The sequence below is a fragment of the Chiloscyllium punctatum genome, chromosome 15 (genome assembly GCF_047496795.1).
Source record: "Chiloscyllium punctatum isolate Juve2018m chromosome 15, sChiPun1.3, whole genome shotgun sequence".
Classification (NCBI taxonomy): Eukaryota; Metazoa; Chordata; class Chondrichthyes; order Orectolobiformes; family Hemiscylliidae; genus Chiloscyllium; species Chiloscyllium punctatum.
The window spans coordinates 20,334,279-20,406,367 of NC_092753.1; the positions used below are offsets into that span (position 1 = coordinate 20,334,279).

General features: G+C 44.3%; 1 pseudogene; it reads right to left on the bottom strand.

Moving 5' to 3' along the window:
* Positions 1-21,906: 21,906 nt before the first annotated feature.
* On the bottom strand, positions 21,907-54,802 carry LOC140486108 (NACHT, LRR and PYD domains-containing protein 3-like; annotated as a pseudogene).
* Between the last annotated feature and the right edge of the window lie 17,287 nt (positions 54,803-72,089).

Sequence of the window (72,089 nt, forward strand, 5' to 3'; positions counted from 1 at the left end):
GTTCACCAGGTTGATTCCGGAGTTGAGAAGGTTGGCTTATGAGGAGAGACTGAGTAGACTGGGATTAGATTGATTGGAATTTAGAAGAATGAGGGGGGATCTTATAGAAACATATAGAATTATGAAGGGAATAGATAAGATAGAAGTAGAGTGGATGTTTCCACTGGCAGGTGAAACTAGGACAAGAGGGCAGAGACTCAAGATGAGAGGGAGCAGATTTAGGACTGAATTGAGATGGACCTTCTTCACCCAGAGGGTGGGTAATCTATGGAATTCCCTGCCCAGGGAAGCAGTTGACGCTACTTCAGTAAATGTTTTTAAAGCTAAGATAGATTTTTTTGAACAATAAAGGAATTAAGGGATACAGTGAGAGGGTGGGTAAGTGGAGCTGGGTCCACGAAAAGATCAGGTATGATCTTATTGAATGGTGGAGCAGGCAACATGGCCTATTAGTTCTTATGTTATGTAAGGTGCACAAGGAACAGGGCGGTTGTCTTGGGTGACTTCAACTTCCCTAACATTGATTGGAACGTCCTTAGTGCAAATAGTTTGGATGGAGCAGATTTTGTCATGTGTGTCCAGGAAGGATTTCTGAATCAATATATAGATAGGCCGACTAGAGAGGAGGCCATATTGGATTTGGTGCTTGGCAACGAAGCAGGTCAAATGTCAGCTCTCTTGGTGGAAGACTATTTTGGTGATAGTGATCATAACTCTCTGATTTTTACTTTTGTCATGGAAAGGGATAGGTTCAGATGGTGTGGGAAAGTATTTAATTAGGGGAGGGGCTACTAGGCAGGAATTGTGGAGCATAAACTGGGAGTAGAAATTCTCAAGGAAATGCACAGCATAAATGCGGATGTTGTTTAGGGAGCACTTGCTTTGAGTGCTGGATAGGTTTACTCGACTGGAATAAAGAAGGGATGGTTGGATGAAGGAACCTTTGATGACAAGGGATGTGGAACATCTGGTCAAGAGGAAGAAGGAGGCTTACTTAAGGTTGAGGAGGCAAGGATCAGACAGGACTCTAGAGTGTTACAAGGCAGCCAGGAAGGAACTGAAGAATGGACTTAGGAGAGCTAGAAGGAGGCATGGAAAAGATTTAGCAGGTAGGATTAAGGTGTTCTACACTTCTGTGAGGAACAAGAGGATGGCCAGAGTGAGGGTAAGGCCAATCAGAGACAGTGGAGGGAACTGGTGGCTGGAGACGGAGGAAGTAGGAGAGGTCCTTAATGAATACTTTGCTTCAGTATTCACTCGTGAGAGGGACCTTGTTGGTTGTAAGGACAGTGTGAAACAGACTGATATTTTCTAACAGGTTGATGTTAAGAAGGAGGATGTGCTGGAAATTTTGTAAAACATGAGCACAGATATGTCGCCGGGCCAGACAGGAGATACCCTAGGTTACTATAGGAGGCGAGGGATGAGATTGGAGGGCTTATCCATCAAGGCACTAGGGGTATAGCTCAAAATTAAGATGAGTGCTATCACTCTGATAGGATTATACAGTAGACCTACCAACAGCCACAAATACATTGAGGAACAAATATGTTGGCCGATTTTTCAAAGATGTTAGACTGAAAGGTCTGTTTTCGTGCTGTGCATCTCTATAGCTCTTTGCAATAACAACAGAGTTGTCATAGTGGGTGACTTTGACTTCCCCAGTATTGACTAGGACTCCCTTCGATAAAGAAGCTTAGATGGGGCAGAATTTGTTAAGTATATCCAAGAGGGTTTCTTGAAATAGTATGCCTATAGTCCACCTTGAGGGGTCATACTGGGCATTATACAGGCTAATGAGCCTAGTCAGAGAGTTTGGGAGAGCATTTTGGAAATAGTGATCACAATTCCTTCAGTTTGAAGATAACTATGAATAAGGATATGTGACTAGGCACCAAATCGAGGGAGGGTAAATTATGTCAGCATTAGGCAGGAGCTTAGGAGCATTAATTGAGAGAAGCTATTGTTAGCTAAGTCCACATTTGACATGTGTGAACTGTTTAAAAACTTGCAGATGAGAATTCAGGATGGGTATGTTCCAGCAAAGAGGAAGGATGAGGATGGCAAGGTAAGGGACCCTTGGATAACTAGGGAGGTTATGAATTTAGCCGAAAGGAAAAAAGAAGCCTATGTAAGTTTTAGGAAACTAAAATTGGGCAGGGCCCATGAGGAATATAAAGAAAGCAAAAAAGAACTCAAGCAGGGAAATAGGAGTGAAAGAAGGGGCCATGGAATGATCTCAGGAAGTAGGGCAAAAGAGAATGTCAAGGCATTCTGCAGACACATGAAAAATGAGAGAATAACTTGGGAGAAGCTAGGATAACTCAAGGATAAAGGAGGGAACTTGTCCTTGGAAGCAGAAGATGTGGGTGAGATCCAAATAAATACTTTGTGTCAATATTCATCCAGGAGAAAGACATGGAACATAGTAAGATTTAAGATGAGCTACATTTTGAGATCAAGAAAGAAGTGGTGCTTGGTCTCTTGAAGAGCATTAAGGTAGGTAGGTCCCAAGGCCTGATGGTATCTACCCCAGGTTATTGGGAGAGGCAAGAGAGGAGATAGCTGGGACCTTGACCAAGTTCTTTGTATCCTCATTAGCCACTGGAGAGGTCCCTGAGGACTGGTGATTAGCTAATGTTCTTCCTCTGTAAAAGAAGGGAAACAAAGATAATCCAGGAAACTATAGACCATTGAGTCTCACATCTGTGGTTAGCAAGTTATTGGAGAGATTTCCTAGGGACAGGATTTTGTGCGCATTTAGGAAACCAAGGCCTGATTAAGGACAGTCAGCATGGCTTTGTGCAGGGCAAGTCATGTCTTACCAACTTGATTGAATTTTCTGAGTCGGTGACAAAGGTGATCGATAAGGGTAGATGTTGTCTATATGGATTTTAGTAAGGTCCCTCATGCTCGGCTCACCCAGAAGATTAAGATGCATGGGATCCATGGTGATTTGGCTGCGTGGATTCAGAATTGGCTTCAGAAGGCAGAAAGTAGTGGTGGAAGGGTGTTTTTCTGTCTGGAGGTCTATGACTCATAGTGTTCCGCAGGGATCTACACTGGGACTTTAGCTGTTTCTGATCTATATAAAAGACTTGGATGAAAATGTGGATGAATGGGTTAGTAAGTTTACAGATCAGTGGAGTTGTGGACAGTGTAGGTTGTCAAAGGATAAAGCAGAATATAGGTCAGTTGCAGATATGGGTGAAGAAATGGCAGATGGAGTTTAATCCAGGTAGGTATGTGGTGCTACACTTCGGGAGATCAAATATTAAGGAAAATTATCGTGTTAATGGCAGGACCTTGAACAACACTGATGTATAGAGGGATCTTGAGGGTCAAATCCATAGCTTCCTGAAAGTGGCCACACAAGTAGATAAGGTGGTAAAAAAGGCATTTGGCATCCTTGCCTTTATTAGTTGGGAAATTGAGTACAAGAGTCAGGATGTCATGATGCGGCTTTGTAAGGCTTTGGTTAGGCCACACTTAAAGTATTGTGTTCAATTCTGTTCATCCCATGACAGGAAGGACATGGAAGCTTTGGAGAGAGTGCAGAAGAGGTTTAACAGGATGCTGCCTGGAATAGAGAGTATGCACAATAAGGAGAGGCTAGAAAATCTAAGATTGTTTTCTCTTGAGTGGTGGAGGCTTAATAGAGACTTTATAGAAGTCTTTAAAATTATGAGATGCATAAATAGATTTGGCGGTCAGGATCCAGAGTTAAAATGTCCAAAACTAGGGCGCATACATTTAAGGCAAGTGTAAGAAAGATCAGAGGATATGTGAGGGGCAAGCGTTTTACCCAGAGAGTGGTAGGAGTGCGGAACACATTGCTGGGGTGGTGGTGGTGGAGGCAGATACGATAAGGGCATTTTAGTGACTTTCAGATAACCACATGGCACGAAGATTGGTGGCGTTAACAACGATTGTCAAAGGATGTAACAGGATTGATTGGCGACTTAGGCACAGAAATGGCAGATGGAGCTTAATTCAGACAAATGTGAGGTGATGCATCTCGGAAGATACTATAGATGGCAAAACCCTTAGGAACATTGACATACAGATGGATCTGGGCGTGTATGTCCACAGTTCCCCAAAAGTGACAACGTAGGTTGCCAAGGTGATTACGAAGGCATATGGCATGCTTGCCTTCATCGGTCGGGGAATGGAGTACAAGAGTTGACTATGTTGCAGCTATATGAAACCCTTGTGAGGCCTCATTTGGAATATTGAGCAAAAGAGAACAAAGAACATTACAGCACAGGAACAGGCCCTTCGGCCCTCCAAGGTTGTGCCAATCCAGATCCTCTATCTAAACTTAGAACATAGAACATAGAACAATACAACGCAGAACAGGCCCTTCTGCCCTCAATGTTGCACCGACCTGTGAACTATTCTCAGCTCGTTCCCCTACACTATCCCATCATCACCCATGTGCTTATCCAAGGATTGTTTAAATCTCCCTAATCCGGCTGAGTTAACTACATAACTGCTTGTCACCTATTTTCTAAGGATCTGTATCCCTCTGCTCTCTACCCATTCATGCATCTGTCAAGATACATCTTAAATGACACTATCGTGCCCGCCTCTACTACCTCCCACTGGTAATACATTCCAGGCATCCACCACCCTTTGTGTATAGAACTTTCCATGCACAACCCCCTTAAAATATTTCCCTCTCATCTTGAACTCAAGACCCTTAGTAATTGAGTCGCCCGCTCTGGCGAAAAGCTTCTTGCTATCCACCCTGTATATACCTCTTATGACTTTGTAGACCTCAATCAGGTTCCCCTTCAAATTCTGTCTTTCTAATGAAAATAATCCTTATCTACTCAATGTCTCTTCATAGCAAGCGCCCTCCATACCAGGCAACATCCTGATGAACCTCCTTTGTACCCTCGCCAAAGCATCCACATCCTTTTGGTAATGTGGCGACCAGAACTGTACACACTATTCCAAATTTGGCCCAACCAAAGTCTTATACAACTGTAACATGACCTGCCAACTCTTGTACTCAATACACTGACTGATGATGGAAAGCATGCCGTATGCCTCCGTGACCACTCTACTGACTTGCATTGCCACCTTCAGGGAATGATGGACCTCAATACCCACATCTCTCTGTACATAATTTTCCCCAGGGCTTTTCCATTTACTGTATAGCTCGCTCTTGAAGTGGATCTTCCAAAATACATCACCACACATTTACCCGGATTGAACTCCATCTGCCATTTCTCTGCCCAACTCTCCAATCTATCTATATTCTGCTGCATTCTCTAACAGTTCCCTTCACTATCTGTTACTCCACCAATCTTAGTGTCATCTGCAAACTTGCTAATCAGACCACCTATACCTTCCTCCAGATCTGCTGTTTTGGTCACATCATTATCAGAACGATGCGGAGAAGGTTCACCAGGATGTTGCCTGGTCTTGAGGGTATTGCTTATGAGGAAGGGTTAAAAAGACTAGGATTGTTTTCACTGGAAAGACAGCAGTCGAGAGGAGACTTGATAGAAGTCTACAAAATTATGAGAGACATGGATAGGGTGGACAGTCAGAGGCTTTTTTTCAGGGTTGAAGTTTCAATTACGAGGGAGCACAGGTTCAAGGTGAGAGAGGGGAAGTTTAAGGGAGATGTGTGAGGGAGGTTTTTCACGCAGACTGTGGTAAGAGCCTGGAACGCACTGCCAGATTAGGTGGTGGAGGCAGGCATGTTGGTGACATCTCAGAGGTATCTGGATGGTTACATGAATAGGGAAGGAATAGAGGGATACAGACCGAATAAGGCAGAAACTTTGCTATGTAGTTTAGTTAGAGCATCATGATTTGCACAGGCTTGGGGCGGGGGAGCGAAGGGTCTGTTCCAGCACTGCTCTTTTGTTCTTTGTTCACATGAATATGCAAGGAATGGAGAATTATGGACCATAGGCAGGCAGAAGGGGTTAGTTTAATTTGGCGTTATGTTCAGTATAACAGCAGGGGCTGAAAGACCCATGTCAGTGCTGTAAAATTCCAAGGGATGATAATAGGGGACAATATAATAACAGGAATGGCACCTTGTTTTAGCAGTGAAGAGCGTGAGTCCAGGAGGTTGTGTTTCCTTCCCATGCTGCATTTCAGGATATTGGTGCAAGGCTGAAGACAAGCTTGCAATGGAATGGACTGGATACCATTTTACTGATCCATGTCGGTACTGACAACATATACCAGGCAAGAAACTAGGTCCTGCTGAGTCACTATCAGGACCTGAGTGTCTAATGAAGAAGCTGAACGTCAGAAGTCTAGATTAATATCTATGCCAAGTGTTAATTGGCATAAGGTTAGGGAGATACATTGAGACTCAGGGACTGGTGTGGGAGAAATAGGCTCTAGTTCTCTCATCAGAGATGCTGCCAGACCTGCTGAGGTTATATTTCAGTTTTCCAGAATCAGTACTGTTTTCTCTTCATGCCTTTTCTGTCTTTTATTACTCAATGTTTCATTGGCAATATCTAATGTTTGCCATTTCCCCCTTCAGCTGATCCTGTCACATTTCAGGATCTATGCACATGAACACCAAGCAACTCTAATCCTGTTCACATTTAAACGCTGTAGTTTGGTCGTTGCTTTCTCTCTTTAGTTTTTTATACTAAACTCCATCACTGCAATCTTCAGTCTGTTAAATTCCCCAAACCACTTTCTGCTGTTTACTGGTGATATTATCCTTTGGAGAAAGTGAGGACTGCAGATGCTGGAGATCAGAGCATCCAAGGAGCAGTTGAATCGATGTTTCGGGCATGAGCCGAATAAGGCTTCCTGAAGAAGGGCTCATGCCTGAAAAGTCAATTCTCCTGCTCATTGGATGCTGCCTGACCTGCTGCGCTTTTCCAGCAACACGTTTTCAGCTCTGATATTATCCATAGCCTATCTATGCACTAATGACTGGTATCCTCGCTATCTACACCAATTCCAAGTTTGGTGTCCAAGAAAATGGGCGGCACGGTTGCACAGTGGTTAGTACTGCTGCCTCACACCGCTAGAGATCCGGGTTCAATTCCCGCCTCAGGTGACTAACTGTGTGGAGTTTGCACGTTCTCCCCGTGTCTGCGTGGGTTTCCTCCGGGTGCTCTGGTTTCCTCCCACAGTCCAAAGATGTGCAGGTCAGGTGAATTGGCCATGCTAAATTGCCCGTAGTGTTAGGTAAGGGGTAGATGTAGGGGTATGGGTGGGTTGCGCTTCGGCGGGGTGGTGTGGACTTGTTGGGCCGAAGGGCCTGTTTCCACACTGTAAGTAATCTAAAAAAAATCTTGATTGCTTTTTCTCTATATATGAACATCTGTGTCATTTTTATATAGAAAAAACAAGAACAAAACAAATCCTTGCATCAAAAAATAACTTGGTTGCCATTCTGCTGTTTGCAAGTTGCAGCAAATTACGATCACTTAGCATTATTCTGTCCCAACACATAATTCCTTCATGGTGACCTTGAGCCATTTATTACAACAGCTTCAGTTTTTCTACAGCCTCTCTTATAATTTGTGAAGCACTTTGGATGGCCTTACCTTCATTCATCTTTTATTTCATCAGAAAGTTATATTTGTTTAATTTGAGATCCTCACTGACTCTCCTTGAACAGTCCTCTCCAGCAGGATTTGCGTTGATCCATTCCTGGTTGCTTGGATGTTGTGAAACGTGAAAGGGTCCAGAAAAGATTGACAAGGATGTTGCCGGGTTGGAGGATTTGAGCTATAGGGAGAGCTCGAATAGTCTAGAGCTGTTTTCCCTGGAGCGTCGGAGGCTGAGGGGTAACCTTATAGAGGTTTATAAAATCATGAGGGGCATGGATAGGATAAATAGGCAAAGTCTTTTCCCTGGAGTCGGGGAGTCCAGAACTAGACGGCATAGTTTTAGGGTGAGAGGGGAAAGACATAAAAGAGACCTAAGGGGCAGATTTTTCACACAGAAGGTGGTACGTGTATGGAATGAGCTGCCAGAGGAAGTGGTGGAGGCTGGTACAATTGCAACAATCAAAAGGCATTTGGATGGATATATGAATAGGAAAGGTTTGGAGGGATATGGGCCGGGTGCTGGCAGGTGGGACTAGATTAGGTTGGGACATCTGGTCGGCATGGACGGCTTGGACCTTAGGGTTTGTTTCTGTGCTGTACATCTCTATGACTCTACTCACGGTGGACACAGCGCTGGTGTCAAACTGACCTGCCTGGAGTCATTAGAAATTTATTCTCATTGTAATTCTGAGGAGGCTGTCACATATTTAAGTTTGGATGGTAGGGCTTGTGCTACAGTTTGTAGTGTTAATGAAGCAGGAATTAAAATGTGGTGCAAAGTTAGGCACAGAAACGCTGCTGACCTCATCAGCTTTATACTGTTTTCTTATTCTTCCTATTTCAATCAATATATTTTTCTGGTTATAGTTTAGAATTCTTGGAGCTCTGTGACTGGTGTGGGGCAGTGTGTCGAAAAGACTATTGCAGTAAACAATAGGAGTTTTTCCCACTGCACTGCGACCATGGGCTGGAATGCTGTAGACTGAACAGGAAATCTGAAATACAATGATGAGATCCCATTGGGGCTGGACCCCTTCTTCTCACTGAATGAAGACACTCACCAGAAGCAGGTTCTGTCACAAAGCACTGACTCTGTATCACTGAATAAAGGTTGTACGCAAAAACAGGAAATAAATAAACTTTCTATCTGTGTTTTTTTGTCCCTGTTTAAGATCCATGTCTGAGTTCAAGTAATTCCATTGCAGGTAGGAGTTGTCACGATGTTATGACATTCAGGAGGTTATTTTGCCCTGTATTTTTCAAGAGAGGATGTAAGGCAGAGGTAGTGAGCCGGCTACAGAAGACCAGGTGAGTAAACAGTTTGTGAGACCTTGAGGTTTTTTTTAAAAGTTGGAACAATGGAAGCAGTCTGGGTGTGGTCAGCTCCCACAGACCATGCCCTCTAGTTTTATTTTAGCTTTTAGGTTTAGCTTTCAGCATAAGATATTGGGCTCTCAAAAAATTTGGAAGCTTCATTGAATGTCTTCCAGCTGCTACTCTGAACTTTCTCTTGATTTTTTTTCCTCCTGGATTGGAGAACTGCATATGAGAGTCTGTGTCTGAAGTTTTCTTTTTGCCAAGTGGTGTGTTTATGGGATTTTTTTTCCTCTTTATTCTGTAGCAGGATGAGGGCGTCATTAGGTAGACAACACTTATTGCCCATCCCTAATTGCCCAGAGAGCAATTGAGAGTCAACCACTTTGTTAGATGATCTGGAGTCACATGTAGGCCAGACCAGGTAAGGATGGCAGCTTCCTTCCCTTAGGCATGTTAGTGAGCCAGATGGGCTTTTCCTGACAATTGGCAATGGACTTATAGTGGTTATTAGATCCTTAATTCATTGAATTCAAATACCATGGTGAGATTTGAACCTGGGTCCCCAGAACATGACCTGGGTCTCTGGAGTAACAGTCTAATGATAATACCACTCAGCCATTACCACCCCTAATTAGTAATATTTGCTGTGAGGACCTAAAATTTGAATTTAGGCTGTTGTCAGAAGCAGCAAGTATATGTAGATTTCTATTAACCACAAAATGGCTTCTTAGTTTGAAATAACACAACAAAATAGCTGAAAGTAATGATTTGACTCTGTGAACTTGTACTGCTGCTTTGCTGAGTTAAGCTAAATAGAAGATAAGAGAATACAATGGACTTTTCATAATATGAATGATAAGACAGTGATTTGGTATTTGAACTAACCTTGAACTCGCAAATATGGGGTGATTATATGCGTATAACTATCTGTTTCCCAGAAAATATCATCAGATTAGCCTGTTGTCAATCATGTCACCATAATACAGTTGATTGGACTCTTCTTGTAATTAAGAACCCTTTCTCAGGAAGTATCACTGGACTAACCTACTGTAAATCATGTGATTGGTCTTTTCTTGTAACTAAGGCTGTACTATCTCTTAAAAATAAGCATATAAATAATGTGCAATTTTCTAATGTAATTGCTCCATTTCTCCACAGAAGCTTTTAACTTGTGTTTTGCTGGACAAATCTACGCCAGACTGCCTTAATTTATTAAACTGGTAATCATGCTTTAAACAGATCGTACTCCTAGTGATTCTTTTGACCGATCTTGAACTAAGGGACGCCTCAGCAGGGGTCCAGATCTTCAGCTGTATCTATTATTAAGTTTAAAATAAAATTAAATTTCTCTAAATTCCTCTTTCTTTCATTGTATGTTAACTACAGTATTTAAATAAATCGTGTTTTGCTTAACGTCGAATAGTTTGACCAGTCGTGCTGCTTCAGGAACAGACATTTTATATTTGCCTTTAAATGAGAAAAAGTTTGAGTCGATGCAACCTTCTTCAAATATTTTGAGAGGGTCTGGTCTGGTCCATATCAAAGGGCACCAGTGAAACATAGGCAATGGTGGAGGAGTTCAGTGCAGGGCATCTCTGAAAATTAGAATCACAAAGATGTCATTCAAACTTGTAAGAGGTCAAGGTGAATTCATGGTTAGATGGAGATTGCAAATATTAGTCATTTCAAGATTTCTTTTTGAGAGTTTGGAACTGTGAATCAAAGAAAATCTCCAAATCTTCATCCAGTGTAACCCTACACTATTGTAAAGGTCTGCTCATTCAGCATCTCGTTTAGTTTAGTACACTTTGTGCAGGTTAAGAAGAACCTAATGGTTCAAACAAAGTAACTCCTTGCTTTTGAAGATTGTTGCAGTGTGTCAAACAAACAAGAAATGAAAGACTCGCCACTTACGGATGTTCAATCTGTCAACAATCTTTCACAAGTGTGAATTCTCCATATCCCTCTGATCTGTTCCTAGAAAATACTGGTCTGTGTTCGAACATAGAACACAGAACATTACAGCACAGAACAAGCCCTTCAGCCCATGATGTTATGCCAAGTATTTTTCTTAACCTAAGATCAACCTAACCTGCACACCCCTCAATTTACTGCCATCCATGTGCTTAAATGTCCGTAATGTCTCTGACTCTACTACCACCACTGGCAGTGCATTCCACACACGCACCATTCTCTGCATAAAGGACCTACCTCTGACACCTCCCCTAAACCTTCCTCCAATCACCTTAAAATTATGACCTCTCATGATGGCCACTTCTGCCCTGGGGAAAAGTCTCCGGTATCTACTCTATCTATGTCTCTCACTACCTTGTACACCTCTATCAAGTCACCTTTCTTCCTTCTTCTCTCCAGCGTGAAAAGCTTGAACTCACTCAACCTCTCTTCATAAAACAAGCTCTCCAATCTGGGCAGCACCCTGGTAAATCTCCTCTGAAGCATTTGCATTCTTCCTCCATCCTGGTAACATCTTGATTAAACAATTCAAGAGAAATAACTAATTTATGTGAAATATTCTTATCTATGTGAACAATTGCAGCTGTACATTCTATCTCATCTAAACAACCTTGATTATACAGACCTGCTGTTGATCTACTTTATTAAGCAAGTATTTTCCCATAAGCTCCAACAACTCTAGCTATGAGCAGCCATCAGCCATTTTGTCCATGGGCATCCCTCACAACGATTGATCTTCTCTGGGCTTAGTTAAATGAAATAGTGACCTATGCTAATGTTAGGAGACTGTCTGTAAGGGATTTTAACAGACAGACAAGAGGAAGCTTTCTCCTTGTCTAACATACATAACCACTCCAACCCATTGTGGGATGACTGGAGAATTTGAATTGGATGCAGATGCTTGAATAAATATTAATGACTCAGCAGGGCAAGAATTTCAAAATTTAGAGTCCACAGTCACAATGTAGTCATGATTCAACAAAGAGAAATAATGACATTTCCAGATCCAAAACCTCAGAGGTGTCCCGAAGTATACAGGAAGCCATGAAACAGTAAAACAAACCCTAAAACTATAGAAAAACTGGTGGAGAAACTACATGGATTAAGTGAAAGTCAAAAACTAGAAAAAGCCAAGGGAGGATGAGGAAAATATTTGCAGTTGAAATCAACAAAAAAAACCCAGAATTTTATCAGCGGATTAAGAGCATCATTTAAACAATGGAAATGATAAAGGCTATCAAAAGAGTACAAGGTAACTTCTGTAAGCCAAGTACACACTCACACACACTGATACACACAGTCAAAAACTTTAGAATCCAACACAATATTTATTCTTCTTTCACATTGATCACTTTGGATCATGCAGTCAGTCGTGTTTGTTATTTATTCTCAATTAATGAATATAAACATGTTGTATTGAAGCTCTGTGTGTTGGGTTTGTCACAAGGGGCCATCACATGGATTACCATCACATAAGAAATTTATCACTTGACCAAAGAACTCACCAAGGGTAGATAGGCACAAAGTAGTTTCATAAAAACTGTGTTGGCGTATGGTGTCCCGCTGTTTCTCTGACTATTAAGGGAAGGGTCTGGGAAAGAACACTCAAGAATGTTGCTCGTATTTCTTCAACCATAACTTTGAAGAGTGAGTGAGGTTGAACACATTGGAAGATGGCTTTGAATACGACAGTGATTAATTAAAAACCAATTAGGTGGATAAAACAGGTATTTTCCAATACGACAGTCACAGCAGAATGAGGTTAAGGAAATTGGACTATTTAAAAGGCATCTAGATGGGAGCATTAATAGAAAAGGTTTGGAGGGGTATGGGCCAAGTGTTGGCAAATGGGACTGGATAAGTTTAGGATATCTGGTCAGCAAGGATGAGTTGGACTGAAGGGTCTGTCTCCATGCTGTATGACTCGATAAAAAAGTCTGATGTATGCCTTGCTGCTGAATCCAGGTAGAGCATTTTGGTCGGGTGATCCAAACTCAAGCCTGACCATCGGCTAATGGATTCACCACCTAAGTCAGACGCTGGCACATGGGACTTCAAAGCAACCAGTGTCATTGTGAATACATACTATTGCTTCCAAGCGTAATAAAGTAGTCCACATTGATTGGAACCTTATTCAAGTTTTTCGCAAGCAACTGATAGCTGGAACAGATCTATTAGATATAGAAAATTACTTCAAAGAGTGGTTTACTCGGGAAATGAGCCGAGATGGATACTTATCAAACGGACTATGAGGTTTCAAAAGTGCAAAGCTCAAAGTGAAAGCAAATACTATGAGAGCATTAGATATTAAATACTCCAGAAGAAGCCTCATCAATGTCCTGTACAACTTTAATATGACTTTGCAACTCCTATACTCAAAGATCTGAGCAGTGAAGGCAAGTGTGCTCTTCCCAGACTTTCTACAGCTTTTATGAGATTTTATCCCGGTATATAACACTCTCCCCATCACAGAGTTTCCCTTCTACTTTGCTCTCCACCTTTCACCTGAGACACAAAGAGGAATGCAGGCAATTCCTTCTCACATAGTTTCCGTACATTATCACTCAAAGAGACACAGAGACACAAGAAGCATCATCAATCCAACAGTCTGAGATAGAGACAGTGTTCAGTCCCATTCTAAGCACTCCCTCAGTACTGTGTTAGGAAGGGTCAATCTCAATCTTGTTCCTCTCAAGGAGCTGCAGCTTCAGTCAATGACAATCTCCCTCAGAGGTGCAAGTGCTGCCCACTGAAGCAGAGAGTGGTGCCAATTCAGAGATTCCTTGGCAGGGAACAGCTATCAACACTGTGGCCATGCACCTGCTCAGTGACAGAGTTTGAGTTTGGAGGAATTTTGTGCAGCGAGATGATGAGAGACAGGGGAATGCATTCGGTGACCAAAACCAACCAGAGAGAATTGACACCTTTCTCAGTTATGAACTAAGCAGGCTGCTCGCAGCCAATAAGCAGCGAGATATTGGGCTCTGTGTTTAGGGAATGAGAACAGTTTCACACAGTGTGTCTGCATTTGTGGTTCTGATGGTGTAACATGCAAAGATTCAATAAAAAGGGTAACTCAGGAGAGAATAGGACCCCTCAAAGATACCAAGTTCAAGTCCAGCGACACAAGATCAAATCCAGCCTCAGATGGCCAGATGGGCCAATAGGCAAAGAAGTGGCAGATGGAATTTAATTCAGATAAATGTGAGGTGCTGCATTTTGGGAAAGCAAATCTTAGCAGGATGTATACACTTAATGGTAAGGTCCTAGGGAGTGTTGCTGAACAAAGAGACCTTGGAGTGCAGGTTCATAGCTCCTTGAAAGTGGAGTCACAGGTAGATAGGATAGTGAAGAAAGCGTTTGATATGCTTTAATTTATTGGTCAGCGTATTGAATACAGGAGTTGGGAGGTCATGTTGTGCCTGTACAGGACATTGGTTATGCCACTATTGGGATATTGCATGCAATTCTGGTCTCCTTCCTATTGGAAAGATGTGAAACTTGTAAGGGTTCAGAAAAGATTTATAAGGATGTTGCCAGGGTTGGAAGGTTAGAGCTATAGGGAGAGGCTGAACAGACTGGGGATGTTTTCCCTGGAGTGTTGGAGGCTGAGAGGTGACCTTATAGAGGTTTAAAAATTATGAGGGGCATGGATAGGGTAAATAGGCAAAGTCCCTGGGGTCGGGGAGTCCAGAACTAGAGGGCATAGGTTTAGAGTGAGAGGGGAAAGATATAAAAGAGGTTTGGAGGGATATGGGCTGGGTGCTGGCAGGTGGGACTAGATTGGGTTGGGACATCTGGTCGACATGGACGGTTGGACCGAGGGGTCTGTTTCCATGCTGTACATCTCTATGACTTTATGTCTCTGACTGTGTGGAGTTTGCACATTCTCCCCATGACTGCATGGATTTCCTCCAGATGCTCCGCTTTCTTCCCACAATCCAAAGATGTGTAGGTTAGGTGAATTGGCCATGCTAAATTGCCCATTGTTTCAGGTTAAACAGAGAATAATATGGTAGAGGAATGAATCTAGGTGGGTTACTGTTTGAAGGGTAGGTGTGGACTTGTTGGGCTGAAGGGTCTGTTTCCACACCGTTAGAATTCTATGAAATCCAGTGACGTTTTTAATCCTCACACTCAAACAGAGCAAAAGAGAAAGAAATAAAGTCCATTTCTCCCCAAACCAGTCATTTCAAACTCTGATGAAAGGTCATTTGCTGGAAAGGTTCATTTTGTTTTTCTTTGAACAGATGCCGTTTGACCTGCTGAATATTTGGAGCACTGTTTATTTTACATCATATAGATTTACTCCATGTTCAAAAGGCACGCAAGTTATATAATTAAGACAGATTCTCAAAGATTCAGTTTACTTTAACAGATCTACCATGGAGAAAACTATTTGTACATTATAATATTAAAGGTACAATTACAAACATAAATATGCAAATCAACATTAAATATATGTACATAATCCATCAGATGTACACAGAATAACAGAGATCCTGACTGCAGAGTGAATCTCACTCGCATGCAATATCAAAGACTGGGAGATAAACTCCACAATTCACACATATCGACTGTAATGTTCAGAAACAGAAAGAACCTGACTATCACCTCCAAAATCTGAAAGCAAAGCTTCCTCAATATTGTCCCCATCAAATATTTGAGGGCAGGTACATCATGGGGTTAGATACAGAATAAAGATTCCACTACACTGCCCACATCAAACACTCCCAAGGCAGGCACAGCATAGGGTTAGATATTGTCAAGCACTTTCTACACTGTTCCCATCAAACATTCCCCAGGGCAGGAACAACATGAAGTTAAATACAAAGTGAATCTCCCTCCATACTACCTTCAACTCGCTTTCCCAAGGTATGGCCACTGTCGGTCAGACACAGTGTAAATCTCCTCTGCTCAATCCATATCAAGCACTCATCAGTCCGGGTCAAGCAGATGTTGTTATACTGAGTAAATCTCCCTCTTTACACTGTCCCCAGGGCAGGTACATCATGAGATTAGACAGAGTAAGGATATATAGTGCTGTGACCAATACTGTCTTTCACTCTCTGTTTCTTAGTCAGCTCTCAGTTTGTATCTCTCTTTTTCTCACTTCATATGCTTGTGACTTCTCTTTGTCTCCCCCCGCCCCTTTCCTGAAGGTTTGGGTGTCGTAAACAGATTCACGATGACAAATGGACCTGAACATCTTCTTACTTAAAAAAGAAAACCACCAACACACTGGCCCCAGTGACCTGAAGGATACTTGTGCAGTATGTCTCAGGAGGGATAGGGTTCAAATCCAATCTCTACACTCCCCCAGTGACTGCAGGCCAGAGCCCGGACTCTGAATTTTGTTTCAATATCCAGGAAGCTGTTCAGCTGTGGGAGCCTGCACATGTCTCTCTCTTCAACCCAGTTTCAAACGTGGATTAAAGACCATGAGATGTCAAAGCAGAAGTAGCCATTCAGCCCATGCCATGAGATTCTGGCTGGTTTGATGATCCCTAGCTCTGCTTTCCTGCCTTTCCTCAGAACCCCTGATTCCCTTCCTGGTTAAAAATCTGTCATTATCAGGCTTCAATGTACGATTCATAATCCCCAGGCGGTCTGATCATCGATTAGGCTGTGACCTGTAACCTTCTAGCATGACCTTCTTGTCTAACACAAATACAGCTGCTGCTTCAACTAATTCCTTCCTCTTCTCTCTCTCATGGATATACAGTTAAACTACCTGAACGACACTATTTCCTTAATGGAAAACTCAGAAAGTTGCCTATCTAAGTTGCTTACTGTCTCCACACTCCATGGTGCAGGACATTTCCTCATGTTATCCCCATTTATCCTTCTTCAGGAGGGAAGACCTAAAGGTCCTTGACCTCTGGCAGTATCTGGCCAGCTGCTACATGGCCATACAGGAGCATCAGCTCCATAAACACTTATGACAGAGAAAGTGAGGACTGCAGATGCTGGAGAGTCAAAAAGTGTGATACTGGAAAAGCACAGCCGGTCAGGCAGCATCCGAGGAGCAGGAGAATTGACATTTTGAGCATAAGCCTTTCATCAGGAATGTGATGAAGAGCTTATTCTTGATGAAAAGCTTATGCCTAAAATGTCGACTCTCCTGCTCCTCGGATGATGCCTGATTGACTGTGCTTTTCCAGCGCCACACCTTTTGATCACAAACATTTATGCTCAGTGAGATCTTGTGATGATTAGTTTGTACAGTCCTGCAGAAAATATAAAGAGACAATCTTTGCATTTATTGAACTGAGTATCAGTTATGAGCTAGGATAGTGAGAGAAATAAATGGCCAATATTGAAACCAAAAGTGTTCTTCCTGTGAAAATTCCTCCATTTTCCAAAGTGCTTGGTTAAGCGCACTCATCTGATGTATTTATTTACATATGATAATGCCAACATTTACAAGGGTGTTGCCAGGGTTGGAGGATTTGAGCTATAGGGAGAGGCTGAACAGACTGGAGCTGTTTTCCCTGGAGCATCAGAGGCTGAGGGATGACCTTATGGAGGTTTACAAAATTATGAGGGGCATGGAGAGGGTAAATAGACAAAGCCTTTTCCCTGGGGTCGGGGAGTCCAGAACTAGAGGGCATAGGTTTAGGGTGAGAGGGGAAAGATATAAAATAGACTTAAGGGGCAACCTTTTTATGCAGAGGGTGGTACGTGTATGGAATGAGCTGCCAGAAGAAGTGGTGGAGGCTGGTACAATTGCAACATTTAAGAGGCATTTGGATGGGTGTATGAATAGGAAGGGTTTGGAGGGTGCTGGCAGGTGGGACTAGATTGGGTTGGGATATCTGGTCGGCATGGACGGGTTAGACTGAAGGGTCTGTTTCCATGCTGTACATCTCTATGATTTTATGACTCAATGTTACAAAGTTTTAAGATTAATACAACAATCCACAATCAAATATGTTATGAATAATGCTCAGAGAATGAAACAAATATTCGGCTGAATATTGGCCATTAATTAAATCAGTAATGTTTGTGTAACTAATGCTCACTGATAGAAGACAATTCTTTTCCTTCAAGTATATCAATGCTGTTGTCTTGGACATTTATACATTACCTTGTATTGCAACGGATAATGGCATTATCAAAACAGACAAAATGAGGCAAGGAAGGGTTGGTAGGGTGAACGAACCTTGGATGACAAGAAATGTGGAATATCTAGTCAATAGGAAGAAGGAAGCTTACTTAAGTTTGAGGAGGCAAGGATCAGACACAGTTCCAGAGGGTTACAAGGCAGCCAGGAAGGAACTGAAGAATGGACACAGGGGAACAAGAAAGGAGCATGAAAAAGGTTTAGCAGGTGGAATTAAGGAAAGCCCCAAGGCTTTCTACACTTATGTGAGGAAAAGAGGATGGCTAGAGTGAGGGTAGGACCAATCAGGGCCAGTAGAGGGAACTTCTGTCTGGAGTTGGAGGAGGTAGGGAAGGTCCTTAGTGAATACTTTGCTTCGGTGTTCACTAGTGAGAGGGGCTTTGATGTTTGTGAGGACAGTGTGAAACAGGCTGACATGCTCAAACATGTTGATGTTAAGGAGGTGAATGCGCTGGAAATTTTGAAAAACACGAGGAGAGATAAGTCCCTGTGCCAGCTTGGGAAATACCCTAGGTTACTACAGGAAGCGAGGGAAGAGATTGCTGCACCTTTGGCGATGATCTTTGCATCCTCACTGTCCACTGGAGTAGTACCAAATGTTTGGACAGTGGCAGAAGTTATTCCTTTGTTCAAGAAAGGGAACAGGGATAGTCCTAGGAATTATAGACCAGTCAGTCTTACGTCGGTGGTGGGCAAATTATTGGAGAGGATTCTGAGAGACATGATTTATGATTATTTGGAAAAGATAGTCAGCATGGCTTTGTTAGGGGGGGCAGGTCATGCCTCACAAGCCTTACTGAATTCTTTGAGGATGTGACAAAACACATTGATGAGGGTGGAGCAGTAGGTATGGTGTATATCGATTTTAGCAAGGCATTTGATAAGTTCCCCATGGTAGGCTCATTCTGAAAGTAAGGAGACATGGGATACCTCTGCTCTTTGCGATTTTAATAAATGACTTGGATGAGGAAGTGGAAGGGTGGGTTAGTAAGTTTGCTGATGACACGAAGGCTGGTGGAATTGTGGACAGTGTGGAGGGCTGTTGCAGATTGCAACGGGACATTGACAGGATGCAGAGCTGGGCTGGGAAGTGGCAGGTGGAGTTCAACTAGAAAAGTGTGAAGTCATTCACTTTGGAAGGTCAAATTTGAATGTAGATTACAGGGTTAAAGGCAGGATTCTTGGCAGTGTGGAGGAACAGAGGGATCTTGGAGTCCTATGTCCATATATCCCTCAAAGCTGCTGCCCAAGATGAGAGAGTTGTTAAGAAGGCATATGGCGTGTTAGCTTTCATTAGCAGGGTGATTGAGTTTAAGACTGGTGAGGTAATGTTGCAGCTCTATAATTCCCTGGTTAGACCACACTTGGAATATTATGTTCAGTTCTGGTCGCTGCATTATTGGAAGAATGTGGAAGCTTCAGAGAGGGTGCAGAGATTTACCAGGATGCTGCCTGGACTGGAGGGCATGTCTTAAGAAGAAAGGTTAAGGGATCGAGGGCTTTTCTCATTGGAGTGAAGAAGGATGCGAGGCGACTTAGTAGAGGTGTACAAGATGAGAGGCATAGATAGAATGGATAGTCAGAGACTTTGTCCAAGGGTGGAAATGGCTATCATGAGGGGGCATAATTTTAAGGTGATTAGAGGAAGGTTTCGGGGAGATGTCTGAGGTAGGTTCTTTGCATAGAGAGTGGTGGTTATGCAGAATGCACTGCCAGCAGTGGTAGCAGGGTCAGGTATTTTAGGGAAATTTAAGCAACTCTTCGATTGGCACATGGATGAGAGAAAGTAGGTTAGTCTGATCTTAGAGTAGGATAAAAAAAAAACAAAGAACAAAGAAAATTTACAGTCCAGGAACAGGCCCTTTGGCACTCCAAGCTTGAGCCAATCCAAATCTACTATCTAAACCTGTCGCCCAATTCCTAAGCATCTGTATCCCTCTACTCCCCACCTACTCACGCATCTGTCCAGACATATCTTAAATTAATCTACCGTGTCTGCTTAAACTACCTCTGCTGGCAATGTGTTCCAGACATGCAATACCCTCTGTGTGAAGTACTTGCTACATGTATCCCCCTTAAACTTTCCACCTCTCACCTTGAAAACATGCCCTCTCATTATTGAATCCTTCACCCTGGGAAAAAGCTTATCTCTATCTACCCTGTCTATACCCTTCATGATTTTGTAGACCTCAATCAGGTCCCCCCTCAATCTCCTTTTATCTGATGAAAACAATCCCAACCAACTCAACCTCTCTTCATAGCTAGCGCCCTCCATACCAGGCAACATCCTCGTAAACCTTCTCTGCACCCTCTCCAAAGCGTCCACATCCTTTTGGTAATGTGGTGACCAGAACTGTACACAATATTCTAAATGCGGCTGAGCCAATGCCTTGTACAATGTTAACATGACTTGCCAGCTCTTATACTCAATACCCTGTCCAATAAGGCAAGCATACTATATGCCTTCTTGACCATTCTATCCACCTGTGCAGCAACCTTCAGTGCACAATAGACCTGCATTCCCGGATCTCTCTGCTCATCAACTTTTCCCAAGGCTCTTTTGTTCACTGTATAATTTGCTCTAGAGCTAGACTTCCCAAAATGCATCACCTCACATTTGTCTGAGGTGCCACTTTTCTGCCCAACTCTCCAGTCTATCTATATTCTCCTGTATTCTTTGACAGTCCCTTATGCTTTCTGCTACTCCACCAATCTTCATGTCATCTGCAAACTTGCTGATAATACCAATCGTGCCCTCTTCTAGATCACGTATGTATAATCACAAACAACACTGACCCCTGTGGAACACCACTGGTCACTTTTCTCCATTTCAAGAAACTCCCTTCAACTACTACTCTCTGTCTCCTGTTGCTCAACCAGTTCTTTATCCACCTTTTTGAACACCCTGCACACCATGTGACTTCACTTTCTCCATTAGTCTACCATGGGGAACCTTATCAAACACCTTACTAAAGTCCATGTACATGACATCAACAGCCCTTCCTTCATCTATCAACTTCCTCACTTACTCTAAGAACTCTATTAAATTGGAAAGGCACGATCTCCCCCGTACAAAACCATGTTGCCTATCACTGATAAGCCCATTCTTTTCTAAATATAAATAGATCCTATCCCTCAGTACCCTCTCCAGCAACTTCCCAACCACCAACGTCAGGCTCACTGGTCTGTAGTTACCCAGAATATCCGTACTACCCTTCTTGTACAGGGGGACAACATGAGCAACCTTCAAGTTCTCTGGCACCTCACCTGTGCTTAAGTATGCTACAAAGATATCTGTCAGGGCCCCAGTTATTTCCTTTCTCGCCTCCCTCAGCAACCTGGGATAGATCCCAGCCGGTCCTAGGGATTTGTCCACCTTATTAACCTCTAGCCTACCCAACACATCTTCCCTCCTTATGTCAATGTGATCCAAACTAATCAAACTTCTATCTCTATTCTCAACATTGATCATGTTCCTCTCCTCAGTGAACATTTGATTCCACGTTTAAGACTGGTCTTACTCTCCTGATATTCCTCCAGGGCCCGTTCTGTTCTGAGCTGCCTAGATCTTATGTACACTTCCCTTTTCCTCTTGGCTAGTCGTACAATTTCTTCCGCCAGCCACGGTTCATGAATCTTGCCTTTCCTGTCCTCTGCCTTCGAGGGGACATGCCTATCCTGCACTATCTTTGAAAGATCCCCACATATCAAATATAAACTTCCCTTCAAATAGCTGTGTCCAATCCACATTTCCCAGCTCCTGCCGAATTTTGATATTCTTGGCCTTGGCCCAGTTTCGTACTCTTCCCTTAGGACCACTCTCATCTTTGTCTATGAATATTGCAAAACTTGCAGAATTGTGGCCAACACAACATTGAGGGTCGAAGGGCCTGCACTGTGCTGTCCTATTCAATGTTCTATGACACAAACAGTCTGCATACGGTCAGAAAAAAAATTCTGCTGCTGTCATTAAATCTTCAACCATGAGCAATATTTCTCAAATAATAAACTCATCACATTTCCACTCTGAAGCCACCTCTGGATTCCTGCAGTAAGTGCAGCTGTTCCCTTCCACTGGCAGTAAATGAATTCTCTCCAATCCTAGTTGCACAGAAAATGAACAGAATGCATAAAATGTAAATACTAGGGAGTTAACATTTCAATGACAAACAGAAACAAAAAACACACACGCAATGCCAGCATTTCATTCATATTTGTTGTGATTAGCTAGGGTTGCACTTCACATATCACTGAAATCACAACTCAAGAACAAACGTAAGGCTGAGGAAATGTCCACAATAAACAGTTATTGGACAACAGTCAGTATGACAAAAGGGGTTATGGTCAGTCATGGCCTTAAACTGATCACATAGAAAGAGATGAGGAACCTGGGGAGAAAGTCCAGCTTGAGGAAGCAAGTTTAGTCTTGACAATAACACTTAAATATGCCTAAACAAAGAAGGGGATTGAAGATGAAATTATGCACTTGCAACATTCCAAAAATGTCAAGGCAGGAAAGGGCTGCAATGTCTGTAATAAATATTGATGATGTCGTGAGACATATGTAATAGATACAGAAACAGGAAGAGGATGTTTATTTCTGTAAGTTATACCATGAGGCAAAAGTGAGGACTCCAGATGCCGGAGATCAGAGTCAAAATTAGAGTGGTGCTGGAAAAGCACAGCATCTGAGGAGCAGTATTCTCCTGCTCTTCGGGTGCTGCCTGACCTGCTGTGCTTTTCCAACACCACTCTAATCTTGACTCCGTTATACCATGAACTGAGCTCATGAGACAGTATAGTATTGTTGGTTAACGAAACATGGATTATGAAAACATATAAGAATCTAGGATTTGGCAAATTGGGAATTGGGAATTTGCTCAAAAGAAGATGGAGGGAAAATTGCATGGAACTGGACCTGCTGAGCTTTTCCAGCACCACACTCTCGACATATGCTGGCTCTTGGTTTAAATCACCACCAGTTGTCTCTCTCTAATGGGAGAGCAGCCCTATCATCTGGAAATGACAATGCTGACAACTTGATGTTCATCACTTCTCTCTCGTCATTTTTACTCGTTAACTTTGCAAGATAATTCTTCCATTTTGTCAGGCAGCATTTCTGTATTTTTTAATACAAAATTGTGCTAACTGCTCAATCATTTTATGATACTTAAATCATTTTGTCAACATGGATGTTAATGATGATTTGGTCTAAAGTCTCCCAATCCTTACAAAGTTCTCAAGGAGATGAAACTTTCTGGAAAATCAAACAACTTATGCACCATCTTTGCATCTATAACGTTTTAGGCCACTGGGGATTTGTCTGGTCCAGGGATTGGTTTATGCTGAGACCCATTAAAGTTTCCAGTCTGTATCTTCACTAAGCTCATATCTTCATGGTTTCCTGAATGCAAATGTGTGTTCTACTCCTTTTTGTTGACTCCACTTGGATGATCTTTTCAGTAGGTATCTGAGCCTTTAAGAAAACTATATGTGTTGAAGATGACGTGTTGGGCCTTCAGACATTCAGCATTCTTTGTGGTTCAGGATATGTCTGAGCATCGACTTATGATCTACATTAAATTTATCTCCAGAACTGATTCATTGGTGGTCATCAAACAGAAAATGAGCAGTGTGGAAAGAACAGATATTGTAAAGACATAGGAAATACTTAATTTGACAAATCTCATGGCCATGAATATAAGAGAGTTGCCAGTAAGTACAGTTGGATATTCAGCAGAAACGTATCTTCCCAAATAATGCACAGAATGGGGACACGGTGGCTCAGTGGATAGCACTGCGGTCGGGCAGAGCCAGGGATCATCCACCTTCTCCCCATGTCTGCAAGGTTTCTGCTGGGTGCTCCGGTTTCCTCCCACAGTCCAATGAGGTGCAGGTTAGGTGGATTGGCCATGCTAAATCACCCATGGTGTCCAGGGATGTGGAGATTAGATGTGTTAGCCATTGGAAAGGGGGATTGGTCTGGGTGGGATGCTCTTCAGAGGGTTGGTGTAGAGTTGTTGGGCTGAATGACCTATTTTGACATGGTGGGTATTCTATAAACAATTAGAAAGAATGGAGAATCTTCTCCCAGCAGAAAATAATTGTGATGGAAACCTGAGCGGTCATTGTGAGGAGTTTATAAGGGAGGACTCCCCTGATAGTGTTGGATGAAGATGGAGGTTCATATGGAACTTAAATGTTGGATATAACTGGTTGGATCAAATAACCTGCTCCTTTTGTAAGTCATGGAAATACATTGAAAAGAAAAAGCAGCACTCACCAGATACACTGCAGACTCTTACAGTTCAGTGTGAGGTGGCTGACAGCAGGAATGGATTGGTCAGTTAAAGAGTTTGACCACAGCGACAAAACTGTCAGTGACTGGCTTGTACTGAGAGCAGAACTGAGCGCCTCAATAGACGAATCTGTGAGTGCATTATTATCTAATCTGAAGAGAGACATCAAGAAACAGAAAGTAATGGCAATAATCTGTACATGGATCAATGTTTATTCTCAGTTCTCTAGCTAATAATAATGCCAGGGAACAGCTTGACAAGTAGTAATTGAAAATAGGAATAAAATTAGACTAAGACTGTTAATTACCTCAACTCCTGTATTTTACAGTCTGGCTTTCTCAAACTCTCAGACAGCAATATTACTCCTGAGTCTCCAAGTTTATTATTGTTCAGGTTCAGCACTGTGAGGGACCTGTTTGTGTTCAGAGCAGAGGTGAGATCTTCGACACAACAATCTGTGAGCTCGTTGTCATTCAGACTAGGCTCAGCAAGAAAGGAAAAAGAAAACAGACAGCAATGAATAAAAAGATGGTTATTCATGCAAACAATACTCCTCTTCAAAATACAGAAATCAGAGCCTGTCAGCCCATTTTGTTTACAGTTTACTCACTCTGATACTCACGACAGTTTCTGTATTTCACAGTCCAAGTTCTTCAGTGCCACAGATAAGTGTTTCACTCCAGAGGATCCCAGTTTATTATAACCCAGGTACAGGTCCTTCAGTGATCGGTTTGTGCTGAGAACAGAGCTGAGATTCTCAATAGAAGAAGCCGTGAGGTCATTGTCAGCTAACCTGAGAACATAGTGACAGTGACAGTTAGTGTGGTTAATCAGGATTTATGTAGCAGACAAGCAATGATGAGCATCATTATAATTACAAGTACAAGTTGAACTATCGCTGATAATAATAATGATTTACAATGGTGGAGATCAGTTATTATTCTGTTGATTATGCACAGTCTTATACTCACCCGAGTGCCTCAATTTGACACTTTGGGTGCTTCAGGACCAAGCACAGTAAATGCATTCCTGATTCACCAAGGTCATTTCCCTCCAACCTTCAAATAAACACAAAGGGGATAGAAATGTGCTGAAACATATCTCAGGCATACTGGGTGTTTTCAATTCTCTCTAACAATTGTTATAAAAACTATAAAATAATAAAAGATTGATAAACCAGTTTTGCTGTCTTTGCCAAAGAAACTGGGCTACTTCTAGTTTGAGGAGTACACGATATAGTTTGAACCACTGACAGTCTGCAAGTTAGGAGCACCACCAGGTGGGAGTCTGATGCGAGTGGACTTGCTCCCCCTCTCAGCCAATAAAATCACAGCTTCATGCATGTGTATTTTGTACATCATGTCAATCTGAAAAATACTTTCAAATGCTGCATAATTTGAAACAAAGTAAGTGGATGCCACACAATCTGTTTGATATTTACATAATAAGGATAATGTATGATTTGTATTTAATCCGAAAGCACTGAAACACTGTGCACAGAGTGGAGGCGATTTCACTTTGAATTAAACTCGCTGATTTCAGTCTGGTTAATCAATTATTTTGATTAATTTTTAAAAAAATTCTGCATTGGCCACATGACAGGGTCCTTCTCATTTATATTCTCTTTGTATTGACTAGGGCGTTTCTCGGATAGCTGACAGTGCAGCCAGACCACATTACTGCGTGTGCTGATTTGGGAATACTTTACAAATGCAGCTAGGCAAAATGGAACTTTTTTTCATGAACGAAGAAAGATTTCCCACAGGCAGGAAAAATCAAGTCTCACTCAATGTTGCATGTAGCTCATCAAACTGAATATTAGCCATGAAGCTACACTTTTTAGCTTCATTAACCATTTATGTCTGGTCAATATGGCATTTTTTTTTCTAATTTTAGGTCCTCGTCCACAATATATCTCATATAGTTTTCTTTTTTCTCCCTTTTGACAATTTCTATTATCTAAATCTTTTTGCACAATCAATTGTACTTTGTTCATTGTACACTTGCTCTGGCAAAACCTCTGATCTTATTTGCTAACTTGGTATGATGCCTTTAATGAAATAAAAACAGATTTAACAACTTGACTCCTGGAAGTAATGAGTTACCTCAACACTTGGCATTTGTGCAGTGAAGGTTCCAGCCTTTGAAGTCCTTCAGACTGAATAAAACAGTTCCGCAGATCAAGATGTTTTATTGTATGACAAAGTCCAATGGCATGAGACAATACAGCGCAGTCAATTGGGCTCAGTGGCAAGGCTTTCTGTGAGTCTGAATCCCCAAATTGAAGTCTTTCCACAGACCCCAATGTAGTCTGTGCCAGGACTTTATTCTGGGACTCAAACAAATAGTGCAAAGTATTCAGAAGGTTCCTTTTCCCACTTTTGCTTCCAGTGTTACCGACCTGGCTTTCAACCTTCTCCTGCACCCAGTCAATCACTCGGCAGGTAGTTTGATGAAGAAATGGGCCCACCAGCTCCTCCAAGGGCCAAGCTACCTGTGGGGAGGACAAGCCAGCAATAAAACGGAGAAATATCTCAAATCTGCCATCCTCCTTGCTGTGAACGTCATTGAGCAGTTTCTGGATGTCCTCAAGATCGGGAGTCAGGAACTGTGTGAGTGCAGCGACAAACTCTTGTATGGTGAGATGGAGGAAGGTGTAGACTACACTCTGGGCAGAATCATTCCTCTCAAAAAATTCCAACATGAATCCAGAGAGGAACTGCGAAGGCTGAAGATTATATTTGATCAGATCCTCATTTCTGAAGACAATCTGTTTCTCAAAGACACCTCTCAATGCCATCTCACCAATCTTCAGCAACACATCGCGGGGGTTTTCAATCTCTCGGCCGTGGTTTTTCAGTATGTTGTAAATATAGTAGGAGTATAGTTGGGTGATGGTCTTGGGGACTTGCTGCTGTTTCTTGCTTCCTTGTGTATAGAAGGGACCCAGTGAGAGACAGAGAATCTAGCAGTACGAAGGGTTGTAGCACATGGTGTAGAGGATCTCGTTCTCTTCCACGTATTTGAAAACAGCTGCTGCCACCGTCTGATCTTCAAAGCATTTTTGGAAATACTCTTTCCGTTCTTCCCCAACAAATCCAAGTATCTCAGCCCACACACTGATGTCAGCTTTTTCCAATAATTGCAGTTCACTTGGACGGGTGGTCAATAACACTGAACACCCTGGAAGCAGCATCTTCTGTATTAAACTGCTGACAATGTCAGACACTTTGCAGGGAACCTCTGGGTCCATGCATATTGACTGGGGTGCGGCATCTGACTGGCTGTCAGGAAATTCAATGCTATCCTTGAATTCATCTAAACCGTCGAATATAAACAGCAAACTGGCCGGATGTTTCCACAGATCTTCCAGAAATTTCTCCAAATAAGGATAGAACAGCAGAATCATTTCTTTTAAAGTTGCTTTCCAGTTAATAGCATTCAACTCGCGGAATTTAAAACTAAAGACAAATTGAAAATGCAGGCAAATGTTCCCGCTGGCCCAGTCGTAAACTATCTTTTGTAACAGTGTTGTCTTCCCAATTCCTGGGACTCCACTGACGACGACGGAACAACCTGAATGAATTTGTACAATCTGTCCCTTTCCAGTGTGGCGCTGATAGACTTCTTGTGCAAAGCCACTTCGGAACAACTGATCAATGCGGATTTTTTCCAGTTCCCTCCGAAGGTGCATCTCTCTCCATTCTTCATGATCCCTGCCACGTGCAATAAGTTCATGCTCCACCAGTTTCCGATGACGAACAGGAGAAATTATTGTCAGTTCAGTGTACCGTGCGTTCAACTGAGAAATCCTAACCTTCTCCTTGATTAGAATAGTGTTCAAATCAAGTGTTTCATTTCTCTGTCTCAGCATCTCCTTGTGTTGTTCCTGAGCATCTGCAACAAGGACGGGCATTTATGGTACCATTTGGACAAATGATAAATGACATCATAATTTTGCCAACATTTCAAATATGATTCACTGCAGAAAGTGAATATGATGTTGCTAATTTTGTTTTGTTGACCTGCCATCTTATTGGGTGAACATCCAAATTTAAATCAGGATTGTGGGTAATCGAAGGAGAGGAGGACAGAAAAAAACTGTGTCAGTAAGAGAGGCTCCTTTTTTTGAGGCATTTTCAATGTTGGAGCTGATTTCTTCGAATTCTACGAGCGGTAATTACTGCTTTACAAGCTATTGCACTGCTTTGGGGAAAAAAAAGAGATCAAAACAACGGCACTTTAAAAAGGAGGAAGAGAGACGAAGGCAGAGACCACATGGGGAGTGAATAAAACGAGAAAGAATCCTACTCTGTTGTCTGACCCAGCAGTGAATCTGCACAGCTACTGCCTCTGCTGTTTGAACTCATTGGACATTGGAGCATGCCTAAGAAATAAACTAATAAACAGTGAAATTCGTGGCTAAATCTGTGTGGGGAGGTAACAGCAAGGGAGCTGCTAGGTGCAAATGTGTCATAAAGTCAAAAGGAAAAACTTTTTTGAATTTAGGGTGCAGCAACAGCTGTTAGTGGGCAGAGCAGCTGGGAAATGAGCTGTCCCAAAATAGATATAGGTAAGGATTAGCTGTTAAATGGATACCTGAGTTTTGGTTGCTGTTTTGACAACAATTCAAATTTAACCAATTAATTGAAATTGTGCTCAGGATACCAAAACCCAATTGTGTTTGAGTTTACAGTATTGACAACATCAGACCAATGAGAGGGGACAATGTTAGGGTTTAAAAAATGAGGGTATTTTGAAAACTGGTCAGAACAACTGCCACCTGAAGAAATAAACACCTTGTTTTCAAAGAAATCTCTGAAGGCACTATTTATCAAAGGTACCTTTTCCTGTAAAGCTCACACCTTCAATACCTTATCTGGGCCAACATGACACCAATTGTTAAAGTTCACTTGAGAATATAACTTTTAAAAAAGTTTTGGGATTTACATATGAAACAACTGAAACCAACATGGTCATTCCAACAGATGAGAGATTTAACAAACAAGATCTTTTGCAATATATAATTTCAGGTACATCACACTGTAAATGTTTTGCTATAAATTCTGTGCCTTAATATCTTATACTCCACAATCATCTGATAAAAGAGTGGTGCTCCAAATACCTCTGCTTCCAATTAAACCTGTTGGACTATAACCTAGGGTTGTGTGATTTTTAACTTTTCCTGTAAAAGCAGTAAAAAGTAAGAGGATGACCCAGGGAGGAGACAACAGAATTAGAAGGATGGAAAGAAGCGATAGATTAAGAATATCGGAAGCAGGACAGCATAGAGTGACTGCACGGACTTTAGAAATTAGATTAGATTCCCTACAGTATGGAAACAGGCCCTTTGGCCCAACATGTCCACACCAACCCTTAGAAGAGTAATCCACACAGATCCATTCCCCTACCCTATACTTACCCTGGACTAACGCACCTATCACTCTGGGCAATTTAGCATAGCCATCTCACCTGACCTGCATATCTTTGGATTGTGATAGGAAACTGAAGCACCCAGAGGAAACCCACGCAGACATGGGGAGAATGTGCAAACTCCACACAGTCACCTTTGGCGGGAATCAAACCCGGGTTCCTGGTGCTGTGAGGCAACAGTGCTAACCACTGAGCCACTGTTCTGTCACTTAACTAATGTTGAGTTAATGTTAGATATTTATGTTATTGGAGCAGCATTTTAATAGTGTTGATGGTCAGACAGTAATTAGTTAAAAAGGGGCGTGGATTTGTTAATAGTTTTTGGTTAGTGCTCATTGTTGGAATTAGGAAAATAAGTTGCTATTTTTTTCTTTAAACAGTGGAAATCAGGGGTTCTCTTTTACTCACTCTTTGAGCATACCACATTTAGAGAAGATATGGGGTTAGAACTAGAATTCCTACAGTGTGGAAACAGACCCTTCAGCCCAATAGGTCCACACTGACCCTCCAAAGAATAACCCACACAGTCCCATTCCACGACCCTAAGGATCTGCATTCCTCTGCTCCCTTCCCATTCATCAATTTGTCTGGATCCTTCTTACTCCAGGCACCCACCACCTTCTGTGTGAAGAATCTTCCATGTATCTCTCCCCAAAACATTTCCCCTCTCAATTTGAACTCGTGACCCCTAGTAATTGAGTCCTCCATTCTGGGAAAAATGTTTCTTGCTATCCACCCTGTCTACACCTCTCATGATTTTATAGACCTCAATCAGGTCCCCCTCAACCTCCTTCTTTCCAATGAAAATGATCCTAACCTTCTTAACCTCTTCTCATAGCTAGCACCCTTCATACCAGTCAACATCCTGATGAACTTCCTCTGCACAATCTCCAAAGCATCCACATCCTTTTTGGTAATGTGGTGACCAGAACTGTACACAGCATTCCAAATGTGGCCGAACCAAAGTCTTATTCCTCAGTTCCCGTTGTAACATTGGATATGTCTGGTCTGGCCCTGGGGTCTTAACTATCTTGATGCTTCCCAGAATTTCCAGCACATCCACATCATTAATATCAATCTGTTCAAGCTTATTGACCTGGTCCATGGTGTTCCCACTATCAACAAGGTCCCTTTCTCCGGTGAATACTGAAGCAAAAACCTCATTTAGGGCCTCCCCTACCTTTTCAGACTCCAGGCACAAGTTCCCTCCACTATCCCCGATCAGCCCTACCCGCTCTCTGATCATTCTGTTGTGAATCACGTAAGTGTAGAATGCCTTTGAGTTTTCCCTAATCCTTCCCACCAAGGCTTTTTTGCTCCGCCCATCCTGGCTCTCCTCAGACCATTTTTGCATTCTTTCCTAGCTACCCTGTAATCCTCTAAAACTGTACCAAATCCTTGCTTCCTCAACCTTAAGTAAGCTTCCTTCTTCCTGTTGGCGAGAAGCTCCTCTACTCTTGTCATCCAAGGATCCTTCACCTTACCATTCCTTGTCTGTCTCAGTGGGACAAAGTTATCCAACACTCGCAACAAGTGCTCCTTAAACAGCCTCCACATTTCTGTTGTACACTCCCAATTTATACTGCACAGCTCCTGTCTAATAGCAGCATAATTTCCTCTCCCCTAATTAAATACTTTCTCATACTGTCTGCTCCTGTCCCTCTCCATGGCTATGGTATTGGTGAGGCCATTTTGGTCACTGTCACCGAAATGCTCTCCCACCGAGAGATCTGACACCTGGCCTGGCTCGGTGACTAGCACCAAATACAATATGGCCTACCCCATAGTCGGCCTATCCACATATTGAGTCAGGAATCCCTTCTGGACACACCACAAAATCGGCTCCATCCGGACCATCTGTGCTAAGACGGTTCCAATCAATATTGGGGAATTTGAAGTCACCCATAACAACAACTCTGTTACATCTGCACCTTTCCAAGATCTGCTATCCAGTCTGTTCTTCCATCTGTCTGCTGCTATTGGTGGGGGTGGGAGCAGGGGTCCACTGAAAACACCCAATTAACTGACTGCTCCTTTCCAGTTACTGACCTGCACCCATACTGACTCAGTAGACAAATCCTCCTCAATGACAATCTCATTTTCTGCAGGAGTGATGTACTCTCGAACTAACAATACTACTCCCCCTCCTCTTTTACCCCCCTCCATGTTCTTTGTAAAACGTCTAAACCCTGGAACATCCAGCGACCATTCCTACCCATGTGAAATCTATGTCTTGGTTATGGCCACAAGATCGGAGTTCCAAGTCCTGATCCATGCTCTAAGTTTATCACTCCTATTCTTGAGACTCCTTGCATCGAAACAGACACTTTTAAACACCCCTTTTTCCTATCAACTGTGTATCCTTCCTCTGCACTCTATTTCTGCCTGTTCAACAACTACTCTCTCCTCTGGTCTGTAGCTCTGATTCCCATTCCCCTGCTAAACTAGTTGAAACCTTCCCAAAGTGGTCTAGCAAATCTCCCACCCAGGACATTGGTGCCCCTCCAGTTTAAGTTAACTATGTATAGGTCCCACCTTCCCAGAAGGTATCCCAATGGTCCAAGTGAAGCCCTCCCTCCTGCACCAGTCCTGTAGCCACGTTCTTAGCTGCACTCGCTCCCTGTTCCTCGCCTGACTAATACGTGCGACCAGTAATAATCCTGAGATTACTCCTTTGCGCGTCCTTCTTGTTAGTTTCCAACCTAACTGCCCGAAATCACTTGTTAGATTCTCATCCCTTTTCCTGGCCATTCCATTGGTGCCAATGGGCACCACAACTTCTTGCTGCTCACCCTCCCCCTTCAGAACCTTGTAGACTCGATCAGAGACATCCCGGACCCTGGCACCTGGGAGACAACATACCTTCCGGGAGTCCTGTTCACAATCACAGAATCTCCTGTCTGTTCCTCTAACTATTGAGTCTCTTGCCACTAGCGCTTTTATATTGTCCCACTTCTCTTTTGAGCCACAGAGGCAGGCTCAGTGCCAGAGTGCTGGTCACTATGGCTTTCCACTGTAGGTCATCCACCCCAAAAGTATCTAAACTGGTATACTTATTAATGAGGGGAATGGCCAAAGGGGCCTTTTAGATTAGATTCCAGATTTAAAAAGCAACAAAGAACCACGAAGCAAGAAATAAAGGTAGATAACTTATGAATTCAAAATAGCACAGAATGTAAAAACAGGTAGGAAAGGTTTAGGTTGGAAAAGGGTGGCTAAAGTGGATGTAGATCTCTTGCAAGATGAGAAAGGAGAATTAATATTGGCTGAAACGTCCGAGGTCTTGAATGACTATTTTGTGTCAGTCTTCATGCTGGAAGATGTGTCTAACATGCCAAAGAATGATGTTAAGGAGGTGAGGACCTCAACTCAATTGATATCACTAAAAGGGCAGTGTTGAGCAAACTTGAGACTCTAACGATAGATTAGTTCCCTGGTCTTGATGGAATGCATCCCAGGGTGCTGAAAGAAATGGCAGAAGTTACAGGAGATGTGTTAGTGGTAATTTACCAAAATTCACTGGACTCCAGGCAGGTCACAGCAGACTGGAAGACAGTGAATGTCACACCACTGTTTATAAAAGGGTGCAGGCAAAAGGCAGGTAATGATAGGCCAGTTCGCTCAACATCTGTAGTTGGGAAAATGCCGAAGGCTATCATTAAAGAAGGAATAGTGAGACATCTGGATGGAAAGGGTTCCATCAGGCAGGCACAGCATGGATTCAGGAAGGGAAGGTCGTGTTTGACAAACTTACTGAAGTTCTTTGAGGATGTAACAAGCACGGTGGGTGGAGAGAAAGTAGGTGGATGTTGTATACTGAGATTTCCAGAAGGCTTTCGATAAGGTGCCACATAAAAGATTCATCCATAAGACAAGAATGTGTGGAGGTACAGGGAATGTACTAGCATGGACTGGTTCACTAAGAGTCAGGAAAGAATTGGGATAAATGTGTGTTTCTCTGGTTGGAGATCAGCGGTGAGTGGGGTGCCACAGGGGTCAGTGTTCAGCCCAGAGCTGTTCATAATATATATAAATAATTTGGAAGAGGAGACCAAGTGTAACATAGCCAAGGTTGTTGATGACACTAAATTGAGTGGAAAGGGAAACTATGCAGAGGATGTGGAGGGTCTGCAGAGAGATTTTGATAGGTTAAGAGAGTGGCCAAGGGTCTGGCAGATGGAGTACAATGCTTGTAAATGTGAGATTATCCACTTTAGAAGTAAAAATAGTCAGTCAGCGTATTATTTAAATGTGGAAAGATTGCAATATACTGTTGTGCAGAGGGACTTAGGAGTGCTCATACATGAATCGCAAAATGTTGATTTGCAAGTGCAACAGGTAATCAGGAAGGCAAACAGTAATATTGGCTTTCATTGCCAGAGGGATGGGTTTTAAGAGCGGGGAGGTTCTGCTGCAATTGTACAAGGTGTTGGTGAGGCTACACTTGGAGTATTATGCTCAGTTCTGGTCTCCTTACCTGAGGAAGGATCTACTGGAGCGGCACAGTGACTCATCGGTCAGCACTGCAGACCTGGGTTCAATTCCCGCCTCAGGCGACTGTGTGGAGTTGCACGTTCTCCCAATGTCGGCGTGGGTTTCCTCCGGGTGCTCCGGTTTCTTCCCACAATCCAAAGATGTGCAGGGCAGGTGGATTGGCCATGTTCAATCGCTCATAGCGTTAGGTGTATTAGTCAGGGGTAAATATAGGGTAGGGAAATGGGTCTGGGTGGGTTACTCTTCGGAGGGTCAGTGTGGACTTGTTGGTCTGAAGGGCATGTTTCCATACTGTAAGGAATCTAATCTACTGGCTTAAGAAACAGTGCAGAGGAGGTTCACCAAGTTGATTCTGGAGATGAGGGGCTTCTCCTGTGAGGAGAGGTAGACCCTCCTGTTGAGGGGAACTGGTTGGATCAGCAGGAGATGAAAAAATGGAGGGCTTGGAGACCTCCGTCATGGCAGATGGATGTGTACAGGGACTGGATCTCCATGGTGAAGATGAGGCGTTGGGGACCAGGGAAATGGAAGTCATGGAGGAGGTGGATGCGTGGGTGGTATTCTGAACGTAGGTGGGGAGTTCCTGGATTATGGGGGACAGGACGGTGTTGAGATATGCAGAAATAGGTTCGGTGGGGCAGGAGCAGGCTGAGACAATGGGTTGACGGGGTAGTCAGGTTTGTGGATTTTTGGGTTGGAGGTGAGGGGTTCCTGGACAATGAGGTAGGGGGCTGTGGATGGGAAATCCCCAGTGGTGATGAGGTTGTGGATGGCCTGGGAGATGATGGTTTGGTGATGGGGGGTGAGTTCGTGGTCAAGAGGCCGGTAGGAACTGGTATCCACGCGTTGGCGCTTGGCTTCAGCAGTGTAGTGGTTGGTATGCCAAACTACCACTGCACCCCACCCCCACCCTTGTCTGTAGGTTTAATGGTGAGGTTGGGGTTGGGGTTGGAGCAGGGGGAATGGAGGGCTGTGAGTTGTAAGGGTGAGAGGTTAGAGTGGGTGAGGGGGTTAGACAGGTTGAGGTGGTCAATGTCATGGCAGCAGTTGCAAATGAAGAGATTGAGGGTTGGTAATAGACCAGCACAGGGTGTCCAGGTCAGTTGGAGGTGGGAGGAGGGGTCCTCAAAGGGTGACATGGAGGCGGCCTTCCTCCAAACCAAAGGGGTAGCCATGGGCACCTGCATGGGCCCAGCTATGCCTGCCTCTTTGTGGGTATGTGGAACAGTCCATCTTCCCCTATCTCTTTCTCCCCTAAAGTGATGATTGTATCGGCACCACCTCATGCTCCCACCAGTTGAACAGTTCATCAAGTTCATTAACACCTTCCATTCCAACCTGAAGTTCCCATGGATCATCTCAGACACCTCCCTCCACTTCGTGGATCACTCCATCCCCATTTCTGACAACAAACTCAACACAGACATCTGCTACAAACCCACTGACCCCCACAGCTACCTGGATTACACCTCCTCCCACCCTGCCTTCTGTAAAAATGCCATCCCTTACTCCCAATTCCTTTGCCTCTGCCGCATCTGCTCCCAGGAGGACCAGTTTCACGATAAAGCATCCCAGATGGCCTCCTTCTTCAAAGACCGCAATTTCCCCTCCCAGATGGTTGACGATGCCCTCCAGCTCATCTCCTCCATTTCCTATACTCCACCCCTCCAGTCACAACAAGGATCCCTCTGGTCCTCACCTTCTACCCCACCAACCTCTGGGTACATCACATCATCTTCCGCCATTTCCGCCACCTACAAACAGACCCCACCACTAGGGATATATTTGCCTCTGCATTCCGGAGAGACCATTCCTTACACAACTCCGTTGTTAGGTCCAACTTCCCCTGCTAATTCCAGAAGTGCAAAACCTGTGCTCACACCTCCTCCCTCACCTCTGTCTAAGGTCCCAAAGCATCCTTCCACATTCAACAGAGATTTATCTGCACTTTCTTACACGTCATCTACTGTGTCGATTGTTTCCGATGTGTTCTCCTCTACATTGTGGAGACAGGACGCCAACTTGCAGAATGTTTCAGAGAACATCTCTGGGACACACACATCAAACAACCCCACCGCCCTTTGGCTGTACACTTTAACTCCCCCACCCACTCCGCCAAGAACATGCAGACCCTGGGCCTCCTCCATCACCTCCGCCATTACCACCCGACACCTGGAGGAAGAACGCTTCATCTTCTGCCTTGGGACGCTCCAACCACACAGGATTAATGTAGATTTTACCAGTTTCCTCAATTCTCCTCCCCTCACCTTATCCCAGATCCAACCCTCCAACTTAGCACCGTCCTTTTGAACTGTCCTACCTGTCCATCTTCCTTTCCACCTATCTGCTCCACCCTCCTCTCCAACCTATCATCTTCATCTCCATCTCCATATACCTATTGCATTACCAGCTACCTTCCTCTCTTCCTATTTATCTTTCAACCCCCTTGGTCCGCAAGCCTAATTCCTGCTGAAGGGCTAATGCTCGAAATGCCAATTCTCCTGCTCCTTGGATGCAGCCTCACTGGCTGTGTTTTTCCAGCACCACACTCTTTGACTCTTCATTCCAGATTGTCAGAATCTTCAGTACCTTTTTTGTGTTCTTCAGTAGTTTTGAATCTGCATTTCACTCCCTGAACTGATTGTGGAATCAAATGAAAGTAGCAACTGTTGGTTTTTTAAAATGAACAGTTAAGAAGAAAGATGATGGAATAGAAGAATAGAAGTGATTTTCCAGATATTTTGAAGAACCAGGAAGAGAACAAATGGTGAATAGCATTTTTGTCTTGTATCACTGCACAATTTTCACAATTTATTTATCAAACTAACCCATTACATGAGAGAACGTCTATCCTGGAACACCAAGAAGCCTCAACTCTTGGATTACCCAACATGCTGGTCTATTTTTGGAAATAAATACTTAATCACAATGGTGGCTGCGTAATCACAATATGACCAAGTTGACCAACCTTCGCACAAAATTCTACTTTTAAGACACACGATTGAAAATGAACAGAAACATAAAATTAGCTCAATTCTGTCACATAACACCTTGATGATTTCATAAGTGAGTAGCTTGGATGGAGTGAGTTTTAAGTTGCGTGTGAAGTGGAAACTGGGGGTGATACTGGAAATAAATCAAACAGAATCATATTTTAGATCAATGTACAGTGCATCTTATATTCAAATTTGCTTAATCAAATGGAACTGATAATAAATTGGCATCAGGGAGGTGGCAACAGGTTTCACCTTACTTGATAGCTTTGTCCGTTACAAAATTCCATGTCTGGAAATGTGTAAGAAAGTGGCCAGCACCAAACCTTTCATCATACAGCATGTCAAAAGGTGTGATTGGTTTCAATCTTTTGACTTACCCTTCAAGTGTCTGGGTATCTCTGATATCTCGTCGATGATGTTTGTATAATGTGCCACAGCAGCACCTGCTTGAAACAAATTTTTCCGTAAAATCAGATACAAGAATAATCACAGCAGTATGTATGATACTAATTTGGATGCAAGTGGAATTACACAGTACCGCTTTGCTCTATTTCTTCCAATATTTTGTCCAACTTCGGGACACCATTGCGCATTTTCACAAAAGATTTCCACATCACCCTTCGGGCTCCAGCTTCCTTCTCCATTACCAGATTCAGAAGAAGTTCGGCGCTTTCTACTTTTTTCCCATCGTCTGCCAGTTCAGTAACTTTCTGGAAATAACAAGAAGCACCATATTTCATAAACCGTGAATATTCAATAACTGTGTTATTTCAGTTTGTCAAATGAATCAAATGGATAACAGACGAAGAAACTCCCCTACACAGTGCAATTATCGGCATTAGCTCAAAATCAATCAAGTTACATTTCAGGATTTTAGCACGCTAAAATTTTCTGGGGACAGGTGGTAACATACTGCTAAAGTTATTGAGGTACTAAACTGGAGGCTAATGTTAAGACATTGGGGACATGTGTTCAAGTTGTATTATTGTTATATGGCGAAAAAGGATTTCAATAACACAAAAGAGGTGAGGTATTAACTGACAGCATTCTGAAAATGTGATCACAGTTGAACGTTATAAAAAAAACTGGCTTATTAACGTCCTTTCGGGATGGAAATTAAATCTGTCAGTTTTACTTGTTGTTGTTGACATTTGTCTCCACATTCACAGGAATGTGTTTGACCATTACACCCTCTGGATAGCAGTGGCAAGAACATAGAACATAGAACAATACAGCACAGTGTTGTTCCCCTTTGGCCCTCAATGTTGCGCCGATCCAAGCCCACCTAACCTACACTAGCCCACTATCCTCCATATGCCTATCCAATGCCCGTTAAATTGCCCATAAAGAGGGAGAGTCCACCACTGCTACTGGCAGGGCATTCCATGAACTCACGACTCGCTGAGTATAGAATCTACCCCTAACATCTGTCCTATACCTACCACCCCTTAATTTAAAGCTATGCCCCCTCAAATTGGTGACTCCATACGTGGAAAAAGATTCTCGTGGTCAACCCGATCGAAACCACTAATCATCTTGTACACCTCTATCAAGTCACCCCTAAACCTTCTTTTCTCCAATAAAAACAGCCCCAAGTGCCTCAGCCTTTCCTCAGACGATCTTCCTACCATACCAGGCAACATCCTGGTAAACCTCCTCTGGACCCGTTCCAGTGCCTCCACATCCTTCCTATAGTATGGCGACCAAAACTGCACACAATACTCCAGAAGCAGCCGCACCAGAGTCTTATACAACTGCAACATGACCTCAGAACTCCAGAATTCAATTCCTCTACCAATAAAGCCCAGTACACCATATGCCTTCTTGACAGCACTATTTAGCTGCGTGGCAACTTTCAGAGATCTGTGTATATGGACACCAAGATCTCTCTGCTCATCCACACTATCAAGTATCCGACCATTAGCCCAGTACCCCATCTTTTTGTTACTCATACCAAAGTGAATCACCTTACACTTAGCTACATTGAACTCCATGTGCCACCTTTCTGCCCAGCTCTGCAGCTTATCTATATCCCACTGTAACCTGCCACATTCTTCCTCACTGTCAACAACTCCACTGACTTTCGTATCATCCGCAAACTTGCTCACCCAACCTTGGAGCCCCTCCTGCAGGTCATTTCTAAAAATGACAAACACCAATGGTCCCAAAACAGATTCTTGTGAAACACCGTTCGTAACTGCACTCCAAGATGACCTTTACCATCAACTACTACCCTCTGTCTTCTTCCAGCCAGCCAATTCCTAATCCAAACCTCCAACTCACATTCAATGCCATACCTCCGTATTTCTTTGCAGTAGCCTACCATGGGGAACGTTATCAAATGCCTTACTAAAATCCATATACACCACATCTACCGCTTTACCCTCGTCCACCTCCTTAGTCACCCTCTCAAAGAATTCAATAAGGTTTTTGAGGCACGATCTGCCCTTCACAAAACCATGCTGACTATCCTTGATCACATTATTCCTATCCAGATGTTGATAAATCCTATCCCTTACAATTCTCTCTAAGACTTTGCCCACAACAGAAGTGAGGCTCACCGGCCTATAGTAACGAGGGTTATCCCTACTCCCCTTCTTGAACAAGGGAACCACATTTGCTATCCTCCAGTCTTCTGGCACTATTCCTATAGACAACGAGGACATAAATATCAAGGCCAATGGCTCTGCAATCTCCTCCCTTGCTTCCCAGAGAATCCTAGGATAAATGCCATCAGGCCCAGGGGACTTATCTATTTTCACCCCTTCCAGAATTTCCAACACTTCTTCCCTACATACCTCAAAGCCGTCCATTCTAATTAATTGTGACTCAGTATTCACATCGGCAACAATGTCCTGTTCCTGAGTGAACACTGACGAAAAGTATTCGTTCAGTGTCTCCCCAATCTCTTCAGCATCCACACGCAACTTCCCACTACTATCCTTGACTGGACCTATTCCTACCCTAGTCATTCTTTTAGTCCTGACATACCTATAGAAAGCCTTTTGGTTTTCCTTAATCCTATCAACTAAGGACTTTTCATGTCCCCTCCTTGCTGCTCTTAGCTCTCTCTTCAGATCATTCCTGGCTACCTTATAACTCTCAATCGCCCCAATTGAACCTTCACACCTCATCTTTACAAAGGCCGCCCTCTTCCCATTAACAAAGGATTCCAATTCCTTCTTAAACCATGGCTCCCTCACACGATCCTTTACTCCCTGCCTGACAGGTACATACTTATCAAGGACATTCAATAGTTGCTCCTTGAACAAGCTCCACATATCAATTGCGCCCTTGCCTTAAACCCTACTTTTCCAAGCCACGCATCATAAGTTGTGCCTCACCGCATCATAATTTCCCTGCCCCCAGCTATAACTCTTGCCCTGCAGTGCACACTTATCCCTCTCCATCACTACAGTAAAAGTCACCGAATTGTGGTCACTGTCCCCAAAGTGTTCACCTACCTCCAATTGTAACACTTGGCCTGGTTCGTTACCCAGAACCAAATCCAGTATGGCCTCACCTCTTGTTGGCCTGTCTACATATTCTGTCAGGAACTCCTCCTGCACACATTGGACAAACACCGACCCATCTAACGAACTCGAGCTATACCTTTCCCAGTCAATATCAGGAAAGTTAAAGCCCACATTACAACCACCCTATTACTTTTACTCTTCTGCTGAATCATCCTCGCAATCCTTTCTTCTACGTCTCTCGGACGATTAGGAGGCCTGTAGAAAACTCCTAACAGGGTGACCTCACCTTTCCTATTCCTAACCTCAGCCCAAACTACCTCAGATGGCGAGTCTTCATCCATCGTCCTTTCCACAGCTGTAATACTATCTTTGACAAGCAATGCCACACCTTTTACCCCCATCTCTGACCCGACTAAAACATTTAAACCCTGGAACCTGCAACAGCCAATCCTGTCCCTGTTCTACCCATGTCTCCGTAATAGCAACAACATCAAAATCCCAGGTACCAACCCACGCTGCAAGTTCACCTTCCTTATTTTGTATACTTCTTGCATTGAAGTATACACACTTCAAGCCACTTTCCTGTTTACAGGCACCCTCCTTTGAGATTGATGCCATGTTCCTAACCTCCCTACACTCCAGGTCCTGCACCCTAAAGCTGCAGTCTAGGTTCCCATGCCCCTGCAGAGTTAGTTTAAACCCCCCCCCCCCACCAAAGGGCACTAGCAAACCTCCCCCCAAGGATACTGGTGCCCCTCAGGTTCAGGTGTAGACCATCCTGTTTATAGAGGTCTCACCTTCCCCAGAAAGAACCCCAGTTATCCAGATACCAGAATCCCTCCCTCCTGCACCATCCCTGTAGCCATGCATTTAACTTTTCTCTCTTCCTATTCCTCGACTCTCTATCACGTGGCGCGGTAACTAACCAGAGACAACAACTCTGTTTGTTCTAACTCCGAGCTTCCAACCTATCTCCCTGAAAGCCTGCCTAACATCCTCAGCCCTCCTCCTACCTATGTCGTTGGTGCCAACGTGGACCACGACTTCGGGATGCTCCCCCTCCCCATTAAGGACCCGGAAAACACGATCAGAGACGTCATGTACCCTTGCACCTGGGAGGTAACATACCAAACATGAGAACAGTGACAAATGGTCAATAAATGCTGACGATAGCACGCATACACAGTCCATGAATGGATTAACAATAACACCTGACAGCAGATAAACGTTCCAACACTCTGTTCAAAGCGATGTGTGTCTCCCAGAGCAATAGTATTCTTTCAAGTGCAGTCACAGAGTTATAGACTTACAGAGATGTACTGCATGGAAGCAGACATTTTGATTCAAGTTGCCCATGCCGGACAATTATCCTCAGTTACCATCGGTCCAATTTTACAGCATTTGGCTCAAATACTCATCCAGATGCCTTTTAAATGTTGCAATTGTTCCAGCTTCCACCAAGTCCTCTGGCAGCTCATTCTACACACACACCACCCTCTGTGTGAAAAAGTTGCCCCTTTGGTCCCTTTTAAATCTTTCCCCTCTTACCATAAACCGATGCCCTATAGTGTTGAATTCCCCTTCCCTGGGGAAAAGAACTCGACTATTTACCCTGTTCATGCCCCCCATGAATTCATCAACCTCTGTAAGGTCAACCCTCAGCCTCTGTCACTCCAGGGAAAACAGCCCCAGCCTATTCAGCCTCTCCCTATAGTTCAAATCTTCCAACCCATTCAGCTTCTCCCTATAGCTCAAATCTTCCAATCTACCATGTGGAACCTTGTCAAAAGCGTTGCTGAAGTCCATATAGACAACATCGAATGCTCTACTTTCATCAAGCTTCTTTGTCACTTCCTTAGAAAACTCAATCAAGTTAGTAAGATACAATTTCCCATACACAACATCATGTCGACTGTCCTTAATTAGTTCTTGCCTTTCCAAATACATGGAAATCCTGTCCCTCAGAATCACCTACGAAAACTTACCTGTCACTGATGTCAGGCTCACCAGTCGATAGTTCCCTGGCTTTTCCTTACCAACTTTCTTAAATAATGGCACCACATTAGCCACTCTCCAGTCTTCTGGCACCTCAACTGTGGCTATCCATGATACAAATATCTCAGCAAGGAGTCTAGCAATCACCTCCCTTGATTCCCACAAAGAAAGTTGAATCGCTTGTCAAGAGGAAGAAGAAGGCTTATGTTAGGATCAAATGTAAACACTCAGTTAGGGAGCTTGAGAGTCACAAGTTAGCTGGGAAAGACCTAAAAGAGAGCTAAGTTGAGCGAGGAGGGAACATGAGAAGTTGTTGACAGATAGGATCAGGGAAAACAGTAAAGCTTTCCATAGGTATATAAGGGATAAAAGAATGACCAGAGTAAGATAAGGATCAAACAAGGACAGTAGTGGGAAGTTGTGCGTGGAGTCAGAGGATATAGGGAAGCGTTAAATGAACATTTCTCATCAGTATTCACACTGGATCAAGACAATGTTGTTGAGGAGAATACTGAGAAATAGGCTGTGAGACTAGATGGGATTGAGGTTCACAAGGAGAAGGTGTTAGAAATTCTGGAAAGTGTGAAAATAGTTAAATCTCCTGGGCTGGATGGAATTTATCCTAGGATTCTCTGGGAACCCGAGTCTTTGACTTTGATCTTTATGTCATCGTTGTTGGCTGGAATATTGCCAGAAGACTGGAGGATAGCAAATGTTGTTCCCTTGTTCAAGAAGGGGAGTAGAGACAACCCTGGTAATTATAGACCAGTGAGCCTTACTTTAGCTGTGGGTTAAGTGTTGGTAAAGGTCACAAGAAATTGGATTTATAATCATCTCGAATAGGTTAAGTTTTGCACCTTCTCTAGTAGGTAGATTCACATACTAAATAAGAAAATGTTCTTGTACACACTTAACAAACTCCTCTCCCTTAACACTATGGCAGTCCAAGTCTATGTTTGGAAAATTAAAATCTCCTACCATTACCACCCTATTTTCTTTTTTACAAATGACTGAAATTTCCTTACAAATCTGCTTCTCAATTTCCCACGAACTACTTGGGGGTTCTATAGTACAATTCCAATAAACTGATCATCCCTTTCTTATTTCCCAGTTCCACCCAAATAACTTCACTGGACTTGTTCCCAGGAATATCCTCCCCAAATACAGCCATAAGGTTAACCCTGAGCAAAACTGCCTCTCCTCCTGCTGTCTTGCCCCTTTTCAATCCTTCCTATGGCTTCTATTCCCTGGTACAATGAGCTGCCAGTCCTGTCCATCCCTGAGCCACATCTCTTTAATTGCTATGATATCCCAGTTCCATATTCACAATCATGCTCTGAGTTTATCTGCCTTACCCCTAGGCCTCTCGCATTGAAATAAATGCAATTTAATTTACCAGTCCTACCTCGTTCTCTGCCTTACTCTTGCCTGTCTTGACTGTTTGACTTCCTCCTTTTCTCAAGTGCACCAGCCTCAGACGTATCTCTTTTCTTACTATCTCTTTGGGTCTGTGTGGCCCCTTACTAGTTTAAATCCTCCCAAGAAGCTCGGGCAAATCTCCCCACCAGTTTATTCATTCCCTTCCAACCTGTCTTTGTAAATAGGTCACTTCCACCCCAGAAGAGATTCCAATTATTCAAAAATGTGAATCCTTCTCCCCTGCAATAGCTCCTCAGCCACACATTCATCTGTTCTATCCTCATATTCCTACCTTCACTAGCACATGGCACTGGGAGTAAAACAGATATTCCTACCTTTTTAATGTCTTGCCTAATTTCCTGTATTATCTCATCTGAATTTGGTACTTTTCTCACCCTATGTTGTTGCCTCCAATGCGTACAAGACCTGCCTGCTTGTCATTCTCCACTTTGAGAATATTCTGCACCTTCTCAAAGACACCCTTTGCCAGCCATTGAAACATCTGTCTGTGCCTCTGACTAGAGAGTGCCCTATAACAATCGATTGCTTGGAACCTGACATACCCCTCATTATATTAGAGCCTGTCCTTGTACCAGAAACTTAGCTGTCAGTGCACACTCCCCTGAGAATCCATCACCCTCTACATCTTCCAAAAAAACATGCTTGTTTGAGATGGGCAGAGCCACAGGAGACTCCTGCACTACCTGCCTACCTCTACTACCTTTCTCAGAGTTGAAAATGTGTTGCTGGAAAAGCGCAGCAAAAACAAATTTTCAGCTCTGATCTCCAGCATCTGCAGTCCTCACTTTCTCCTACCTTTCTCAGAGGTCAACTATCTACCTGACTGTATCTGAAGTTTCTCCAGCTTCCTGAAACTGCCATCCATCACCCCCCCCTGTCCAACTCCTGTAACTTCCTCAGTACTTCTCACTGCTGCTGCAAAGGATCCGTGTCATCCAATAGGATTTGCAACCAAACATACTTCCTCAATTATGATCACCAGAAACATTGGCGTTCTCCCTCTCTGCACCTTAACAATCTACAGACCCAGAAAATCGAATAGCTCTAAAAACATTTCTCTAGGATAACTTAGTGCCTATGTTTTATATTTTTAATAAAAGTCAGTTCACTAAAATCTCGGTGCTTCATTACTGATGTCTTTTAGGAATAAGGACTAACATTGTCTTCATGTAAAATAATCATACCTCTTGAAGAATGTAGAAAAGCAACTGAACACAATGAATATTCTACTTGGAAATTGTTTAAGAATTTCATGAACATCTCCCTGTTCCCAGCTGCCAGAGAAAGTGGTGGAGGCTGGTACAATTACAACATTTAAAAGGCATCTGGAAGGATATATGAATAAGAACGGTTTAGAGGGATATAGACCAAATGCTGGCAAATGGGACTTGATTAATTTAGGATACCTGGTCAGCATGGACGGGTTGAACTGACGTGTCTGTCTTCATGCTCTTTGGCTCCATGACTCTCTGACTCTCAAAGTGAGTTTAAATTAGCTTGTACGTGAGTTTGTAGCAATAAGTTCAGAAGGAAAGGAAATCGGCTGGAAATAGGAGGTTAACATTTTAGTTTAGTACAGAAGTTTTAGAAACCAAAGCTATGGAATAGACAACGTGCTTGTTGTACAATGATTTATACTGAAGAATTCAGTGCAGGATGTCTGGTGAATAAGACAAATAAACAGTTTCCACAATAGTGGCCCAAATGTATAGCACATTCCAATATGAATAAATCACTGAGAAAGGATTCAGAGAATCAGGGAAAGAAATAGCAAAGGTTTTCTCATTGGAGTGAAGAAGGATGAGAAGTGACTTGATAGCGATGTACAAGATGATGAGGCGTAGATAGAGTGGATAGTCAGAGACTTTTTCCCAGGGCAGAAATGGTTATCAAGAGGGGGTGTAATTATAAGGTTTAAGAGAGATGTTTAGGGGAGATGTCAGAGGTAGGTTCTTTACACAGAGAGTGGTGGGTGCACAGAATGCACTGCCAGCAGTGGTAGGACAGGCTTATACATTAGGGACATTTAAGTGACATTTATCTCTTGGATAGGCACAAAGATAGTAAAATGTAGCATGTGTAAGTTAATTTGATCTTAGGGGAGGATGAAAGATTGGCACAACACTGAAGGCTGAAAGGCCTGTACTGTGCTGTATTCAGCTCGGTTCTATATTCAGTTTTTCACTTTCCATTTCACTGTGCCAACAGTCTGGATGATGCAGGGTTGGAGAACTGCTAAAGTCCTGTTATTGCTTTTTAAAAAAATAGACATTTTTATTGAAAATTTAACATGTTTTTACAAACTTACAAATAAAAAAAACACAAGTACAAACACTAATACACAATTAAATCTTAAATAAATAATAGCCAAAGCCTGTCAACCAAAAAGAAGAGATACAGAGAAAAAAACGAGAAAGACAAAACTCAACTAACTACTAATCTTACCTACAACAAGCCAGAGTGTATGATCAAATATCTTACATTACTCAAGAGAAAAAGAAAGGATAACATAGTAATTAAGTAGTGAAGTACATGCTCGGAATGAGTTAACATCAAATCGTAATAAAACCCGTATTCATGCGGGATTCCTCCCCCAAGGGGCCCCCGGAACAGCCAAAACCGCTACCTCAACGAGATGAAAGCCCTTGACAATATGGCCGAAATATCTTATCTATGTAATTCAAAAAGGGCTGTCATATTTTATAGAATAATTCAGTTTTTTGGTGCACCATATTTGTAAGGAAGTCAAGAGGAATACATTGCATGGTTAATCTGTGCCAATTCGGAAGTCCTGGAGGGCCCTCGGCCACCCAGCTGACTAAGATATTTTTCCTTGCACAAAAGGAGAGAATGGAAAATAATTTCCTCCCATGCACATCCAGAGAAGGTAAACTCGAGAAGCCCAGGAGAAGAGATATTGGATCTACTCTAATTTCCTATCCCAAGATTTCTGTCAAGGCATTTGCTACTTTGGTCCAGTATTTGTGGATCTTATGGCATGTCCATAGCAGTGTGTAAGAGTGCCCAGCTCTGTTTTGCATTTGGGACACATTGGAGTTGCTCCTGCCCTAAATTTTGCCAATTGTTCCGGTGCTATATGAGTCCTATGGAGTATCTTTAACTGAATGGCCTGGGTTCTGTTACAAATGGAGATTCTTCTGGCATTTTCCCAGATGTCATCCCACATTCCTGTAGAAATTTCCAGCCCCAACTCCTGATCCCATGTTCTAAGCAGATGGTCCATGTCTTCCGACACTTCATTATGTAATAAGTGATAAAGAGTGCTGACCAAGGATACACCCATTGGCCACAACACTCTACGTTCTCTATCTGATTTATAAAGGCTATCTAATAGCGTAGTCTTCTTCTGTATGTAATCTCAAATTTGGAAGTATTGAAAGAGGTCTCCATTAGGTAATCCAAATTTCTGATGCAGCTGCTCAAAAGACATCAGGGCCCCCTTCTCAAACAGATCCCCTAAATAGGAAATATCCCTGGACCTCCAGGATTTGAATGTGGCATTTGTGAGCCCTGGTTGAAAACACCATACCCCTACAATGGGAGTACAGGGGGATGTTTTATGTGAATTACCCTCGTTTTGCCGCATTATATTCCAGGCTTTAATTGTGTTTAATACTATGGGGTTTTTACAGTGGTCCATAATGATTTTCATCTTATCTAAAAATAAGATGTTAATAAGAGGACACTTTACTTGAGAAGCCCAGATGTCCAGCCAGATTGATTGCGGGTCAGGCGAGAACCAATTGCTATGTAGCTTAATAGGGAACTCAGCTGACACTTCCTAAAGTATGGAAAATCCAGCCCTCCCCTTGCCTGTGGAAGCTGTAGCTTCCTTAACTTAATGAGGGAAAATCTATGATTCCAGATGAAAGAACCAAGCCAACCATATAATTTGCACAGTGCTGGCCTCGGCAGCATCACTGGGAGAATTCTCATATGGTATAAGAGACGGGGCAAGACATTCATTTTAATTAGAGCTATTCTTCCTAGCCAGGAAATTGGAAGATTCCCCGCAGCGTTGAAGGTCCTGCCTTATCCCTTCCAGTAGATGCCCAAAATTGACCTTGTACAGCTGACCAAATACTGGGGTGATAAAAATACCTAAATATAAAAAACCCTCCAGAGACCACAGAAAGGGAAAGTGAGATCCGTCCAATAAGTGGGACATACTAGCGAGGCTGCCCTATGGCATGGCCTCTGATTTTGAGAAATTAATTTTGGAACCTGAGAATGCACTAAATATATTAATATTTTGGATCAGGCGGGGCAACGATATCAGAGGATTACTAAGAAAAAGAGAACATCATCTGCATAAAGGATAATTTTATGTTTACTTGTACTAATCCTCGGGGCCGTTATATTAGAGTCAACCCGTATAGCTTCCGCTAGTGGCTCAATTATTAGCGTGAATAGCAACAGTGAGAGAGGACATCCCTGACAGCAGCCACTACCCACACTGAAGCTATCTGAGTCTAAACCATTAGTGATCACAACTGCTTTGGGATCATTGTACAATGTTGAGACCCATTTAGCAAATACCTTCCCAACGCCAAACCTTTCCAATGTATAGAACAGGTATGACCATTCTACCCTGTTGAATGCCTACTCCACATCCGAGACTACTATTCCCAGTACTTTTCCTGATGACAGACTTGAATCACATTCAAAACCCTTCTAATATTATGAGATGATATACAGCCCTTGATAAACCCCGTCTGATCCTCCTTTATGATGTGTGGCAATACCGTCTCCAGCCTCAATGCTAATGTTTTAGAAAGAATTTTAAAATCTACTTTTAGCAAGGATGTCAGTCTATATGATGTGCAATCTTCTGGGTCCTTTCCTTTTTTGAGAATAACAGAGATATTTGCCTCTTTCAGCGAAGGCGGGAGGGCAGCCCTGACCGTATGAGTAGTTGTACATGTCCATGCGTGAACCAGCTAATACTCCTGGAAACTCTTTGCAAACTTCAACCTGAAGTCAATCTGGGCCAGGTGCCTTACCGCTCTGAAGTTGCCTGATTGCGTCAAGTATTTCCTGGGTTGTTAGGGGAGCATTCAGGATCGACACCTGTTCTGGAGTTAAGTCCGGAAAAAGGACTGCATCCTCCTGGCTCTATCTTCACAATCCTGTGATTTATACAAATCAGAATAAAACTTTCTGAAGAATGTGTTGATCCTTTTATGATCGTGAGTCAGAGTACCAGTACTTTCCCTAACGGATGTGATAGCTTGAGGGGCCTTTTTATTCCCTTGCGAGAAATGCTAAGTATCTACCAGGTTCATCGCCAAATTCATATAATCTTTGCTTTGCAAATAATATTTCCCTCTTTGCCATTTGGGTAAGTGCGGTATTCAGGGCTGTCCTAAGGGCCGTAATCCTTTGTAATTTAGCAATAATCTGTCAATGTATACTGTTTCAGCTGCTTTTAAACGAGCCTCAAGTAGACGCTGTTGTACTCCCTTTAGATTTTTCTGGGTCACCAAGTATGAAATGATCAGACCTCGCACATAAACTTTAATGGTCTCCCACATCATTGATGGGTTACGAGCCGTACCTGAATTAATTTGCAAAAAAAGTTTTAAATTCTTGAGAAAAGTATTTTACAAATTTACTATCCTTCATTAAGAAGGAATCCATAAGCCAATGTCAGGGGGATGCCTCATTGTTCCTAGCCTTGATTTCCATATACACAGCAGCATGATCAGAAATTATCATAACACCTATTTTTCAGGATGATATGGAATTCAAAAAGGTCAAGGGGGCAAAAAACATATCAATTCTAGTGTGACACTTATGTGGATTAGAGTAAAAAGAGAAATCTCTGCCTTGTGGGTGAAACCACCTCCACACATCTACTAATCCTAATTCTTTATTCAAATCCACCAATTGTCTGGATCTGGGGGATACACCCGCAGTACTCTTGGGTATCCTGTCTATCTCCAGGTCCATAATACAATTAAAGTCTTCCCCTATAATTGTATGACGAGCCCGGAGAGCCGTCGGTTCAGGGGACAATACAGATTTAAAATCCCATATTCCTCTCCATTTATAAGGGCTTCAACCAATATATATCGTCCAGATTCATCTTTTATCTGACTTGGGATTTTGAAAGGGAGATTCTTCGTAATAAGAATGATTACTCCCCTACTTTTTGAGCTGAAAGAAGAAAAGAAAGCCTGATCAAATCCACCCTGTTTTAATTTCAAATGTTCTTTATCTAGTAAATGTGTCTCCTGTGGGAGAGCTATATCACTCCTTTCGTTTTTGAGATTAGATAGCATTTTCTTCCTTTTGACTGGCGAATTACTCCCTTTGACATTTGAGGTGCACCATTTAATCGAATGACTAACCATAATCGTCCAGGCAAGTCCGAGACCCCCCCAGAACGAGAAACCCCATCTGAAACACTCCCAGCATAGACCATAGAAAATTCACAAAAATAGAGATTCTTTAATCCACTCCAATTTAATAAAACACAATTTCTAAATAGAAAAAATATAAAACATATTTAAACGGAGACTTGCCCCCTTGTTTCCAGGGGGCATCACTTCCTTTCCGAAAACCCATCATATCCTCTCCCAACCAGTGCCCCACCCTCGACCCAGGCATCCCATAATAAAATAAAGAAAATTCAAGTGTGCTGTAAAGCTAAAGTTAACAGTGAGTACCCTACCCACTCCTACCCACACCAACACCTAGCAATATATTTGGCAATGTTAATACCACGTATAAACATATAAAACTATAAAATTACAGTCTTAGCAGATAATAATTAAATATAGTAACACAAAATAATAGCGGGAAACAAACCCGCTCTAAAAGAAAGAGATAAGGTAAGACAAGACAGGCACCCTCCTCACCTGAGTCAACTAGACCACACGGCCTATATATATAAAACAAAAAGGAAAATTGCAAAGTGGAAAACAAATAAGCTCCCTCCCTACCCCCCAGAGATAATATTAAGCAATACAGGTAATAAGAGAAAAAAAAGGGTATACCGGGGAACAGGGGGTTTGGGGAGGGGCGGGTTTTGGTGAGCAGAACAACTTCATTCACTACATGAATTAACTCTTACAATTTATTTGAGAGAGTCCAAAAATTCCTTGGCCTTCTCCGGCGATCCGAAGTTATAGATGGACCCTTCGTGGTTAAACATGGCATTGCTGGGTAGCGCAGGGATTATTGAATGTTTAAATCCCTTAGATGCTTCTTCGTTTCATCAAACACCCTCCTCTATGGTCCAAAGCTGGGGGAAAATCCTGAAACAGCATAATCTTGGATCCTTTTTAAGTCATGGCTTGGGGATCTTTCCCGAGATTTCTGGAGGCTTCCAGGAGTGTTTGCTTCTCTCTATAGCACTGCAGCCGGAATAGGACCGGGCAGGGGCGCTGGTCCGACCCGGGCCTGCATATTGCAACCCGGTGGGCCCATTCTACCCTTACCTGGCCTGATCCAGCCTCCAACTTCAACATCCGAGGAAGCCACTGCTCCAGAAACACTGCAAGCTGGCCTTCCTCTTCCCGTTTGGCAAGGCCCAGCAAACGAATATTTTTCGACGACCTCGATTCTCGAGGTTGATGATGTGATCTTCTAAGGCCCGGACTCGCCGTTCGACCCACGGCCAATTCTGCAGTAGACTTGCAGGTCGTGGCCTTTAGCTCTGCCCCTCCGACTCGATGTTCGATTTTTTCTATGTCTCGGTCGTGCTTTTGCAGCGCGACAGACAACAATTCCCACCTGCTCCTGGACTCTTCTATAAAGGCATTGATCTTCTCTTCAAGTTTGGCAATCACTGCAGCAAGGCTCGCCACCGTCGGTAAGTCTCCCGGGGTAGCTGCAGACACCTCTGCTGCAGCTAGGGAGGGTGGGGGAGGGGTTCCTGTGTGTTGCGAGCTGCGGGCATTCTTTCCCTTAGTCATTTTAACAGAGCATCAAACTACTCAAGTTCAGTTCAAAATGACTAACTGTATTGAATAAAAGTTATTTTAAATTATTTGGCAGGTGTGGTGGTGGCGGGCAGCCCACTTTGTCTGAGTCTTGGGCAGAGCACTACAGACTCAGACTTGCTGGGTCGCCGCCATCTTGGATCTCGTCCTATTATTGCAATGAAGGCAGAGCCAGAAACCAGAGTAAACACAAACCAAAAAGTAAACACATGCTGTTATTTTTGGTCAGAAACTGGCATCTAACAGTTTAAAATGTGTATTATTGATCAAGTCAAATGACTATGTGGTTCCTCACTGTGTGTGGCTACCTTTTGTAATTTTCTTCAGAAGGTATCCATGGTGGCTGATGAGGGTAACAAGAATCTAAATGGATATTGGCAAATTCATTTACAAGACCATAAGACATAGGAGTGGAAGTAAGGCCATTCAGCCCATCAAGTCCACTCTGCCATTCAATCATGGCTGATGGGCATCTTAGCGCCACTTACCTGCACTCTCCCCGTATCCCTTAATTCCTTGCGAGATTAAGAATTTATCAATCTCTGCCTTGAAGACATTTAACATCCCGGCCTCCACTGCGAGACATCACATGCAGACTGCTTAGAATACTAAAATATCCCAGGATCCAAATGAGGGTGTCTGGGCTGGTGCAACCGAAACTATTTAATGCTATCAATGGCATAAAGCCAAAAACAAAAATATAATGTTAAATATGCCAATCAAGATTGGCCAAATCTATGTGTTATGTGGAGAAAACAAAAATCTGTTAACATTTCAGGTCTGTAATGTTTTGTAAGAAGTGAGAATAGTTGGGAAACATAATAGATTTTGATCAAATGAAAGCGGTAGCTGAGATAAGAATAATTAACAAAACAGAAGGTCTGTTCAGAGGGTAGGGAAGATCAAATGACATATTGTTCAATGGGGCCATATCAAAGGATTAGATAAGAGACAGTGAAACTATGAGTCTGGAGGTGATATGATGGCAGAACTGAAAATGTGTGGTTGGAAAAGTGCAGCAGGTCAGGCAGCATCCAAGGAACAGGAGAATCGACGTTTCGGGCATAAGCCCTTCTTGAAGCCAACTTGAGCAATGCATAAACTCAAAAGCTAAATTTAAAAAAGATATGAAAGATGTATTATACAACCAATTAAAAAAGTGTATTCGAGTATGTGATCTGAAATTATTGAATTTAAAAAAAGGAAGTTTGCAAAACGCCCTCTTAATTTCTCTGTTATTTCCTTTTGGTGCATCCAATCTATCACTAACATCTAATTTGGCTGTTTTTATTTGCTGTTCTCCCTTTTTGTATTGACTTAATTTTTTTTTCCATTGCCAAGTTTACCCATTGCTCCTGAAAGCCACGAACCTGCAGAATTATCATCTTTCTGCAATGACATCATCAAACAGCGCCAGAGAATCTTTCACAAACAATTTCTGACTTTTCTACTTTCCTCATTTACGTAAGTTGGATGCAAAATTGCCTCAATGGCAAGACAAATGGTTCACACAGTTCATGAATGTTTTGCAAGAGGAAGGCAATTTTTATTGGGGTCATGCAGCATTGAGGTGAGCGTACCATGCAGTTCCTGAACTTATATGCATGACTTTCATTCAGGGGGCATGATTAAGAAGCCTTCACCTTGACATGGAAAATATCCAGGTGTTTACTAGTTGTCAATCCTATTCTATGTCAATGGAATTTACATATGCTCTGCAATGTAGCAGACAAAATTTAAGCTTGAGATGAATGATCAAATGTATCTCGGAATGACGATTAAATCTAGAAAAAAAACATAGAAATGGCATGAGGGGCACAGGACAAAGAAATATTAGTGCACAGATTGGTGAAGGGAATTGGGCAGGTAAGTGGACAGGAAGAAAATGAATAATTTCTTCGGGAGCTGAGACACAGAGGATCAGAAGATGAGAGTTTATATTTGAACCATATGTACACCAGTTAGACTGAGGTTGGAGCCTCTGTAGATGATTTCATTGATTGCACTATAGGAAGAAATCCATGGAATTCATGAGAATATTTTTCAGCAATTTGTTGAGGATTGGACAATAAATTGGGCTTGGATGTTTTTTGAATCATGTCAGTTGTACAGATGAGGGTGATTAGAGATGTATAAGGTGTATGTAAGATGAGAGCACCAAGTAGAGATAGCAGATATATTTTGTTTAGCAGTGTGGTGAACAAGTGCTTATGGAATTAGAGAGGGACTGAGGAGTTGATATGTCTGGAGGATAGTGCCTGAAAAACTGGCAGAAGCAGAAACCTGCATCGTTTTAAACAGATCTGTGAGGTATCATAATGTTCAGGTTTATGAACCAAGAGCTGAAATGCATGATGATGTCTGGGAGCAGTCAATGGTCCAAATTACCACATCTTGTCTTCCAATTATTTCTATGTTTTCATCATTCCAACAGAGATATCTTTTATGATCTGCAAATCCAAAACATTGACAGACATTTCTCACATTGATTGGATCTGTTGCCAAAATAACAGGTTCTCTTGAAAGTTTTCTGATGTTGAGTCAATTCAGATTAAGAGTGATTTTGTTCACTTGCCTGATGTTCCTGGCCATTGAAATGTCCCTCGTACGTTAACACCAAGCTGACACCTATCACCGCTTCTTCAATTTCCTGTTCCAATCTCTCCCGGTAGAATGTCGTCACCTTATAAAGGTCGCAATCGTTGAAGTTTTCAAGGCACTGGGAGACAGGATCTGTGAGTATAAAGTGTATAAATATTTTCAATGTATCCTACAAGTTACAGTCTTTAATTTATTGGTATAATTTTCATTTAACCAACCCATCAAATTCACTTAGTTTTCATGGAACAAAAAATGTTGAAGTAGTCTCATGGGCACGAATGAGTATGACACCTTTACACTGTCTTGCAGAGTTAAAGTCATTCTTCTTCCATCAAGTTAAAGGTAAGGTTCATTTCAGAAAATGTGTTGATCATTGTAAACTGTGTTATCACTGACGACAACTTTGAAGAAACAAAACTTTGGAATTTCCTGCGACTTCTCTTGGTGAAAGGACCTTTATTTAATGATTCACTTGCATTAACTACAGAAATCCTTCATAACATCGTGTGACATGCAATGCATGCCATGGTCAATCTTGGCACAGAGTTGGCAAGGAAAGTATGGGTGGCATCATTTCTATGCCCTCAAAGAGACTTAAAGTTCACACAGACATAAACAAATCAAATAAGTAAGTATACCAGTTAGAAACATCTAAAAAGACCCTTATGTTACACAAGCAGTTAAACATTTTGAAAAGCTGCTAGACAGCACAGACAAGAGAAGTCTATGTGAGATATTGAGAATGCATCTGAATGTCATTTGATTCCTCAACAGCGGTTATCATCCACAATGATGCCCAAATGGATGATTTGCTCAGTTTTGTTCTGCTTATGTTCTCATTTACCCATTCTTTCGAAGGATGAGCTTTTAATTAGTAATAAGCAAAAAGATCCATTTACAACCAACGTGAATGTCCCCTTATGTGTGATGCCATTACAAGTCTCTCAGAATCACACTTTCAGCCCATAGGATCCATATTGTCTCTGTAGATGCACAATTAAATTAGTCACATTCCCTTGGCTGGACTGTCTTCTTTACAAACCACTGTATAATTGCCATGTTGGCTCAGTGGTTAGCACTGCTGTCCCACAGTGTGAGGGACCTGGGTCCAGTTCTCACCTGGGCAGCTGTCTGTGTGGAGTTTGCACACTCTCCCTGTGGGTGTGCTCTGATTCCCTCCCATATTTTAGTCAGGGGTAAATGCCTGAGTGGGTCCCTCTTTGGAGGGTTGTTGTGGACTTTTTCCACACTGTAAGGAATCTAATTCCCTTTTGAATGTGCCAACTGAATCTGTTTACCCCGTACTCTCAGGAAGTGCATTCCACTTTGATGGGAGAATTTTTAAAAAATATTTTCTGATGTCACTTTTTTGGCTGTTTTTACCTCTGATTTCAATCGTATTCTCAATCCTCTCAGGAGTATGAACAATTTCACCCAGTTTTCTCAGGGTGCACTCTCATGTTTGTGAATAGCCAAATTAGATCTCCTGTCAACCTTCCCTTTTCCAAAGAAATCAGGCCTAATTTCTCCACTCTCCCTCAACAATGGAATTGTCCACCCTGAAGCTATTCTTGTGACTATTTTCTGCACCTTCTTCAAAGTCTTTATATCACACCTGAATCGCCCTGTCCAGAACAGGGCAGAATACTTCAAATGCTTCCGAACTAATATGAATTTGCTTCATTTTTATTCAAAGGAGAATGCCAAACATGGTAGGAGGAAAACGAAGATGACTAATTCTGTCAAACAAATCTTCAATAGCTAAAACCACTTCAGGAAATTCTAGTCTTTGAAATGTCTAATATTTCACACTCTCCATATGACAGGATACTTATAACAAGACGAATTGTTTCTCTAACCAATTGAAATAACTGCTCAGAGGTCGATACCCCATCACCGAGTGACTCCTTATCGACACTTGCACTGTATCTGGACTCTGAGCATCTAGCTCAGAACCAGTCCCTGGAGTGTGGAGATTCTCTGACCGAACATGTGAAAAAGAAAAAGAAAATGAGGAGATTCTCTGAATCACCTGATTTTTTTTTCCTTTTTCACATGTTCATCCATTTTCTCCTCGCCTCTTCTGATTCCCTTGCTTTCATGTCTGTTTCTCACAATGTGACTCTTGTCTTCTCATTCTTTCTTGATCGATATTTCCTTTGCTTTTTACCTCTAAATCTCTGTCACTCCTTGAAATAACTCCACAGAGACCGGTATCCTGTCTCTCCTGCTTATATTTGTCAGCCAGGGCTCCCTGATTGGCCCAGGTTAACTGCCACAATCAGGGATCTCTTACTCAACGAGATCCATTTGGCCCTCGTTCCAATTACCATATCCCTCCGCCCACCTCACCCAACTCCTGCCCTTTCTCTTGTTGCTTACCTGGAATATTTTCACTTTTCCTGATAAACAGCTTATGCCCAAAATGTCGACGCTCCTGCTCCTCAGATGCTGCTTGACCTGCTGTGTTTTTCCAGTGCCACACTTTTGACTCTGATCTCCAGCATCTGCAGTCCTCACACTCCCTTATATTTTCATCTCAGTTCCCTTTCCTCCAACTCTGACACACACCGTGGTGGCATGTACCAGACCGTAGCCCACCTCTTACACCCAGACAATATCGGGAGAGTTTCCTCCGCTTCTTTCGGGGTAACATTATCGAAACTACATCCATCTCAGACTCTAAGGTTTCCTTAACACGAGAGAGGGGGGCAATAATCCATGGTTTCTGACAGTTCTTTCTGGCTGTTCTGAGGGCCAGGTATGCTTTGCTCCTGTCCCATTTGCGAGATAGCACTTTATCGTGGTGCACACGTTAGCTCAGGACTGCCTCGCCTGCCTGAACTTTGAATGTCATGGGTCCAAACCTCACCTCGTACCTACGCAGGGTTTTTTTAAATTGAATCCCAGCAGTGTGGAAGAAGGCCCAATGCGTCCACACCGACCCTCCGAAGAGTCACCCACCAAGACCCATTCCTCTACATTTACCCGTGATGTACCTACCCTCCACATCCCTGAACACTCTGGGCCATTTAGCATGATCAATTCACCTAACCTGCACATCCTTGGATTGTGGGAGGAAGCCAGAGCACCCAAAGGAAACCCACACAGACACTGGGAGAATCTGAAAACTCCATAAAGTCGCCCATGATTGGAATCGAACCTGGGTCCCTGGTGCTGTGAGGCAGCAGTGCTAACCACTAAGCCAACATTTCTGTGGCTTTGACACCAAACTTTGTCCCCTGAAGTAAACTGTCTCTCTCACTTAGAGGAGGCAAGTGGCATTCCTGCTGCCTTTTCACCCTCCCCATCAGATCTGGAAATATCAGGTTTAATCTGATGTGGAATCTTCTCCCCATCGCTGGAGTGATGCCTGCAGTTCGTGAAGGGTGGTCCTATAATCAAACAGGAACTGGAGCATTTTGGTAGCGAATTATGGTAGGCTGTTTCTTTGAGCTTGCCTTCAATGTTTGGACTGCTCTTTCCACCTGACCATTGGATGATGGATGCTATGAAGCTGTCTGAACATGCTGAATCTCATTTGAAAGGTAAATCAGGGCAGGACTTATACACTTAATGGTAAGATCCTGGGGAGTGTTGTTGAACAAGCAGACCTTGGAGTGCAGGTTCATTGTTCCTTGAATGTGGAGTCTCAGGTAGATAGGATAATGCAGAAAGCGTTTGGTATGCTTTCCTTTATTGGTGAGTACATTGAGTATAGGGGTTGGGAGGGCATGTTGCAGCTGTACAGGACATTGAATAGGTCACTTTTGGGTTGTGTGTAATTCTGGTCTCCCTCCTATAGGAGGGATGTTATAAAACTTGAAAGGGTTCAGAAAAGATTTACAAGGATGGTGCCAGGGTTGGAGGACTTGAGCTATAGGGAGAGGCTGAACAGGCTGGGGCTGTTTTCCCTGGAGCATCGGAGGCTGAGAAGTGACCTTATAGAGGTTTACAAAATAATGAGGGGCATGGATAGGATAAATAGACAAAGTCTTTTCCCTGGGGTCGGGGAGTCCAGAACTACAGGGCATAGTTGAGGGTGAGAGGGGAAAGATATAAAAGAGACCTAAGGGGCAACTTTTTCACACAGAGGGTGGTGCGTGTATGAGGGTGCTGCCAGAGGAAGTGGTGGAGGCTGGTACAATTACAACATTTAAAAGGATGGGTATATGGATAGGAAGGGTTTCGAATGAAATGGGCCAAGTGCTGGCAAATAAGACTCGATTAATTTAGAATATCTGGTTGGCATGGATGAGTTGGACTCAAAGGTCTGGTTCTGAACTGTACACCTCTATTGCTCTATGACTTTAGGAAATGCATGTCAGCATGGTGGCTCAGTGGTTAGCACTGCTGCCTCACAGCACCAGGGACTTGGGTTTGATTCGAGCCTCGGGTGACTGTCTGTGTGGAGTTTGCACATTCTCCCCGTGTCTGCGTGGTTTTCCTCCGGGTGCTTTGGTTTCCTCCCACAATCCAAAGATGTGCAGGTTAAGTGAATTGGGCATGGTAAATTGCCCACAGTGTATAGAGACTATGTAGGTTAAGTGCATTAGTCAGGGGTAAACATCGGGTAGGGTAATGGGTCTGTGTGGGTTACTCTTTGGAGGGTTGGTGTGGACTTGGGCCAAATGGCCTGTTTCCACACTGTAGGGAATCTATGTATCTGTCGGGTTTCTATGATTCCACTTGAAACCCCTGCTGGTAAATGACGACCCATTGTCTGTGACCAATGCTTCATGTATTGTGAAGATGCAGCCTTTCAGTCATTATCCTTGCGTTTGCGAAATGAACGCTATGTATGTCCAAACAATTTTAGCAAGGACGTTACGCCCATGAAAGGGCCAGCACAGTTGACGTGTAACTACATCCAGAGTTTACCCAGCCATTGCCATGATGGTGGGGGGGGGGGGGGGGGGTGTGTGGGGGGGAAGCGAGCTGCTGGCAGTAGTTTTTGTCCTTGTTGGCACTCTGGGCACTGCCCCACTAATCCAGCTATGTCAGTACCCAATTCTGGCCACCAAATAACCTCTTGCCAACATCTTTATTCTGTAAACTTCTGAACAGCACTAATGGAGTTCAGCCAGTATCTGGCAGTGACCTTGACTCAGGACTATTACACTTACTCCCCATAATAAAATGTCGTCCTCTATGGTGATCTAGTCTGTCCAGGTCCAGAAAGGTTTCCATTCTGGTTGTGATGGCTCTTTGGGTTCCCCCAGTACCACCAGCTGTTTTAGTTTTGCCAGGATGGGATCTTTCTGTGTTCACAGTTGGATATTGTCAGCAATGACCAGAAGGGTGTCCAGAAAGTTTCAAACCAGAATGGACTCTTACAGGGGAGGCACCACCGGTGGTGTACCTGCCAGTCAGAGGTGGCTCAAGGCATCCGCATTCGCCACTTGACCTCCTGGACAGTGTTCCAACTTGCAATGGTATGCACTGAGAATATGGGCCTACCCTTGAATTCAACTTGAAGCCACAGCCTTGTCTTCTCTAAGTAGCCCGAACAAAGGTTTGTGGTCCATTAGTATTACAAATTTATGTCTGTAACATATTGGTGCAACTTTCTCAAACTAAAGATGATGGCTAAACCTTCTTTCTCCATCTGGACATATTTTGGTTCGGCATCAGCCAAAGCCCAGGAAGCGTACATTATCAGGCACTCCTTTCTGTTGGGCCACTGGTGAATCACACCACCCCACCACAGGGAGGCATCGCATGTCAGCACCACCTCTCACTTGGGATCATAATGGGCCAACACCTCAGATGACAGCAACTGTTTTTTCACTTCATAGAACATAGAACATAGAACACAGAAAAGTACAGCGCAGTACAGGCCCTTCGGCACTTGATGTTGCGCCGACCGAAGCCTACCTAATCTACACTAGCCCAATAACCTCCATATGCTTGTCCAATGCCCGCTTAAATGACCATAAAGAGGGAGAGTCCACCACTGCTCCTGGCAGGGCATTCCATGAACTCACAACCCGCTGAGTATAAGATCTACCCCTAACATCTGTCCTATACCTACCACCCCTGAATTGAAAACTGTGTCCCCTAGTAACAGCTGACTTCATTAGCGGAAAAAGGTTCTCACTGTCAACCCTATCTAAACCCCTAATCATCTTGTACACCTCTATCAAATCTCCCCTAAACCTTCTTTTCTCCAATGAGAAAAGCCCCAAGAGCCTCAGCCTTTCCTCATACGATCTTCCTACCATACCAGGCAACATCCTGGTAAACCTCCTCTGCACTCGTTCCAATGCCTCCACATCCTTCCTATAGTATGGCGACCAAACCTGCACACAATACTCCAGATGAGGCCGCACCAGAGTCTAATACAACTGCAACATGACCTCAGGACTCCGGAACTCAATTCCTCTACCAATAAAGCTCAGTACACCATATGCCTTTTTCACAGCACTATTTACCTGGGTGGCAACTTTCAGAGATCTGTGTACATGGACACCAAGATCCCTCTGCTCATCCACACTACCAAGTAGTCTACCATTAGCCCAGTAATCCATCCTTCACAAAAGGCTACTTCTTAGCTACACGACCCTTGTTCAATAGGAAGTGTAAGATTGCCAATATGGATGCCAGCTTATGTATGAATTTTCTGTAATAATTCACAAACCCAAGGAAAGACCGACATTCCAGTACAGATGTGGGAGCCAGGGTGCCTTTGATCACCCTCCCTTTGTCTTACACAGGGTGTAAGCTGGTTTTGTCAACTCTGATGCTTAAGTAGATCGCTTCGGAAGCCTGGATAACAGATTTTTCCACTTCTAAGCTGTAAGCCCACATGTGAGGAACATTTAAGCACTATGTTCAAGTTTTCAGAGTGCTCTTTATTGGTCTTCCTGATGTTTTGCAAATGCTGTTTATCAGTAATTAGCAAGTCTTCCAGAGAAATGGCAACCTGGGATAGAGCTTGTAAAATGTTCTGCCTGGTGCACTGGAAAAGGGCTGATGATACTCCAGATAGCCATCTTGCGTACCGGTAAAAACCCTTATGGGTATTAATTTAGACAAAATTCTGGGACCCCTTATCTCGTCACAATTGCAGATACACACAGCTCATGTCCAGTTTTGTGAAGGATAACACAATCCACTCTGGTTTTATAATACGAGTCCTCTATGAGAGGGACTGGGCATTTATTCAGCTGCGAGAAATGGTTTACCATTTGCTTAAAATCCCCTCAAAGGCAAACCTAGCCATTGGTCTTCCCAATCAGTACGACCGGTACTGCTCGAATCTGCAAACTGTCCCAGTTTGATGATCCTCTTGCTTTCCAGCCTCCTGACCTCTGCCTCGATTTTTGCCTGGAAGGCAATGGCACTGGGCAGGCCTTGAAGAATCACAGAATTGCTTCCTAGTCAACACGAAAGGTGCCTTGACTCACTTGAGAGTGCCTAGACTTTTCTGAAAAACTTCAGGGTATTTAATTAGGACTTCACTCAGGCAGACATTTTCTAATCAAAAGATGTTGAGCCAATCAGGGTTAATCTTTCTCAGCCTATTCCACCCCATCAAGCATGGGCCCAAGGCCTTTTACTACAATTGGTGGTATCTGCATCAACTGTTTCTCATAGGAGAACAAAACGGAGTCCTACCCTAAATCTGAAATAATTCGGCAGTATACATTCTCAGTCTGGCTGAGGTCTTGCGTGAACTTAAGAGTTGGATTGCAAGACAAATTCCTGAAGAAGGGCAAATGCCCGAAACGTCAATTCTCCTGCTCCTTTGATGCTGCCTGACCTGCTGCGCTTTTCCAGCAACACATTTTTCAGCTCAAATCATGTTAAAGACTGGTCCTGGAGTGACTGCTACAGATGCGTTGGTATTGATCTCCATAAGAACTGGGTGACCGTTCAACCAGATGTTTATTTTGCTTGGTTCTGATTTGAGTGCTGCTCAGCAATGTCACTGTTCCAAATCAGCTGTAGGTGGACATCCCAGGGTGTGCACTGTCTGGATACCAGTCTATGAATTCTCTTACACAATTCAGCCCCACTGCGTCTCCTTTCGGGCCTAGTGTCCTTATACCTGCAGCAACTACAATGGTCTTCCAGCCTGGTTCCGAGATAAAATGAAAACCGTTTGGGTGAAGCCCAGCTTTGTTTTTGGGGTTTTGCTGACCTAGAGTCACCTCTGTTCACGATATGGCACAAGTAAAGCTACACAATGGTCCTGAGTGAGGATACGCAATTGACCTGAGAGAGGCGACACAGTGGTCCTGGGTGAGGCTACACAATGATCCTGGGTGAGGGTACAGAATGATCCTGGGAGTGGCTACACAATGGTCCTGGGTGAGGGTACAGAATGATCCTGGGTGAGGCTACAAAATGGTCCTGGGTGAGGCGACACAATGATCCTGGGTGCAGCTACACAATGATCCTGGGTGAGGGTACGCAATGGTCCTGGGTGCGGCTCCACAATGGTCCTGGGTGAGGGTACGCAATGATCCTGGGTGAAGCTACACAATGATCCAGGGAGAGGCTACACAATGGTCCTGGGTGAGGGAACACAATGATCCTGGGTGAGGGTACGCAATGATCCTGGGTGAGGCTACACAATGATCTTGGGTGAGGGTACACAATGGTCCTGGGTGAGGGTACACAATGGTCCTGGGAGAGGGCACACAATGGTCCTGGGTGAGGGTACACAATGATCCTGGGTGAGGCCACACAATGATCCTGGGTGAGGGTACACAATGATCCTGGGTAAGGGTACACAGTTGACCTGGGTGAGGGTACACAATGATCCTGGGTGAGGGTACACAATGATCCTGGGTGAGGCGACACAATGATCCTGGGAGAGGGCACACAATGGTCCTGGGTGAGGGTACACAATCATCCTGGGTGAGGCTACACAATAATCCTGGGTGAGGGTACACAATGGTTCTGGGTGAGGTTACACAATGATCCTGGGTGAGGCTACACAATGATCCTGGGTGAGGCCACACAATGATCCTGGGTGAGGGTACACAGTAATCCTGGGTGAGGCCACACAATGGTCCTGGGTGAGGCCACACAATGATCTTGGGTGAGGGTACACTATGATCCTGAGTGAGGCTACGCAATGATCCTGGGTGAGTGTACATAATGATCCTGGTTGCGGCTACACAATGGTCCTGGTTGAGGGTACACAATGGTCCTGGGTGAGGGTACACAATGATCCTGGGTGAGGCTACACATTGATCCTGGGTGAGGGTACACAATGATCCTGGGTGAGGGTGCACAATGATCCTGGGTGAGGCTACACAATGGTCATGGATGAGGCTACACAGTGCTCCTGGGTGAGGGTACACAATTGTCCTGGGTGAGGGTACACAATGATCCTGGGTGAGTTTACACAATGGTCCTGGGTCAGGGTACACAATGGTCCTGGGTGAGGGTACACAATCATCCTGGGTGAGGTTTCACAATGATCCTGGGTGAGGGTACACAGTTGACCTGGGTGAGGGTACACAATGGTCCTGAGTGAGGGTCCACAATTGCCTTCACTTGAGCATTGTCTCTCAAGCTCATTCAGTCTGGTCAGGGGGTCCATTTCCATCCACATTCCCTATAACTCACCTGCTACACAATGGTCATGGATGAGTTTACACAATGGTCCTGGGTCAGGGTACACAATGGTCCTGGGTGAGGGTACACAATGATCCTGGATGAGTTTACACAATGATCCTGGGTGAGGGAACACAATGACCCTGGGTGAGGGTTCGCAATGATCCTGGGTGAGGCTACACAATGATCTGGGTGAGGGTACACAATGGTCCTGGTTGAGGGTACACAATGGTCCTGGGAGTGGGCATACAATGGTCCTGGGTGAGGGTACACAATGATACTGGGTGAGGCTACACAATGATCCTGGGTGAGGCCACACAATGGTCCTGGGTGAGGGTACACAATTGACCTGGGTGAGGGTACACAATGATCCTGAGTGAGGCTATGCAATGATCCTGGGTGAGGCTAGACAATGATCCTGAGTGAGGCTACACAATGGTCCTGGGTGAGGGTACACAATGGTCCTGGGTGAGGGTACACAATGATCCTGAGTGAGGCTACACAATGGTCCTGGGTGAGGCTACACAATGGTCCTGGGTGAGGATACACAATGATCCTGGGTGAGGCGACAAAATGATCCTGGGTGAGGCTACACAATGGTCCTGGGTGAGGGAACACAATGATCCTGGGTGAGGCTACACAATGATCCTGGGTGAGGAAACACAATGGTCCTGGGTGAGGGTACACAATGGTCCTGGGTGAGGCTACACAATGGTCCTGGGTGAGGCTACACAATGATCCTGGGTGAGGCCACACAATGGTCCTGGGTGAGGCGACACCATGGTCCTGGGTGAGGCTACACAATGATTCTGGGAGAGTGTACACAATGGTCCTGGGTGAGGGTGCACAATGATCCTGGGTGAGTTTACACAATGGTCCTGGGTCAGGGTACACAATTGTCCTGGGTGAGGGTACACAATCATCCTGGGTGAGGTTACACAATGATCCTGGGTGAGGGTACACAGTTGACCATGGTGAGGTTACACAATGGTCCTGAGTGAGGGTCCACAATTGCCTTCAAATGAGCATTGTCTCTCAAGCTCATTCAGTCTGGTGATGGGGTCCATTTCCATCCACATTCCCTATAACTCACCTGCTACACAATGGTCATGGATGAGGCTACACAATGCTCCTGGGTGAGGGTACACAATGGTCCTGGGTGAGGGTACACAATGATCCTGGGTGAGTTTACACAATGATCCTGGGTGAGGGTACACAATGACCCTGGGTGAGGGTACGCAATGATCCTGGGTGAGGCTACACAATGATCTGGGTGAGGGTACACAATGGTCCTGGTTGAGGGTACACAATGGTCCTGGGAGTGGGCATACAATGGTCCTGGGTGAGGGTACACAATTGACCTGGGTGAGGGTACACAATAATCCTGAGTGAGGCTATGCAATGATCCTGGGTGAGGCTAGACAATGATCCTGAGTGAGGCTACACAATGGTTCTGGGTGAGGGTACACAATGGTCCTGGGTGAGGGTACACAATGATCCTGGGTGAGGCTACACAATGATCCTGGGTGAGGCCACACAATGGTCCTGGGTGAGGATACACAATGATCCTGGGTGAGGGTACACAATGATCCTGGGTGAAGCTACACATTGGTCCTGGGTGAGGGAACACAATGATCCTGTGTGAGGCCACACAATGGTCCTGGGTGAGGCGACACCATGGTCCTGGGTGAGGCTACACAATGATTCTGGGAGAGTGTACACAATGGTCCTTGGTTAGGGTGCACAATGATCCTGGGTGAGACTACACAATGGTCCTGGGTGAGGGTACACAATGGTCCTGGGTGAGGCTACACAATGATTCTGGGAGAGTATACACAATGGTCCTGGTTGAGGGTACACAATGATCCTGGGTGAGGCTACAGAATGGTCCTGGTTGAGGGTACACAATGGTCCTGGGTGAGGCTACACAATGATCCTGGGTGAGGCTACACAATGGTCCTGGGTGAGGGTACACAATAATCCTGGGTGAGGCTACGCAATGATCCTGGGTGAGGCCACACAATGGTCCTGGGTGAGGGTACACAATTGACCTGGGTCAGGGAACACAATGATCCTGAGTGAGGCTATGCAATGATCCTGGGTGAGTGTACATAATTATCCTGGTTGCGGCTACACACTGGTCCTGGGTGAGGGTACACAATGGTACTGGGTGATGGTACACAATGATCGTTGGTGAGCCTGCACAATGCTCCTGGGTGAGGGTACACAATGGTCCTGGGTGAGGGTACACAATGATCCTGGGTGAGTTTACACAATGTTCCTGGGTCAGGGTACACAATAATCCTGGGTGAGGCTACACAATGGTCCTGGGTGAGGCTACACAATGGTCCTGGGTGAGGGTACACAATGGTCCTGGGTGAGAGTACACAATGATCCTGGCTGCGGCGACACAATGGTCCTGGGTGAGGGTACACACTGATCCTGGGTGAGGCTACACAATGGTCCTGGGTGAGGGTACACAATGGTCCTGGGTGAGGGTACACAATGATCCTGGCTGCGGCTACACAATGGTCCTGGGTGAGGGAACACAATGATCCTGTGTGAGGCCACACAATGGTCCTGGGTGAGGCGGCACCAGGGTCCTGGGTGAGGCTACACAATGATTCTGGGAGAGTGTACACAATGGTCCTGGGTGAGGGTGCACAATGATCCTGGGTGAGGCTACACAATGGTCCTGGGTGAGGGTACACAATGGTCCTGGGTGAGGCTACACAATGATTCTGGGAGAGGATACACAATGGTCCTGGTTGAGGTTACACAATGATCCTGGGTGAGGCTACAGAATGGTCCTGGGTGAGGGTACACAATGGTCCTGGTTGAGGGTACACAATGGTCCCGGGTGAGGCTACACAATGATCCTGGGTGATGCTACACAATGGTCCTGGGTGAGGGTACACAATAATCCTGGGTGAGGCTACGCAATGATCCTGGGTGAGGCCACACAATGGTCCTGGGTGAGGGTACACAATTGACCTGGGTCAGGGTACACAATGATCCTGAGTGAGGCTATGCAATGATCCTGGGTGAGTGTACATAATTATCCTGGTTGCGGCTACACACTGGTTATGGGTGAGGGTACACAATGGTACTGGGTGATGGTACACAATGATCCTTGGTGAGCCTGCACAATGATCCTGGGTGAGGGTACACAATGGTCCTGGGTGAGGGTACACAATGATCCTGGGTGAGTTTACACAATGGTCCTGGGTCAGGGTACACAATAATCCTGGGTGAGGCTACACAATGGTCCTGGATGAGGCTACACAATGCTCCTGGTTGAGGGTACACAATGGTCCTGGGTGAGGGTACAAAATGATTCTGGGAGAGGATACACAATGGTCCTGGGTGAGGGTACACACTGATCCTGGGTGAGGCTACACAATGGTCCTGGGTGAGGGTACACAATGGTCCTGGGAGAGAGTAGACAATGATCCTGGCTGCGGCTACACAATGGTCCTGGGTGAGGCTACACAATTGTCCTGGGTGAGGGTACACAATGGTCCTGGGTGAGGCTACACAATGATCCTGGGTGAGGCTACACATTGGTCCTGGGTGATGGTACACAATGATCCTGGATGAGGCTACACAATGATCCTGGATGAGGCTACACAATGGTCCTGGGTGAGGGTACACACTGATCCTGGGTGAGGCTACACAATGGTCCTGGGTGAGGGTACATAATGGACCTGGGCGAGGGTACACAATGATCCTGGGTGCGGCTACACAATGATCCTGGGTGAGGCTACACAATGGTCCTGGGTGAGGGTTCACAATTGACCTGGGTGAGGGTACACAATGATCCTGAGTGAGGCTATGCAATGATCCTGGGTGAGTGTACATAATTATCCTGGTTGCGGCTACACACTGGTTATGGGTGAGGGTACACAATGGTACTGGGTGATGGTACACAATGATCCTTGGTGAGCCGGCACAATGCTCCTGGGTGAGGGTACACAATGGTCCTGGGTGAGGGTACACAATGATCCTGGGTGAGTTGACACAATGGTCCTGGGTGAGGGTACACAATAATCCTGGGTGAGTCTACACAATGGTCCTGGATGAGGCTACACAATTGTCCTGGGTGAGGGTACACAATGGTCCTGGGTGAGGCTACACAATGATCCTGGGTGAGGCTACACATTGGTCCTGGGTGATGGTACACAATGATCCTGGATGAGGCTACACAATGATCCTGGATGAGGCTACACAATGGTCCTGGGTGAGGGTACACACTGATCCTGGGTGAGGCTACAGAATGGTCCTGGGTGAGGGTACACAATGGTCCTGGGTGAGGGTACACAATGATCCTGGGTGCGGCTACACAATGGTCCTGGGTGAGGCTACACAATGGTCCTGGTTGAGGGTACACAATGCTCCTGGGTGAGGCTACACAATGATCCTGGGTGAGGCTACACAATGGTCCTGGGTGAGGGTACACAATAATCCTGGATGAGGCTACGCAATGATCCTGGGTGAGGCCACACAATGGTCCTGGGTGAGGGTACACAATTGACCTGGGTCAGGGTACACAATGATCCTGAGTGAGGCTATGCAATGATCCTGGGTGAGTGTACATAATTATCCTGGTTGCGGCTACACACTGGTTATGGGTGAGGGTACACAATGGTACTGGGTGATGGTACACAATGATCCTTGGTGAGCCTGCACAATGCTCCTGGGTGAGGGTACACAATGGTCCTGGGTGAGGGTACACAATGATCCTGGGTGAGTTTACACAATGGTCCTGGGTCAGGGTACACAATAATCCTGGGTGAGGCTACACAATGGTCCTGGATGAGGCTACACAATGCTCCTGGTTGAGAGTACACAATGGTCCTGGGTGAGGGTACAAAATGATTCTGGGAGAGGATACACAATGGTCCTGGGTGAGGGTACACACTGATCCTGGGTGAGGCTACACAATGGTCCTGGGTGAGCGTACACAATGGTCCTGGGAGAGAGTACACAATGATCCTGGCTGCGGCTACACAATGGTCCTGGGTGAGGCTACACAATTGTCCTGGGTGAGGGTACACAATGGTCCTGGGTGAGGCTACACAATGATCCTGGGTGAGGCTACACATTGGTCCTGGGTGATGGTACACAATGATCCTGGATGAGGCTACACAATGATCCTGGATGAGGCTACACAATGGTCCTGGGTGAGGGTACACACTGATCCTGGGTGAGGCTACACAATGGTCCTGGGTGAGGGTACACAATGGACCTGGGCGAGGGTACACAATGATCCTGGCTGCGGCTACACAATGGTCCTGGGTGAGGCGACACAATGGTCCTGGGTGAGGCTACACAATGGTCCTGGGTGAGGGTTCACAATTGACCTGGGTGAGGGTACACAATGATCCTGAGTGAGGCTATGCAATGATCCTGGGCGAGTGTACATAATTATCCTGATTGCGGCAACATAATGGTCCTGGGTGTGGGTACACAATGGTACTGGGTGATGGTACACAATGATCCTTGTTGAGCCTACACAATGGTCCTGGGTGAGGCTACACAATGGTCCTGGGTGAGGGTACACAATGATCCTGGGTGAGTTGACACAATGATCCTGGGTGAGGCTGCACAATGGTCCTGGGTGAGGGAACACAATGATCCTGGGTGAGGCTACACAATGATCCTGGGTGAGGCCACACAATGGTCCTTGGTGAGGTGACACCATGGTCCTGGGTGAGGCTACACAATGATTCTGGGAGAGTGTACACAATGGTCCTGGGTGAGGGTGCACAATGATCCTGGGTGAGGCTGCACAATGGTCCTGGGTGAGTGTACACAATGGTCCTGGGTGAGGCTACACAATGATTCTGGGAGAGGATACACAATGGTCCTGGGTGAGGGTACACAATGATCCTGGGTGAGGCTACACAATGGTCCTGGGTGAGGGTACACAATGATCCTTCGTCAGGGTACACAATAATCCTGGGTGAGGCTACACAATAATCCTGGGTGAGGCTACACAATGGTCATGGATGAGGCTACACAGTGCTCCTGGGTGAGGGTACACAATTGTCCTGGGTGAGGGTACACAATGATCCTGGGTGAGTTTACACAATGGTCCTGGGTCAGGGTACACAATGGTCCTGGGTGAGGGTACACAATCATCCTGGGTGAGGTTTCACAATGATCCTGGGTGAGGGTACACAGTTGACCTGGGTGAGGGTACACAATGGTCCTGAGTGAGGGTCCACAATTGCCTTCACTTGAGCATTGTCTCTCAAGCTCATTCAGTCTGGTCAGGGGGTCCATTTCCATCCACATTCCCTGTAACTCACCTGCTACACAATGGTCATGGATGAGGCTACACAATGCTCCTGGGTGAGGGTACACAATGGTCCTGGGTGAGGGTACACAATGATCCTGGGTGAGTTTACACAATGATCCTGGGTGAGGGTACACAATGACCCTGGGTGAGGGTACGCAATGATCCTGGGTGAGGCTACACAATGGTCCTGGGTGAGGGAACACAATGATCCTGGGTGAGGCTACACAATGATCCTGGGTGAGGCCACACAATGGTCCTGGGTGAGGGTACACAATGGTCCTGGGTGAGGCTACACAATGGTCCTGGGTGAGGCTACACAATGATTCTGGGAGAGTGTACACAATGGTCCTGGGTGAGGGTGCACAATGATCCTGGGTGAGGCTACACAATGATTCTGGGAGAGTGTACACAATGGTCCTGGGTGAGGGTGCACAATGATCCTGGGTGAGTTTACACAATGGTCCTGGGTCAGGGTACACAATTGTCCTGGGTGAGGGTACACAATCATCCTGGGTGAGTTTACACAATGATCCTGGGTGAGGGAACACAATGACCCTGGGTGAGGGTTCGCAATGATCCTGGGTGAGGCTACACAATGATCTGGGTGAGGGTACACAATGGTCCTGGTTGAGGGTACACAATGGTCCTGGGAGTGGGCATACAATGGTCCTGGGTGAGGGTACACAATGATACTGGGTGAGGCTACACAATGATCCTGGGTGAGGCCACACAATGGTCCTGGGTGAGGGTACACAATTGACCTGGGAGAGTGTCCACAATGGTCCTGGGTGAGGCTGCACAATCGTCCTGGGTGAGGGTACACAATGTTCCTGGGTGAGGCTACACAATGATTCTGGGAGAGGATACACAATGGTCCTGGACGAGGGTACACAATGATCCTGGGTGAGGCTACACAATGGTCCGGGGTGAGGGTACACAATGGTCCTGGGTGAGGTTACACAATGATCCTGGATGCGGCTACACAATGGTCGTGGGTGAGGCTACACAATGATCCTGGGTTAGGGTACACAATGATCCTGGGTCAGGGTACACAATAATCCTGGGTGAGGCTACACAATGATCCTGGGTGAGGGTACACAATGATCCTGGGTGAGGGTACACAATGATCCTGGGTGAGGCTACACAATGATCATGGATAAGTTTACACAATAATCCTGGGTGAGGCTACACAATGATCCTGGGTGAGTGTACTCAATAATCCTGGGTGAGGCTACAAAATGGTCCTGGATGAGGCTACACAATGCTCCTGGGTGAGGGTACACACTGATCCTGGGTGAGGCCGCACAATGTTCCTGGGTGAGGCTACACAATGGTCCTGGGTGAGGGTACACAATGATCCTGGGTGCGGCTACACAATGGTCCTGGGTGAGGCTACACAATGGTCCTGGGTGAGGGTACACAATGGTCCTGGGTGAGGCTACACAATGATCCTGGGTGAGGCTACACATTGGTCCTGGGTGAGGGTACACAATGATCCTGGGTGAGGCTACACAATGATCCTGGGTGAGGCCACACAATGG